Source organism: Abrus precatorius, unplaced genomic scaffold (genome assembly GCF_003935025.1).
Source record: "Abrus precatorius isolate BTA unplaced genomic scaffold, Abrus_2018 Scaffold0, whole genome shotgun sequence".
Classification (NCBI taxonomy): Eukaryota; Viridiplantae; Streptophyta; class Magnoliopsida; order Fabales; family Fabaceae; genus Abrus; species Abrus precatorius.
Window position 1 is genome coordinate 1,061,796 of NW_020874290.1, and position 63,072 is coordinate 1,124,867.

The 63,072-nt window shown below is 32.5% G+C and overlaps 5 non-coding genes and 3 pseudogenes across 5 annotated transcripts; 5 read left to right on the forward strand and 3 right to left on the reverse strand.

Annotated features, from left to right (window-relative positions):
* Nucleotides 1-1,958, forward strand: part of LOC113866513 — an 8,175-nt pseudogene extending 6,217 nt beyond the window's left edge.
* A 6,284-nt stretch (nucleotides 1,959-8,242) lies between these two features.
* Nucleotides 8,243-8,314, reverse strand: TRNAR-UCU. The gene has a single exon. It is a non-coding gene; the product is annotated as a tRNA-Arg (tRNA).
* A 3,036-nt stretch (nucleotides 8,315-11,350) lies between these two features.
* On the forward strand, nucleotides 11,351-11,422 carry TRNAR-UCU. The gene has a single exon. It is a non-coding gene; the product is annotated as a tRNA-Arg (tRNA).
* A 6,285-nt stretch (nucleotides 11,423-17,707) lies between these two features.
* Nucleotides 17,708-37,190, reverse strand: LOC113866034 (annotated as a pseudogene).
* TRNAR-UCU lies at nucleotides 22,663-22,734 on the forward strand. Its single transcript has one exon. It is a non-coding gene; the product is annotated as a tRNA-Arg (tRNA).
* Nucleotides 37,191-41,662: 4,472 nt separating the features above from the next.
* Nucleotides 41,663-41,733, forward strand: TRNAC-GCA. The gene has a single exon. It is a non-coding gene; the product is annotated as a tRNA-Cys (tRNA).
* Nucleotides 41,734-45,332: 3,599 nt separating this feature from the next.
* Nucleotides 45,333-45,403, reverse strand: TRNAC-GCA. Its single transcript has one exon. It is a non-coding gene; the product is annotated as a tRNA-Cys (tRNA).
* A 4,472-nt stretch (nucleotides 45,404-49,875) lies between these two features.
* Nucleotides 49,876-58,051, forward strand: LOC113866396 (annotated as a pseudogene).
* Nucleotides 58,052-63,072: the final 5,021 nt, after the last annotated feature.

The window sequence follows — 63,072 nt, forward strand, 5'->3', positions numbered from 1 at the left end:
GCAAACGAAAAATGCACCACACTTAAAATCGGGTCAAGTTCTAACTATTCAAATGGATTCTGTAGGAATAAGATCGGCTAACCCTTATTTGGCAACTCCAGGAGCAACTGTTCATGGACATTATGGAGAAATACTTTATGAAGGAGATATATTAGTTACATTTATATATGAAAAATCGAGATCTGGTGATATAACACAAGGTCTTCCAAAAGTAGAACAGGTATTAGAAGTGCGTTCAATTGATTCAATATCGATGAAGCTAGAAAAGAGAGTTGACACTTGGAACGGATATATAACAAGAATTCTCGGCATTCCTTGGGGATTCTTGATCGGTGCCGAGTTAACTATAGCGCAAAGTCGTATTTCTTTGGTTAATAAAATTCAAAAAGTTTATCGATCCCAGGGAGTTCACATCCATAATAGACATATAGAAATTATTGTGCGTCAAATAACATCAAAAGTCTTGGTTTCAGAAAATGGAATGTCTAATGTTTTTTCACCCGGCGAACTAATTGGATTGTTGCGAGCCGAACGAGCGGGCCGTGCCTTGGAAGAAGCAACTTGCTACCGAGCTCTATTATTGGGAATAACAAAAACATCTCTGAATACTCAAAGTTTTATATCTGAAGCAAGTTTTCAAGAAACTGCTAGAGTTTTAGCAAAAGCCGCTCTCCGGGGTCGTATAGATTGGTTGAAAGGTCTGAAAGAGAACGTTGTTTTAGGGGGAATGATACCCGTTGGTACCGGATTAAAAAGAATAATGCACCGTTCAAAGCCAAGGCAACATAACAAGATTACCTTGGAATCAAAAAAGAAAAATTTATTCGAGGACGAAATGAGAGATATTTTGTTCCACCACAGAGAATTCTTTTTTTTCATTTCAAAGAATTTATGCGATACATCAGAACAATCTAAGATTTAATGATTCCTAAGAGCGGATTCATCCCCCTACCCTAAATGCGATCATTTTTGGGGGTAGTAAAAGAAAGATAATAAAAAAAAAGAATAATAAATAGAAAAAAATGGTCTAATCATGTATCAATGGCCAATCTTCGGTAGAAGAGAAGGTTCCATCGGAACAATTTTTTATTTCTATTTCACGATACCTGGTCTTTTTTTTTCTATTTTTTTTTTTTTTTGAAAAAAAAAAGTGTGGGGATAAATATAAATGACAAAAAGATATTGGAACATAATTTTGGAAGAGATGATGGAAGCAGGAGTTCATTTTGGCCACGGTACTAGAAAATGGAATCCTAAAATGGAACCTTATATATCTGCAAAGCGTAAGGGTATTCATATTACAAATCTTACTAGAACTGCTCGGTTTTTATCAGAAGCTTGTGATTTAGTTTTTGACGCAGCAAGTAAGGGAAAACAATTCTTAATTGTTGGTACCAAAAAAAAAGCAGCTGATTCAGTAGCGCGGGCGGCAATAAGAGCTCGGTGTCATTATGTTAATAAAAAATGGCTCGGCGGTATGTTAACGAATTGGTATACTACAGAAACGAGACTTCATAAGTTCAGGGACTTGAGAATGCAACAAAAGACGGGGAGACTCAACTGTTTTCCAAAAAGAGATGCTGCTATATTGAAAAGACAATTATCTCATTTGGAAACATATCTTGGTGGCATTAAATATATGACGGGGTTACCCGATATTGTAATAATCGTCGATCAGCAAGAAGAATATACGGCTCTTCGAGAATGTATAACTTTGGAAATTCCAACGATTTGTTTAATCGATACAAATTGTGACCCGGACCTCGCCGATATTTCGATTCCAGCTAATGATGATGCTATAGCCTCAATCCGATTAATTCTTAACAAATTAATATTTGCAATTTGTGAGGGTCGTTCTAGCTATATACGAAATTTTTGATTAATAATAAGATAAATGAATTATTTGATTTGGTTGGGGAGATTCATAGATTTATGAAATCGGTTATTATACTATTACTAAATCGCACAAAAGAAAGAGAAAAATATAAAAAGAACAAACGGAAATATTATGTGATTAGTCGGTATTCAAAATCAAAAATGAAAGTAGACAAATCAAAAAGGAAAGGAGATGGTTGAATTAAAATAATTCCCTTTCAATTTCAATTTCTTTTAAGAGGGCAGGACAATATGAATGTTTTATTATGTTCCATCAACACATTAAAAAGATTATACGATATATCTGCTGTGGAAGTGGGTCAACATTTCTATTGGCAAATAGGGGGTTTCCAAGTGCATGCCCAAGTACTTATTACTTCTTGGGTTGTAATTGCTATCTTATTAGTTTCAGTCATTCTAGTTGTTCGAAATCTGCAAACCATTCCCACTTTTGGTCAGAATTTTTTTGAATATGTTCTTGAATTCATTCGAGACGTGAGCAAAAGTCAGATTGGAGACGAATATGGTCCGTGGGTTCCATTTATTGGAACTATGTTTTTATTTATTTTTGTTTCTAATTGGTCAGGGGCTCTTTTGCCTTGGAAAATAATACAGTTACCTCACGGGGAGTTAGCTGCGCCCACAAATGATATAAATACTACCGTTGCATTAGCTTTACTTGCGTCAGTAGCATATTTCTATGCGGGTCTTTCAAAAAAAGGATTAGCTTATTTTAGTAAATACATCCAACCAACTCCAATCCTTTTACCGATTAACATCTTAGAAGATTTCACAAAACCCTTATCGCTTAGTTTTCGACTTTTCGGAAATATATTAGCTGATGAATTAGTAGTTGTTGTTCTTGTTTCTTTAGTGCCTTTAGTAGTTCCTATACCTGTCATGTTCCTTGGATTATTTACAAGCGGTATTCAAGCTCTTATTTTTGCTACTTTAGCTGCGGCTTATATAGGTGAATCCATGGAAGGCCATCATTGACTAGTTGTCGAAAAAAGTCTTTTTCGTTTAGCCCACCGCACATACACTGCGGCTCAAGATAATCTATTTTGGGAACAACATATATAATAGAAAGAAATTTGGAATAATAATAAAGAAAAAGGGTTATTCTCCCCCCCCCCCCAAAAAAAATAAAGATGCAATAAAGTATAAATAAAATCAATATACAATTTAATGTAATAGTAAAATAGAAAAGATTACCAGAAAATTGTAAAAAAACTAGGAAAGAGATCCATCCAAAAGATCTTTTTCCTAGTTTTCCTAAAAAGACTTTTTGTTTGACCTATTTCGATTTTCCTCCAATGAATATTTTTTTTTGTATTGTTATATTTTGTTTTGTTCATTCCATTTTTTGTTCATTCAATTATAACTATAACATATTAAATATTATTCTATATATATTATTAGATTATTTATTACTATTATTAGATATTAGATTCGATTATATATATAGAATTTAGATATATATATCTAATTCGATTAAGATATATTAGTATATTAGATATTCTATATTAGAAAAGTATAATATTTACATGTGATAAAAATATGCTATATAGAACTAGAACAGATTCCCGTTTCATTCATTCACATTCAATTTAACGATTGACCAAAAGATAATTCAAAAAAGAATTACATTTTTATCACTCAAATTCCAATATTTCTCTGCAATAATTCAGTCTAACGAATTGATTTCGATTTTGTATATCCATATCGGATAATAATAAAAGGATGAAAGAAGGATTTTCAAAAAAAAACCAAGATTCAAAAAAAATAGAGTAGGAGTGGGGGAAGTCAAACTGGGTATATATAATCCAATCACTATAAAACAACTCCTTCTTTTTTTTTTTAGATTTCAAATAATGATTCTCGAATCTGATTGAAACTAAAACACAAATAATTGGTTTACGGCATGGAAGAAATACATGTATATGTGATATTATATATAAACTAGTTATATATGAACTAACTATATATCTAAAAAAACTAACATTATATATCTAAAATTGCCCTGCTACTACTGTCAATTTCGATAGGGATTTAAAAAACAAAGTCCTTCCGTTTCATCTCTAATTATGAATTGAATAGTAAGAAATTCAAAAAAAAAAAGAACGAAGAATTCAAAGAAGAGTTCCAAATTTAGGGTAAGATAAAAACTAAAATTGTATGGATTCACAAAAAAACTACGTGGATAGAAAAGAAAAAATGAATATCGAACTAATTTGGATAGTTCAATAACTATTGTTATTTCAATTCGGAATTCTTAATTATTTCAACTGGATAAATCCTGGTGATTGAGTAATTAAGTCATAATTTATTGGTTGATTATATCATTAACTATTTCTTTTCTTTATTATTATTTATTTTTTATTTGGGGTGCGAGGAACTTATCATGAATCCACTGATTTCTGCCGCTTCCGTTATTGCTGCTGGGTTGGCCGTCGGGCTTGCTTCTATTGGACCTGGGGTTGGTCAAGGCACTGCTGCAGGGCAAGCTGTAGAAGGGATTGCGCGACAACCAGAGGCAGAGGGAAAAATACGGGGTACTTTATTGCTTAGTCTGGCTTTTATGGAAGCTTTAACAATTTATGGATTGGTTGTAGCATTAGCGCTTTTATTTGCGAATCCTTTTGTTTAGTTTAATCTTAAAAAAATAAATATATATATCCTTTTTCCGTGGACTTGCTTTGCTGTTCTTGCTTTGTCGAATTATATTAAGATTTCACTCTGATTTGTCTTCTTCCTTCTCTTTTTTAGCCCCCCTTTTTTAGTTTTATAAAATTTATCGAAAGTGTTAAAAACAACTATAAGAGATTTATGTAATTGACATAAGAAGTGGTATCGAATTCTACTAAGTATCATTCTTATAGGGAATCCTCCAATTGATTGATCAATTCAAATAATATATATATTAATATATACATATCTAAATAGATATATATATTTAGATATGTATTAATAGAATATTATTATTATTAAATGAATATTATTACTATTCATATTATTACTTATAATTACTAATAATTAATATGAATTTTTAGTAAAGAATGATATTTTTATTATATATAATAAAAATATCATATAAAAAAGAAATAACTAAAAAATAAAAAAATAGGAATTGTAGAAGGATAATTAGTCTATCCATAAAAGGAGATGAGATCATATGAAAAATATAACCGATTCTTTCCTTTACTTGGGCTACTGGCGATCCGCCGGAAGTTTCGGGTTTAATACCGATATTTTAGCAACAAATCCAATAAATCTAAGCGTAGTGCTAGGTGTATTGGTTTTTTTTGGAAAGGGAGTGTGTGCGAGTTGTTAATTTCAAAGAATAGATTGGATCCAACCAATTGCACTTTTTTTTTCGTTATAACTAAGAAAATGTGCATAATCCCGCGAATTACTTCTCAATAAATTTTATTTTTTGAAAAAAAAAAAATATTTAAGAACCATAGCATTTCGCGATTCATTAGTAAATCCACTTTGATTCTCTATTAACCCAAAATTTTGGACTATTACCATGGTTAAAGTAAACAATTTGAAGTCTAGACGCAGTGTAGTACTCTTTCTACCACTATGTTAATACAGAAATGAAATGATTTCAAAAAAATTTTTACAATTTTTCGATATAGAACACTCATGTCGATAAAACAGCTTGAACCCTCTTTACGGTGAAAAATTGTAAAAACGTTCAATTTCACCCTCCATTTATACAATGCGGAATCGATGACCTATGTATAAATTTATAAGAATTCTTTGGATTTGAAGAAAAAAAACAACTTTGCTGACAATTATTTTTTTGGTCAGAAGAGTCCTCCGAATATTCTGGTCTTGTATTGGTAATCGTTTTAAATATTTTTTCAATCTTTTTTTTTATAAATAGAGAAGAGAGGATAGGCTCATTACATAAAAAAAGATAAGAAAATTTCCCATAACATAAGTAATTGAGTGTGAGAGCCAAATGAATCGAAAGATTCATGTTTGGTTCGGGAAGAGATCATAGACATTTTGAAATGAATGGAAAGAGAATCTACTTTCATTAAATGATTTATTAGATAATCGAAAACAGAGAATCTTAAGAACTATTCGAAATTCAGAAGAACTACGGGAAAGAGCTGTTCAACAGCTGGAAAAAGCCCAGGCCCGCTTAAGGAAAGTCGAAACGGAAGCAGATCGGTTTCGAGTGAATGGCTATTCTGAGATAGAACGAGAAAAATTAAATTTAATTAATTCAATTTATACGACTTTGGAACAATTAGAAAATTACAAAAATGAAACCATTTATTTTGAACAACAAAGGGTGATTAATCAAGTCCGACAACGGGTTTTACAACAAGCCTTACAGGGAGCTCTTGAAACTCTGAATAGTTGCTTGAATAACGAGTTACATTTACGTACTGTCAATGCTAATATTGGCATGTTTGGGACGATGAAAGAAAAAAATAAGTGATTAGTCCTTCTACTATAATATCTACTATAGTATAGAGTATAGGCATTATTTTTTTCTTCTAAAAAAAAATTAAGAAATATTCATGGTAACCATTCGTGCAGATGAAATTAGTAAAATTATCCGTGAACGTATTGAGCAATATAATACCGAAGTAAAAATTGTAAATACTGGTACCGTACTTCAAGTAGGCGACGGTATTGCTCGTATTTATGGTCTTGATGAAGTAATGGCGGGTGAATTAGTGGAATTTGAAGAGGGTACTATAGGCATTGCTTTGAATTTGGAATCAAAAAATGTTGGTGTTGTATTAATGGGTGATGGTTTGATGATACAAGAGGGAAGTTCGGTAAAAGCAACAGGAAGAATTGCTCAGATACCAGTAAGTGAGGCTTATTTGGGTCGTGTTATAAATGCCTTGGCTAAACCTATTGACGGTCGAGGAGAAATTTCAGCTTCGGAATCTCGATTAATCGAATCTCCCGCTCCCGGTATTATTTCGAGACGTTCCGTATATGAGCCTCTTCAAACAGGACTTATTGCTATTGATTCGATGATCCCCATAGGTCGTGGCCAACGAGAATTAATTATTGGAGATAGACAAACGGGTAAAACAGCAGTAGCTACAGATACAATTCTCAATCAACAGGGACAAAATGTAATATGTGTTTATGTAGCTGTTGGTCAAAAAGCATCTTCTGTGGCTCAAGTGGTGACTACTTTACAAGAAAGAGGAGCAATGGAATACACTATTATAGTAGCTGAAACAGCAGATTCTCCAGCTACATTACAATACCTCGCCCCTTATACAGGAGCAGCTCTGGCTGAATATTTTATGTACCGCGAACGTCACACTTTAATCATTTATGATGATCCCTCCAAACAAGCACAGGCTTATCGCCAAATGTCTCTTCTATTACGAAGACCCCCAGGTCGCGAAGCCTATCCAGGGGATGTTTTTTATTTGCATTCGCGTCTTTTGGAAAGAGCCGCTAAATCAAGTTCTCAACTAGGCGAAGGAAGTATGACTGCTTTACCAATAGTTGAAACACAATCGGGAGATGTTTCAGCTTATATTCCTACTAATGTAATTTCTATTACAGATGGCCAAATATTCTTATCCGCCGATTTATTCAATGCTGGAATCAGACCGGCAATTAATGTCGGTATTTCCGTTTCCAGAGTTGGATCGGCGGCTCAAATTAAAGCCATGAAACAAGTAGCTGGTAAATTAAAATTGGAATTGGCACAATTCGCAGAATTAGAAGCTTTTGCACAATTCGCGTCTGATCTTGATAAAGCTACTCAAAATCAATTGGCAAGAGGTCAACGATTGCGCGAGTTGCTTAAACAATCCCAATCAGCCCCTCTCACTGTAGAAGAACAGATAATAACTATTTATACCGGAACGAATGGTTATCTTGATTCATTAGAAATTGGACAGGTAAGGAAATTTCTTGTTGAGTTACGTGCTTACTTAAAAATGAATAAACCCCAATTCAAAGAAATAATATCTTCTACCAAGACATTCACTGGGGAAGCGGAAGCCCTTTTGAAGGAAGTTATTCAAGAACAGATGGAACTCTTTTTACTCCAAGAACAAGTAGAAAAAAATTGATTAATAACTAACCAATTTTCTAATTATTATCTTTTAAAATCTTTTCTTTTAATTTGAATATAATTAATAATATTATATTAATTCGAATATAAAATAAATAATAAAATAATAAGAAATTCATGATTATTAAAGATTTATATATAGAAAGGGATAAAGCATAAATTGTATATATATATAAGATAAGTTATTCTTCTAAAGAAAGTTTTAGTGGCTCTTGCTCAGTTCAAATCATTCAAGATATTCTATTTTTAGAAATACGGAAATAAAAGGAAATATATAGGCAAATTATTTGCGTCCAATAGGATTTGAACCTATACCTAAGGTTTAGAAGACCTCTGTCCTATCCATTAGACAATGGACGCTTCTCTTTTTTTCTTTAACCTTTTTTTAAACCTTAGTTTAAAAAAGGTTAAAGAAAAAAAGAATTCTATCTATCTATCTATAGATAGATATAGATAGATAGAATAAAAAAAAAATAGAATAATAAATAAATAATCAAATTCAATTGAATATAAATAACGAAAACTAAGTTAAAAAAGAAAAATGAATAATTAACAAATTCACTAAGAAATTTAGATTCATTCTAGAATAGAAAAAAGATAGATTCGAATAGAATAAATAGAGAGATAGGATATAAGCGGGTAGCGGGAATCGAACCCGCATCGTTAGCTTGGAAGGCTAGGGTTATAGTCGACGTTGATTCATCATTATGATTTAACGTCTCTAATTCAAAGCCGAACGTGAAACTTTTGTTTCATTCGGCTCCTTTATGGAAGAAATTAAGAGATGGAAGACATGAAAAAAAAAATTGACCCATAACATCTATGTCAGCCTTTTTGTTTTGTAGAAATACATTTGAAACACCTTGCTTTTTAGATGATCCCTATAGAATAGGAGTATTATAACAATCTGTGTGTGTGTTTTTTCTAGTTATTTCGTTCTCTATTTCTATTTGAGAGAATCTTTAGGAAAAGAATAAAATTTCCGTCGAGCTAAAAAATATGTTGATGTCTCTAGTAAACTAAAAAAATCGTTTAACAGCTATTTTGTTTCAATCTCTACAATACAAAAAAAATGAAAGATTTAGTTACGATTAGAAATAAGCTTTCTATATCTTTCTCCATGGATCCTTTACGCATACTCAAAAAATTCGGATTATTGATCCAATTCCAAAAACTTATGTTTCATAATTTTAGAACTCAATTTGTCAATTTAAAAAAAATGGATTCTTTTTGTATACAAATTACGATAATGTATATTATACCGCAAATCGTTCGTTGAGAGGTATAAAGGATTAGATCCCTTTAAGTAAGAAATAAAGTTTTTGATCGGGATATGAATCAAACGGGGGATCCCTTAACTATTAAAGGGTCCATGGAACGAATCGCACTTTTACCACTAAACTATACCCGCTACAATACAATTATTGTATATAAATGAACCTTTTGTCGAACAAGGCAATCAGACGTAATTAAGAAATAGGAATAGAATATTATGATAATTAGAGTGTTGACATGTTTCGTAAGGGAGACTCCTAATGAAATCCAATTAGGAAAAGGGGGCGAATTTCTTTTTGGATTTTGTGTTTGCTAAAGTGAAGGTGTTTTTTTTTTACAGATACATCGCGACAAAACTACTTAATTTATAACAAAAAAATGCATTGCGCAGGAATGCAAAAAAAAATGACATTATATATATACGTTACCAGAAAGAAGGAGTAATCAAAAATGACATTTTGATCTTATATCATTTTGGTTCTATATCATAGGAATATATCAGTATTTTTGATTTATGTTTGATCGTGTTTAAATTACCAGTTTTTTTTTTTCAAATCAAATACATTCAAATAAATCATTGTTATCCAGTATTCATGGGAATAAAAAGAGCCCGGCTAGGTACTTGGCCGGGCTTTGGACTGTATGAAAAAAAAAAAAAACTGGTAATTATAAACACGATCAAACATAATACAAAAATACTGATAATAGTTCCTATGATATAGAACCAAAATGATATAAGATCCAATAATGTCATTTTTGATTACTCCTTCTTTCTGGTAACGTATATATATATAATGTCATTTTTTTTGCATTCCTGCGCAATGCATTTTTTTGTTATAAATTAAGTAGTTTTGTCGCGATGTATCTGTAAAAAAAAAACACCTTCACTTTAGCAAACACAAAATCCAAAAAAGAAATTCGCCCCTTTCCTAATTGGATTTCATTAGGAGTCTCCCTTACGAAACATGTCAACACTCTAATTATCATAATATTCTATTCCTATTTCTTAATTACGTCTGATTGCCTTGTTCGACAAAAGGTTCATTTATATACAATAATTGTATTGTAGCGGGTATAGTTTAGTGGTAAAAGTGCGATTCGTTCCATGGACCCTTTAATAGTTAAGGGATCCCCCGTTTGATTCATATCCCGATCAAAAACTTTATTTCTTACTTAAAGGGATCTAATCCTTTATACCTCTCAACGAACGATTTGCGGTATAATATACATTATCGTAATTTGTATACAAAAAGAATCCATTTTTTTTAAATTGACAAATTGAGTTCTAAAATTATGAAACATAAGTTTTTGGAATTGGATCAATAATCCGAATTTTTTGAGTATGCGTAAAGGATCCATGGAGAAAGATATAGAAAGCTTATTTCTAATCGTAACTAAATCTTTCATTTTTTTTGTATTGTAGAGATTGAAACAAAATAGCTGTTAAACGATTTTTTTAGTTTACTAGAGACATCAACATATTTTTTTAGCTCGACGGAAATTTTATTCTTTTCCTAAAGATTCTCTCAAATAGAAATAGAGAACGAAATAACTAGAAAAAACACACACACAGATTGTTATAATACTCCTATTCTATAGGGATCATCTAAAAAGCAAGGTGTTTCAAATGTATTTCTACAAAACAAAAAGGCTGACATAGATGTTATGGGTCAATTTTTTTTTTCATGTCTTCCATCTCTTAATTTCTTCCATAAAGGAGCCGAATGAAACAAAAGTTTCACGTTCGGCTTTGAATTAGAGACGTTAAATCATAATGATGAATCAACGTCGACTATAACCCCTAGCCTTCCAAGCTAACGATGCGGGTTCGATTCCCGCTACCCGCTTATATCCTATCTCTCTATTTATTCTATTCGAATCTATCTTTTTTCTATTCTAGAATGAATCTAAATTTCTTAGTGAATTTGTTAATTATTCATTTTTCTTTTTTAACTTAGTTTTCGTTATTTATATTCAATTGAATTTGATTATTTATTTATTATTCTATTTTTTTTTTATTCTATCTATCTATATCTATCTATAGATAGATAGATAGAATTCTTTTTTTCTTTAACCTTTTTTAAACTAAGGTTTAAAAAAAGGTTAAAGAAAAAAAGAGAAGCGTCCATTGTCTAATGGATAGGACAGAGGTCTTCTAAACCTTAGGTATAGGTTCAAATCCTATTGGACGCAAATAATTTGCCTATATATTTCCTTTTATTTCCGTATTTCTAAAAATAGAATATCTTGAATGATTTGAACTGAGCAAGAGCCACTAAAACTTTCTTTAGAAGAATAACTTATCTTATATATATATACAATTTATGCTTTATCCCTTTCTATATATAAATCTTTAATAATCATGAATTTCTTATTATTTTATTATTTATTTTATATTCGAATTAATATAATATTATTAATTATATTCAAATTAAAAGAAAAGATTTTAAAAGATAATAATTAGAAAATTGGTTAGTTATTAATCAATTTTTTTCTACTTGTTCTTGGAGTAAAAAGAGTTCCATCTGTTCTTGAATAACTTCCTTCAAAAGGGCTTCCGCTTCCCCAGTGAATGTCTTGGTAGAAGATATTATTTCTTTGAATTGGGGTTTATTCATTTTTAAGTAAGCACGTAACTCAACAAGAAATTTCCTTACCTGTCCAATTTCTAATGAATCAAGATAACCATTCGTTCCGGTATAAATAGTTATTATCTGTTCTTCTACAGTGAGAGGGGCTGATTGGGATTGTTTAAGCAACTCGCGCAATCGTTGACCTCTTGCCAATTGATTTTGAGTAGCTTTATCAAGATCAGACGCGAATTGTGCAAAAGCTTCTAATTCTGCGAATTGTGCCAATTCCAATTTTAATTTACCAGCTACTTGTTTCATGGCTTTAATTTGAGCCGCCGATCCAACTCTGGAAACGGAAATACCGACATTAATTGCCGGTCTGATTCCAGCATTGAATAAATCGGCGGATAAGAATATTTGGCCATCTGTAATAGAAATTACATTAGTAGGAATATAAGCTGAAACATCTCCCGATTGTGTTTCAACTATTGGTAAAGCAGTCATACTTCCTTCGCCTAGTTGAGAACTTGATTTAGCGGCTCTTTCCAAAAGACGCGAATGCAAATAAAAAACATCCCCTGGATAGGCTTCGCGACCTGGGGGTCTTCGTAATAGAAGAGACATTTGGCGATAAGCCTGTGCTTGTTTGGAGGGATCATCATAAATGATTAAAGTGTGACGTTCGCGGTACATAAAATATTCAGCCAGAGCTGCTCCTGTATAAGGGGCGAGGTATTGTAATGTAGCTGGAGAATCTGCTGTTTCAGCTACTATAATAGTGTATTCCATTGCTCCTCTTTCTTGTAAAGTAGTCACCACTTGAGCCACAGAAGATGCTTTTTGACCAACAGCTACATAAACACATATTACATTTTGTCCCTGTTGATTGAGAATTGTATCTGTAGCTACTGCTGTTTTACCCGTTTGTCTATCTCCAATAATTAATTCTCGTTGGCCACGACCTATGGGGATCATCGAATCAATAGCAATAAGTCCTGTTTGAAGAGGCTCATATACGGAACGTCTCGAAATAATACCGGGAGCGGGAGATTCGATTAATCGAGATTCCGAAGCTGAAATTTCTCCTCGACCGTCAATAGGTTTAGCCAAGGCATTTATAACACGACCCAAATAAGCCTCACTTACTGGTATCTGAGCAATTCTTCCTGTTGCTTTTACCGAACTTCCCTCTTGTATCATCAAACCATCACCCATTAATACAACACCAACATTTTTTGATTCCAAATTCAAAGCAATGCCTATAGTACCCTCTTCAAATTCCACTAATTCACCCGCCATTACTTCATCAAGACCATAAATACGAGCAATACCGTCGCCTACTTGAAGTACGGTACCAGTATTTACAATTTTTACTTCGGTATTATATTGCTCAATACGTTCACGGATAATTTTACTAATTTCATCTGCACGAATGGTTACCATGAATATTTCTTAATTTTTTTTTAGAAGAAAAAAATAATGCCTATACTCTATACTATAGTAGATATTATAGTAGAAGGACTAATCACTTATTTTTTTCTTTCATCGTCCCAAACATGCCAATATTAGCATTGACAGTACGTAAATGTAACTCGTTATTCAAGCAACTATTCAGAGTTTCAAGAGCTCCCTGTAAGGCTTGTTGTAAAACCCGTTGTCGGACTTGATTAATCACCCTTTGTTGTTCAAAATAAATGGTTTCATTTTTGTAATTTTCTAATTGTTCCAAAGTCGTATAAATTGAATTAATTAAATTTAATTTTTCTCGTTCTATCTCAGAATAGCCATTCACTCGAAACCGATCTGCTTCCGTTTCGACTTTCCTTAAGCGGGCCTGGGCTTTTTCCAGCTGTTGAACAGCTCTTTCCCGTAGTTCTTCTGAATTTCGAATAGTTCTTAAGATTCTCTGTTTTCGATTATCTAATAAATCATTTAATGAAAGTAGATTCTCTTTCCATTCATTTCAAAATGTCTATGATCTCTTCCCGAACCAAACATGAATCTTTCGATTCATTTGGCTCTCACACTCAATTACTTATGTTATGGGAAATTTTCTTATCTTTTTTTATGTAATGAGCCTATCCTCTCTTCTCTATTTATAAAAAAAAAGATTGAAAAAATATTTAAAACGATTACCAATACAAGACCAGAATATTCGGAGGACTCTTCTGACCAAAAAAATAATTGTCAGCAAAGTTGTTTTTTTTCTTCAAATCCAAAGAATTCTTATAAATTTATACATAGGTCATCGATTCCGCATTGTATAAATGGAGGGTGAAATTGAACGTTTTTACAATTTTTCACCGTAAAGAGGGTTCAAGCTGTTTTATCGACATGAGTGTTCTATATCGAAAAATTGTAAAAATTTTTTTGAAATCATTTCATTTCTGTATTAACATAGTGGTAGAAAGAGTACTACACTGCGTCTAGACTTCAAATTGTTTACTTTAACCATGGTAATAGTCCAAAATTTTGGGTTAATAGAGAATCAAAGTGGATTTACTAATGAATCGCGAAATGCTATGGTTCTTAAATATTTTTTTTTTTTCAAAAAATAAAATTTATTGAGAAGTAATTCGCGGGATTATGCACATTTTCTTAGTTATAACGAAAAAAAAAGTGCAATTGGTTGGATCCAATCTATTCTTTGAAATTAACAACTCGCACACACTCCCTTTCCAAAAAAAACCAATACACCTAGCACTACGCTTAGATTTATTGGATTTGTTGCTAAAATATCGGTATTAAACCCGAAACTTCCGGCGGATCGCCAGTAGCCCAAGTAAAGGAAAGAATCGGTTATATTTTTCATATGATCTCATCTCCTTTTATGGATAGACTAATTATCCTTCTACAATTCCTATTTTTTTATTTTTTAGTTATTTCTTTTTTATATGATATTTTTATTATATATAATAAAAATATCATTCTTTACTAAAAATTCATATTAATTATTAGTAATTATAAGTAATAATATGAATAGTAATAATATTCATTTAATAATAATAATATTCTATTAATACATATCTAAATATATATATCTATTTAGATATGTATATATTAATATATATATTATTTGAATTGATCAATCAATTGGAGGATTCCCTATAAGAATGATACTTAGTAGAATTCGATACCACTTCTTATGTCAATTACATAAATCTCTTATAGTTGTTTTTAACACTTTCGATAAATTTTATAAAACTAAAAAAGGGGGGCTAAAAAAGAGAAGGAAGAAGACAAATCAGAGTGAAATCTTAATATAATTCGACAAAGCAAGAACAGCAAAGCAAGTCCACGGAAAAAGGATATATATATTTATTTTTTTAAGATTAAACTAAACAAAAGGATTCGCAAATAAAAGCGCTAATGCTACAACCAATCCATAAATTGTTAAAGCTTCCATAAAAGCCAGACTAAGCAATAAAGTACCCCGTATTTTTCCCTCTGCCTCTGGTTGTCGCGCAATCCCTTCTACAGCTTGCCCTGCAGCAGTGCCTTGACCAACCCCAGGTCCAATAGAAGCAAGCCCGACGGCCAACCCAGCAGCAATAACGGAAGCGGCAGAAATCAGTGGATTCATGATAAGTTCCTCGCACCCCAAATAAAAAATAAATAATAATAAAGAAAAGAAATAGTTAATGATATAATCAACCAATAAATTATGACTTAATTACTCAATCACCAGGATTTATCCAGTTGAAATAATTAAGAATTCCGAATTGAAATAACAATAGTTATTGAACTATCCAAATTAGTTCGATATTCATTTTTTCTTTTCTATCCACGTAGTTTTTTTGTGAATCCATACAATTTTAGTTTTTATCTTACCCTAAATTTGGAACTCTTCTTTGAATTCTTCGTTCTTTTTTTTTTTGAATTTCTTACTATTCAATTCATAATTAGAGATGAAACGGAAGGACTTTGTTTTTTAAATCCCTATCGAAATTGACAGTAGTAGCAGGGCAATTTTAGATATATAATGTTAGTTTTTTTAGATATATAGTTAGTTCATATATAACTAGTTTATATATAATATCACATATACATGTATTTCTTCCATGCCGTAAACCAATTATTTGTGTTTTAGTTTCAATCAGATTCGAGAATCATTATTTGAAATCTAAAAAAAAAAAGAAGGAGTTGTTTTATAGTGATTGGATTATATATACCCAGTTTGACTTCCCCCACTCCTACTCTATTTTTTTTGAATCTTGGTTTTTTTTTGAAAATCCTTCTTTCATCCTTTTATTATTATCCGATATGGATATACAAAATCGAAATCAATTCGTTAGACTGAATTATTGCAGAGAAATATTGGAATTTGAGTGATAAAAATGTAATTCTTTTTTGAATTATCTTTTGGTCAATCGTTAAATTGAATGTGAATGAATGAAACGGGAATCTGTTCTAGTTCTATATAGCATATTTTTATCACATGTAAATATTATACTTTTCTAATATAGAATATCTAATATACTAATATATCTTAATCGAATTAGATATATATATCTAAATTCTATATATATAATCGAATCTAATATCTAATAATAGTAATAAATAATCTAATAATATATATAGAATAATATTTAATATGTTATAGTTATAATTGAATGAACAAAAAATGGAATGAACAAAACAAAATATAACAATACAAAAAAAAATATTCATTGGAGGAAAATCGAAATAGGTCAAACAAAAAGTCTTTTTAGGAAAACTAGGAAAAAGATCTTTTGGATGGATCTCTTTCCTAGTTTTTTTACAATTTTCTGGTAATCTTTTCTATTTTACTATTACATTAAATTGTATATTGATTTTATTTATACTTTATTGCATCTTTATTTTTTTTGGGGGGGGGGGGGAGAATAACCCTTTTTCTTTATTATTATTCCAAATTTCTTTCTATTATATATGTTGTTCCCAAAATAGATTATCTTGAGCCGCAGTGTATGTGCGGTGGGCTAAACGAAAAAGACTTTTTTCGACAACTAGTCAATGATGGCCTTCCATGGATTCACCTATATAAGCCGCAGCTAAAGTAGCAAAAATAAGAGCTTGAATACCGCTTGTAAATAATCCAAGGAACATGACAGGTATAGGAACTACTAAAGGCACTAAAGAAACAAGAACAACAACTACTAATTCATCAGCTAATATATTTCCGAAAAGTCGAAAACTAAGCGATAAGGGTTTTGTGAAATCTTCTAAGATGTTAATCGGTAAAAGGATTGGAGTTGGTTGGATGTATTTACTAAAATAAGCTAATCCTTTTTTTGAAAGACCCGCATAGAAATATGCTACTGACGCAAGTAAAGCTAATGCAACGGTAGTATTTATATCATTTGTGGGCGCAGCTAACTCCCCGTGAGGTAACTGTATTATTTTCCAAGGCAAAAGAGCCCCTGACCAATTAGAAACAAAAATAAATAAAAACATAGTTCCAATAAATGGAACCCACGGACCATATTCGTCTCCAATCTGACTTTTGCTCACGTCTCGAATGAATTCAAGAACATATTCAAAAAAATTCTGACCAAAAGTGGGAATGGTTTGCAGATTTCGAACAACTAGAATGACTGAAACTAATAAGATAGCAATTACAACCCAAGAAGTAATAAGTACTTGGGCATGCACTTGGAAACCCCCTATTTGCCAATAGAAATGTTGACCCACTTCCACAGCAGATATATCGTATAATCTTTTTAATGTGTTGATGGAACATAATAAAACATTCATATTGTCCTGCCCTCTTAAAAGAAATTGAAATTGAAAGGGAATTATTTTAATTCAACCATCTCCTTTCCTTTTTGATTTGTCTACTTTCATTTTTGATTTTGAATACCGACTAATCACATAATATTTCCGTTTGTTCTTTTTATATTTTTCTCTTTCTTTTGTGCGATTTAGTAATAGTATAATAACCGATTTCATAAATCTATGAATCTCCCCAACCAAATCAAATAATTCATTTATCTTATTATTAATCAAAAATTTCGTATATAGCTAGAACGACCCTCACAAATTGCAAATATTAATTTGTTAAGAATTAATCGGATTGAGGCTATAGCATCATCATTAGCTGGAATCGAAATATCGGCGAGGTCCGGGTCACAATTTGTATCGATTAAACAAATCGTTGGAATTTCCAAAGTTATACATTCTCGAAGAGCCGTATATTCTTCTTGCTGATCGACGATTATTACAATATCGGGTAACCCCGTCATATATTTAATGCCACCAAGATATGTTTCCAAATGAGATAATTGTCTTTTCAATATAGCAGCATCTCTTTTTGGAAAACAGTTGAGTCTCCCCGTCTTTTGTTGCATTCTCAAGTCCCTGAACTTATGAAGTCTCGTTTCTGTAGTATACCAATTCGTTAACATACCGCCGAGCCATTTTTTATTAACATAATGACACCGAGCTCTTATTGCCGCCCGCGCTACTGAATCAGCTGCTTTTTTTTTGGTACCAACAATTAAGAATTGTTTTCCCTTACTTGCTGCGTCAAAAACTAAATCACAAGCTTCTGATAAAAACCGAGCAGTTCTAGTAAGATTTGTAATATGAATACCCTTACGCTTTGCAGATATATAAGGTTCCATTTTAGGATTCCATTTTCTAGTACCGTGGCCAAAATGAACTCCTGCTTCCATCATCTCTTCCAAAATTATGTTCCAATATCTTTTTGTCATTTATATTTATCCCCACACTTTTTTTTTTCAAAAAAAAAAAAAAAATAGAAAAAAAAAGACCAGGTATCGTGAAATAGAAATAAAAAATTGTTCCGATGGAACCTTCTCTTCTACCGAAGATTGGCCATTGATACATGATTAGACCATTTTTTTCTATTTATTATTCTTTTTTTTTATTATCTTTCTTTTACTACCCCCAAAAATGATCGCATTTAGGGTAGGGGGATGAATCCGCTCTTAGGAATCATTAAATCTTAGATTGTTCTGATGTATCGCATAAATTCTTTGAAATGAAAAAAAAGAATTCTCTGTGGTGGAACAAAATATCTCTCATTTCGTCCTCGAATAAATTTTTCTTTTTTGATTCCAAGGTAATCTTGTTATGTTGCCTTGGCTTTGAACGGTGCATTATTCTTTTTAATCCGGTACCAACGGGTATCATTCCCCCTAAAACAACGTTCTCTTTCAGACCTTTCAACCAATCTATACGACCCCGGAGAGCGGCTTTTGCTAAAACTCTAGCAGTTTCTTGAAAACTTGCTTCAGATATAAAACTTTGAGTATTCAGAGATGTTTTTGTTATTCCCAATAATAGAGCTCGGTAGCAAGTTGCTTCTTCCAAGGCACGGCCCGCTCGTTCGGCTCGCAACAATCCAATTAGTTCGCCGGGTGAAAAAACATTAGACATTCCATTTTCTGAAACCAAGACTTTTGATGTTATTTGACGCACAATAATTTCTATATGTCTATTATGGATGTGAACTCCCTGGGATCGATAAACTTTTTGAATTTTATTAACCAAAGAAATACGACTTTGCGCTATAGTTAACTCGGCACCGATCAAGAATCCCCAAGGAATGCCGAGAATTCTTGTTATATATCCGTTCCAAGTGTCAACTCTCTTTCTAGCTTCATCGATATTGAATCAATTGAACGCACTTCTAATACCTGTTCTACTTTTGGAAGACCTTGTGTTATATCACCAGATCTCGATTTTTCATATATAAATGTAACTAATATATCTCCTTCATAAAGTATTTCTCCATAATGTCCATGAACAGTTGCTCCTGGAGTTGCCAAATAAGGGTTAGCCGATCTTATTCCTACAGAATCCATTTGAATAGTTAGAACTTGACCCGATTTTAAGTGTGGTGCATTTTTCGTTTGCACTATACATACATTTTCACAAATAAATTGCCCAAGACTTATTATTGGAAACGTTTTTTCATAATAATTGTGATGGATAAAATGCCAATTCAAATAGAATGGATTTAAAACGATATTACTGCATCTATCAGGTTTATAAATTCTCTCATTTTCGTCCATTAAATAATATTTGAATACTTGAAGAGTTTCCTTTAATTTGTCAAGTTGCAAATTATTATTCATTAAGATCTGATTATGAGTTATTAAACGAAAAAAATGAATAATAATTTGCAACTTGAAGGGCTATTCCTAAAGGACCAAACAAATTCTTAATTGGAATTATGGAATCTATTTGAATTTTTTGAATTCCTTCTTTTATCCCATTGTAATATTTTCTATCGTTGAATGGTCCTATTTGAAAACAATTAGATGATGACAAAATTATCAAAGATCGACATTTCTCATTTCTATTCAACAACATACGAATAGTTCCGTGATTTTGTCTAAGTGATTGTTGAATTTTTGCCTTCGAATAAATAGAAAAAATGGATTGATAAAGGTCCGATCCGACTCATTATCTGAGATCAATCCTGAACTGGACGGATCATTTCTTTTTCTGATATATGAAATATGAGATTTCACTAAGTCAATTCTTAGGAAATCCCTAATCAAACCATTTGTACTTACTTGAACAAAAGAAGCGTGGGCATTTTCGATAGAAGAACTTGTTTTGTCTTGATCCCAATTCAAGACTAAACAAGTCCGAACTAATTGAATCCTTGTATTAGAAATTCCCGGAATTGATTTTCCATTTCCAGAAAGAATATAATTAATAACTTTAAGTTCCAGATCATTTCTTTCCTGGAACCTATCTTGGTTGAAAAGTTTCACTGTCTTGTAGCTCGCGAGACGAGAAACCCGCGAACTAGCTGGTACGATCCAATGTCGGCGGCTGCTAGGCCCTCCTCGGTTGCCGTCGGTATCTATACGCACAGCTGCATGCATAATGAATTGAAGGTGAGGGGAGATGGGGGAGGTAAGCAGGGTGCAGTGTGGGACCAGGAAAAGTAGTGGTGGGCCCACAATGGACACCGTGTAAGGGTGGCCAGGCTGGTGTTCCACCGAGGAGAGGGCCCCACAAAATCATAGGGACACGTGCCTGAAGCTAGCAATCACATTGACCAAATCTGGTGGCCCAAATTCAACCAGTCCACCACGCTTCCACGGACCACCTCACTTTCCCCACCCACAATTTTGGGGCCCGCCATTTAACACGTGCACAAACAACCTAAACAACCTCACCGTGGGACGTTTCCAGACCCCACCCTCGTTGACGCACCCTATCAAGTCAGGCACGTGCAAACTGGATCTCGCACGTGCAACGCACGGGTGGTACCCCAGCTCTTTTTCACGCTCAAAAGCTCCATTTCCTTTCTTTTTTCCCTGCTACACGCCAGTGCTTTCCCATTAAACACCATAAAAAGATAAAAATTAAAAAAATAATAATAATAAAAAACCGGCAGCCGAGATAAGTTAACCTTAAAAAGTTATAAAAATTGTTCCTAAAATCCTGACCATTAATCAAAAATACTGATATATTCCTATGATATAGAACCAAAATGATATAAGATCAAAATGTCATTTTTGATTACTCCCTTCTTTCTGGTAACGTATATATATTAATGTCATTTTTTTTGCATTCCTGGCGCAATGCATTTTTTTTGTTATAAATTAAGTAGTTTTGTCGCGATGTATCTGTAAAAAAAAAAACACCTTCACTTTAGCAAACACAAATCCAAAAAAGAAATTCGCCCCCTTTTCCTAATTGGATTCATTAGGAGTCTCCCTTACGAAACATGTCAACACTCTAAATTATCATAATATTCTATTCCTATTTCTTAATACGTCTGATTGCCTTGTTCGACAAAAGGTTCATTATATACAATAATGTATTGTAGCGGTATAGTTTAGTTGGTAAAAGTGCGAATTCGTTCCATGGACCCTTTAATAGTTAAGGGATCCCCCGTTTGATTCATATCCCGATCAAAAACTTTATTTCTTACTTAAAGGGGATCTAATCCTTTATACCTCTCAACGAAACGATTTGCGGTATAATATACATTATCGTAATTTGTATACAAAAAGAATCCATTTTTTTTAAATTGACAAATTGAGTTCTAAAATTATGAAACATAAGTTTTTGGAATTGGATCAATAATCCGAATTTTTGAGTATGCGTAAAGGATCCATGGAGAAAGATATAGAAAAGCTTATTTCTAATCGTAACTAAATCTTTCATTTTTTTTGTATTGTAGAGATTGAAACAAAATAGCCTGTTAAACGATTTTTTTAGGTTTACTAGAGACATCAACATATTTTTTTAGCTCGACGGGAAATTTTATTCTTTTCCTAAAGATTCTCTCAAATAGAAATAGAGAACGAAATAACTAGAAAAAACACACACACAGATTGTTATAATACTCCTATTCTATAGGGATCATTCTAAAAAGCAAGGTGTTTCAAATGTATTTCTACAAAACAAAAAGGCTGACATAGATGTTATGGGTCAATTTTTTTTTTTCATGTCTTTCCATCTCTTAATTTCTTCCATAAAGGAGCCGAATGAAACAAAAGTTTCACGTTCGGCTTTGAATTAGAGACGTTAAATCATAATGATGAATCAACGTCGACTATAACCCCTAGCCTTCCAAGCTAACGATGCGGGTTCGATTCCCGCTACCCGCTTATATCCTATCTCTCTATTTATTCTATTCGAATCTATCTTTTTTCTATTCTAGAATGAATCTAAATTTCTTAGTGAATTTGTTAATTATTCATTTTTCTTTTTTAACTTAGTTTTCGTTATTTATATTCAATTGAATTTGATTATTTATTTATTATTCTATTTTTTTTTTATTCTATCTATCTATATCTATCTATAGATAGATAGATAGAATTCTTTTTTTCTTTAACCTTTTTTAAACTAAGGTTTAAAAAAAGGTTAAAGAAAAAAAGAGAAGCGTCCATTGTCTAATGGATAGGACAGAGGTCTTCTAAACCTTAGGTATAGGTTCAAATCCTATTGGACGCAAATAATTTGCCTATATATTTCCTTTTATTTCCGTATTTCTAAAAATAGAATATCTTGAATGATTTGAACTGAGCAAGAGCCACTAAAACTTTCTTTAGAAGAAATAACTTATCTTATATATATATACAATTTATGCTTTATCCCTTTCTATATATAAATCTTTAATAATCATGAATTTCTTATTATTTTATTATTTATTTTTATATTCGAATTAATATAATATTATTAATTATATTCAAATTAAAAGAAAAGATTTTAAAAGATAATAATTAGAAAATTGGTTAGTTATTAATCAATTTTTTTCTACTTGTTCTTGGAGTAAAAAGAGTTCCATCTGTTCTTGAATAACTTCCTTCAAAAGGGCTTCCGCTTCCCCAGTGAATGTCTTGGTAGAAGATATTATTTCTTTGAATTGGGGTTTATTCATTTTTAAGTAAGCACGTAACTCAACAAGAAATTTCCTTACCTGTCCAATTTCTAATGAATCAAGATAACCATTCGTTCCGGTATAAATAGTTATTATCTGTTCTTCTACAGTGAGAGGGGCTGATTGGGATTGTTTAAGCAACTCGCGCAATCGTTGACCTCTTGCCAATTGATTTTGAGTAGCTTTATCAAGATCAGACGCGAATTGTGCAAAAGCTTCTAATTCTGCGAATTGTGCCAATTCCAATTTTAATTTACCAGCTACTTGTTTTCATGGCTTTAATTTGAGCCGCCGATCCAACTCTGGAAACGGAAATACCGACATTAATTGCCGGTCTGATTCCAGCATTGAATAAATCGGCGGATAAGAATATTTGGCCATCTGTAATAGAAATTACATTAGTAGGAATATAAGCTGAAACATCTCCCGATTGTGTTTCAACTATTGGTAAAGCAGTCATACTTTCCTTCGCCTAGTTGAGAACTTGATTTAGCGGCTCTTTCCAAAAGACGCGAATGCAAATAAAAAACATCCCCTGGATAGGCTTCGCGACCTGGGGGTCTTCGTAATAGAAGAGACATTTGGCGATAAGCCTGTGCTTGTTTGGAGGGATCATCATAAATGATTAAAGTGTGACGTTCGCGGTACATAAAATATTCAGCCAGAGCTGCTCCTGTATAAGGGGCGAGGTAATTGTAATGTAGCTGGAGAATCTGCTGTTTCAGCTACTATAATAGTGTATTCCATTGCTCCTCTTTCTTGTAAAGTAGTCACCACTTGAGCCACAGAAGATGCTTTTTGACCAACAGCTACATAAACACATATTACATTTTGTCCCTGTTGATTGAGAATTGTATCTGTAGCTACTGCTGTTTTACCCGTTTGTCTATCTCCAATAATTAATTCTCGTTGGCCACGACCTATGGGGATCATCGAATCAATAGCAATAAGTCCTGTTTGAAGAGGCTCATATACGGAACGTCTCGAAATAATACCCGGGAGCGGGAGATTCGATTAATCGAGATTCCGAAGCTGAATTTCTCCTCGACCGTCAATAGGTTTAGCCAAGGCATTTATAACACGACCCAAATAAGCCTCACTTACTGGTATCTGAGCAATTCTTCCTGTTGCTTTTACCGAACTTCCCTCTTGTATCATCCAAACCATCACCCATTAATACAACACCAACATTTTTTGATTCCAAATTCAAAGCAATGCCTATAGTTACCCTCTTCAAATTCCACTAATTCACCCCGCCATTACTTCATCAAGACCATAAATACGAGCAATACCGTCGGCCTACTTGAAGTACGGTACCAGTATTTACAATTTTTACTTCGGTATTATATTGCTCAATACGTTCACGGATAATTTTACTAATTTCATCTGCACGAATGGTTACCATGAATATTTCTTAATTTTTTTTAGAAGAAAAAAATAATGCCTATACTCTATACTATAGTAGATATTATAGTAGAAGGACTAATCACTTATTTTTTTCTTTCATCGTCCCAAACATGCCAATATTAGCATTGACAGTACGTAAATGTAACTCGTTATTCAAGCAACTATTCAGAGTTTCAAGAGCTCCTCGTAAGGCTTGTTGTAAAACCCGTTGTCGGACTTGATTAATCACCCTTTGTTGTTCAAAATAAATGGTTTCATTTTTGTAATTTTCTAATTGTTCCAAAGTCGTATAAATTGAATTAATTAAATTTAATTTTTCTCGTTCTATCTCAGAATAGCCATTCACTCGAAACCGATCTGCTTCCGTTTCGACTTTCCTTAAGCGGGCCTGGGCTTTTCCCAGCTGTTGAACAGCTCTTTCCCGTAGTTCTTCTGAATTTCGAATAGTTCTTAAGATTCTCTGTTTTCGATTATCTAATAAATCATTTAATGAAAGTAGATTCTCTTTCCATTCATTTCAAAATGTCTATGATCTCTTCCCGAACCAAACATGAATCTTTCGATTCATTTGCTCTCACACTCAATTACTTATGTTATGGGAAATTTTCTTATCTTTTTTTATGTAATGAGCCTATCCTCTCTTCTCTATTTATAAAAAAAAAGATTGAAAAAATATTTAAAACGATTACCAATACAAGACCAGAATATTCGGAGGACTCTTCTGACCAAAAAAATAATTGTCAGCAAAGTTGTTTTTTTTCTTCAAATCCAAAGAATTCTTATAAATTTATACATAGGTCATCGATTCCGCATTGTATAAATGGAGGGTGAAATTGAACGTTTTTACAATTTTTCACCGTAAAGAGGGTTCAAGCTGTTTTATCGACATGAGTGTTCTATATCGAAAAATTGTAAAAATTTTTTTGAAATCATTTCATTTCTGTATTAACATAGTGGTAGAAAGAGTACTACACTGCGGTCTAGACTTCAAATTGTTTACTTTAACCATGGTAATAGTCCAAAATTTTGGGTTAATAGAGAATCAAAGTGGATTTACTAATGAATCGCGAAATGCTATGGTTCTTAAATATTTTTTTTTTTTCAAAAAATAAAATTTATTGAGAAGTAATTCGCGGGATTATGCACATTTTCTTAGTTATAACGAAAAAAAAAGTGCAATTGGTTGGATCCAATCTATTCTTTGAAATTAACAACTCGCACACACTCCCTTTCCAAAAAAAACCAATACACCTAGCACTACGCTTAGATTTATTGGATTTGTTGCTAAAATATCGGTATTAAACCCGAAACTTCCGGCGGATCGCCAGTAGCCCAAGTAAAGGAAAGAATCGGTTATATTTTTCATATGATCTCATCTCCTTTTATGGATAGACTAATTATCCTTCTACAATTCCTATTTTTTATTTTTTAGTTATTTCTTTTTTATATGATATTTTTATTATATAAATAAAAATATCATTCTTTACTAAAAATTCATATTAATTATTAGTAATTATAAGTTAATAATATGAATAGTAATAATATTCATTTAATAATAATAATATTCTATTAATACATATCTAAATATATATATCTATTTAGATATGTATATATTAATATATATATTATTTGAATTGATCAATCAATTGGAGGATTCCCTATAAGAATGATACTTAGTAGAATTCGATACCACTTCTTATGTCAATTACATAAATCTCTTATAGTTGTTTTTAACACTTTCGATAAATTTTATAAAACTAAAAAAGGGGGGCTAAAAAAGAGAAGGAAGAAGACAAATCAGAGTGAAATCTTAATATAATTCGACAAAGCAAGAACAGCAAAGCAAGTCCACGGAAAAAGGATATATATATTTATTTTTTTAAGATTAAACTAAACAAAAGGATTCGCAAATAAAAGCGCTAATGCTACAACCAATCCATAAATTGTTAAAGCTTCCATAAAAGCCAGACTAAGCAATAAAGTACCCCGTATTTTTCCCTCTGCCTCTGGTTGTCGCGCAATCCCTTCTACAGCTTGCCCTGCAGCAGTGCCTTGACCAACCCCAGGTCCAATAGAAGCAAGCCCGACGGCCAACCCAGCAGCAATAACGGAAGCGGCAGAAATCAGTGGATTCATGATAAGTTCCTCGCACCCCAAATAAAAAATAAATAATAATAAGAAAAGAAATAGTTAATGATATAATCAACCAATAAATTATGACTTAATTACTCAATCACCAGGATTTATCCAGTTGAAATAATTAAGAATTCCGAATTGAAATAACAATAGTTATTGAACTATCCAAATTAGTTCGATATTCATTTTTTCTTTTCTATCCACGTAGTTTTTTTGTGAATCCATACAATTTTAGTTTTTATCTTACCCTAAATTTGGAACTCTTCTTTGAATTCTTCGTTCTTTTTTTTTTTGAATTTCTTACTATTCAATTCATAATTAGAGATGAAACGGAAGGACTTTGTTTTTTAAATCCCTATCGAAATTGACAGTAGTAGCAGGGCAATTTTAGATATATAATGTTAGTTTTTTTAGATATATAGTTAGTTCATATATAACTAGTTTATATATATATCACATATACATGTATTTCTTCCATGCCGTAAACCAATTATTTGTGTTTTAGTTTCAATCAGATTCGAGAATCATTATTTGAAATCTAAAAAAAAAAAGAAGGAGTTGTTTTTATAGTGATTGGATTATATATACCCAGTTTGACTTCCCCCACTCCTACTCTATTTTTTTTGAATCTTGGTTTTTTTTTGAAAATCCTTCTTTCATCCTTTTATTATTATCCGATATGGATATACAAAATCGAAATCAATTCGTTAGACTGAATTATTGCAGAGAAATATTGGAATTTGAGTGATAAAAATGTAATTCTTTTTTGAATTATCTTTTGGTCAATCGTTAAATTGAATGTGAATGAATGAAACGGGAATCTGTTCTAGTTCTATATAGCATATTTTTATCACATGTAAATATTATACTTTTCTAATATAGAATATCTAATATACTAATATATCTTAATCGAATTAGATATATATATCTAAATTCTATATATATAATCGAATCTAATATCTAATAATAGTAATAAATAATCTAATAATATATATAGAATAATATTTAATATGTTATAGTTATAATTGAATGAACAAAAAATGGAATGAACAAAACAAAATATAACAATACAAAAAAAAATATTCATTGGAGGAAAATCGAAATAGGTCAAACAAAAAGTCTTTTTAGGAAAACTAGGAAAAAGATCTTTTGGATGGATCTCTTTCCTAGTTTTTTTACAATTTTCTGGTAATCTTTCTATTTTACTATTACATTAATTGTATATTGATTTTATTTATACTTTATTGCATCTTTATTTTTTTGGGGGGGGGGGGGAGAATAACCCTTTTTCTTTATTATTATTCCAAATTTCTTTCTATTATATATGTTGTTCCCAAAATAGATTATCTTGAGCCGCAGTGTATGTGCGGTGGGCTAAACGAAAAAGACTTTTTTCGACAACTAGTCAATGATGGCCTTCCATGGATTCACCTATATAAGCCGCAGCTAAAGTAGCAAAAATAAGAGCTTGAATACCGCTTGTAAATAATCCAAGGAACATGACAGGTATAGGAACTACTAAAGGCACTAAAGAAACAAGAACAACAACTACTAATTCATCAGCTAATATATTCCGAAAAGTCGAAAACTAAGCGATAAGGGTTTTGTGAAATCTTCTAAGATGTTAATCGGTAAAAGGATTGGAGTTGGTTGGATGTATTTACTAAAATAAGCTAATCCTTTTTTTGAAAGACCCGCATAGAAATATGCTACTGACGCAAGTAAAGCTAATGCAACGGTAGTATTTATATCATTTGTGGGCGCAGCTAACTCCCCGTGAGGTAACTGTATTATTTTCCAAGGCAAAAGAGCCCCTGACCAATTAGAAACAAAAATAAATAAAAACATAGTTCCAATAAATGGAACCCACGGACCATATTCGTCTCCAATCTGACTTTTGCTCACGTCTCGAATGAATTCAAGAACATATTCAAAAAAATTCTGACCAAAAGTGGGAATGGTTTGCAGATTTCGAACAACTAGAATGACTGAAACTAATAAGATAGCAATTACAACCCAAGAAGTAATAAGTACTTGGGCATGCACTTGGAAACCCCCTATTTGCCAATAGAAATGTTGACCCACTTCCACAGCAGATATATCGTATAATCTTTTTAATGTGTTGATGGAACATAATAAACATTCATATTGTCCTGCCCTCTTAAAAGAAATTGAAATTGAAAGGGAATTATTTTAATTCAACCATCTCCTTTCCTTTTTGATTTGTCTACTTTCATTTTTGATTTTGAATACCGACTAATCACATAATATTTCCGTTTGTTCTTTTTATATTTTTCTCTTTCTTTTGTGCGATTTAGTAATAGTATAATAACCGATTTCATAAATCTATGAATCTCCCCAACCAAATCAAATAATTCATTTATCTTATTATTAATCAAAAATTTCGTATATAGCTAGAACGACCCTCACAAATTGCAAATATTAATTTGTTAAGAATTAATCGGATTGAGGCTATAGCATCATCATTAGCTGGAATCGAAATATCGGCGAGGTCCGGGTCACAATTTGTATCGATTAAACAAATCGTTGGAATTTCCAAAGTTATACATTCTCGAAGAGCCGTATATTCTTCTTGCTGATCGACGATTATTACAATATCGGGTAACCCCGTCATATATTTAATGCCACCAAGATATGTTTCCAAATGAGATAATTGTCTTTTCAATATAGCAGCATCTCTTTTTGGAAAACAGTTGAGTCTCCCCGTCTTTTGTTGCATTCTCAAGTCCCTGAACTTATGAAGTCTCGTTTCTGTAGTATACCAATTCGTTAACATACCGCCGAGCCATTTTTTATTAACATAATGACACCGAGCTCTTATTGCCGCCCGCGCTAACTGAATCAGCTGCTTTTTTTTTGGTACCAACAATTAAGAATTGTTTTCCCTTACTTGCTGCGTCAAAAACTAAATCACAAGCTTCTGATAAAAACCGAGCAGTTCTAGTAAGATTTGTAATATGAATACCCTTACGCTTTGCAGATATATAAGGTTCCATTTTAGGATTCCATTTTCTAGTACGGTGGCCAAAATGAACTCCTGCTTCCATCATCTCTTCCAAAATTATGTTCCAATATCTTTTTGTCATTTATATTTATCCCCACACTTTTTTTTTTCAAAAAAAAAAAAAAATAGAAAAAAAAAGACCAGGTATCGTGAAATAGAAATAAAAAATTGTTCCGATGGAACCTTCTCTTCTACCGAAGATTGGCCATTGATACATGATTAGACCATTTTTTTCTATTTATTATTCTTTTTTTTTATTATCTTTCTTTTACTACCCCAAAAATGATCGCATTTAGGGTAGGGGGATGAATCCGCTCTTAGGAATCATTAAATCTTAGATTGTTCTGATGTATCGCATAAATTCTTTGAAATGAAAAAAAAGAATTCTCTGTGGTGGAACAAAATATCTCTCATTTCGTCCTCGAATAAATTTTTCTTTTTTGATTCCAAGGTAATCTTGTTATGTTGCCTTGGCTTTGAACGGTGCATTATTCTTTTTAATCCGGTACCAACGGGTATCATTCCCCTAAAACAACGTTCTCTTTCAGACCTTTCAACCAATCTATACGACCCCGGAGAGCGGCTTTTGCTAAAACTCTAGCAGTTTCTTGAAAACTTGCTTCAGATATAAAACTTTGAGTATTCAGAGATGTTTTTGTTATTCCCAATAATAGAGCTCGGTAGCAAGTTGCTTCTTCCAAGGCACGGCCCGCTCGTTCGGCTCGCAACAATCCAATTAGTTCGCCGGGTGAAAAAACATTAGACATTCCATTTTCTGAAACCAAGACTTTTGATGTTATTTGACGCACAATAATTTCTATATGTCTATTATGGATGTGAACTCCCTGGGATCGATAAACTTTTTGAATTTTATTAACCAAAGAAATACGACTTTGCGCTATAGTTAACTCGGCACCGATCAAGAATCCCCAAGGAATGCCGAGAATTCTTGTTATATATCCGTTCCAAGTGTCAACTCTCTTTTCTAGCTTCATCGATATTGAATCAATTGAACGCACTTCTAATACCTGTTCTACTTTTGGAAGACCTTGTGTTATATCACCAGATCTCGATTTTTCATATATAAATGTAACTAATATATCTCCTTCATAAAGTATTTCTCCATAATGTCCATGAACAGTTGCTCCTGGAGTTGCCAAATAAGGGTTAGCCGATCTTATTCCTACAGAATCCATTTGAATAGTTAGAACTTGACCCGATTTTAAGTGTGGTGCATTTTTCGTTTGCACTATACATACATTTTCACAAATAAATTGCCCAAGACTTATTATTGGAAACGTTTTTTCATAATAATTGTGATGGATAAAATGCCAATTCAAATAGAATGGATTTAAAACGATATTACTGCATCTATCAGGTTTATAAATTCTCTCATTTTCGTCCATTAATAATATTTGAATACTTGAAGAGTTTCCTTTAATTTGTCAAGTTGCAAATTATTATTCATTAAGATCTGATTATGAGTTATTAAACGAAAAAATGAATAATAATTTGCAACTTGAAGGGCTATTCCTAAAGGACCAAACAAATTCTTAATTGGAATTATGGAATCTATTTGAATTTTTTGAATTCCTTCTTTTATCCCATTGTAATATTTTCTATCGTTGAATGGTCCTATTTGAAAACAATTAGATGATGACAAAATTATCAAAGATCGACATTTCTCATTTCTATTCAACAACATACGAATAGTTCCGTGATTTTGTCTAAGTGATTGTTGAATTTTTGCCTTCGAATAAATAGAAAAAAATGGATTGATAAAGGTCCGATCCGACTCATTATCTGAGATCAATCCTGAACTGGACGGATCATTTCTTTTTCTGATATATGAAATATGAGATTTCACTAAGTCAATTCTTAGGAAATCCCTAATCAAACCATTTGTACTTACTTGAACAAAAGAAGCGTGGGCATTTTCGATAGAAGAACTTGTTTTGTCTTGATCCCAATTCAAGACTAAACAAGTCCGAACTAATTGAATCCTTGTATTAGAAATTCCCGGAATTGATTTTCCATTTCCAGAAAGAATATAATTAATAACTTTAAGTTCCAGATCATTTCTTTCCTGGAACCTATCTTGGGGAAAAAGTTTTACTAAATGGATACCGTCCGCTATTTCATATAGAATTACGGGTCGAACCAAAACAAAATACTTTTTTTTGGTAATTGTGATCCATTGGACATAGATCCAATTTTTCATTTTTTTTGCTTCCTTTGAATTTTGTTTTACCGTTCCGGATGGTATCAAGATGGCACTGTGTCGGGATATCTTATCCATCTCTCCAGTAAAATAGATATCCCCGGAAAATATTTTTACTTCAATCTTTTTTTTTTTCTTCTCCATTTGGACCAATCCACCTACTCGACTTCTTATATTTAAAGTTATTGGTGTATCTACTCCAACGATACTATTGTTCCGTATCATTATGGAAGAAGATTCGGGTAAAATATGCACTTCCTCGGGAATGAAAAAAATCGATCTACTTTGATTTGGTATTTTGGCTTAAATTCTTAACTCCTTGATACTCAATTAAAAAATCCTCTTTTTTAAAAATGGAATTTATTCCTATAGTCCTATATTTTGTAATTCCTGAACTCTGCGTTCGGTATTGAGGATCATCGAAATAAGCAAGAATACTATTTCTACGAAAAATACCATTGATTGGTATTTCAATCGAGATACCGGAAGGGGACATTAGTTCTTTGTCTCGTTCTTGAATCGATTGGAATGGAAATGGAATGATGAATCTATTTCTTCGCCTCTTTGCTAATAAATCCGAAGTGTCATGGAAAATAGCAAGATGTGTAAAATGACAATAATCCATACATATGATTTGATTCATATTGAATAATCAGGAATCCTTCCTTCTTTTTTACCAGAAAGATTGAAACTAAAGAATTTATGTCTTACTTGTTCATTACTTACTAAAAGGTTACAAATATTTCTTTCTCCAGTAGAAAGAGAATGAATGTTCATTTGATCTTGATCCTTGCGGAGTGAAAAAGAGACTGAACCGACCCTGTACGACTTTCCTGATAATATCCATAAATGACTTGTTTTTGGTAAGATATGGACATTACTATATCTAAATTCTGATGCATGGTATACATCGGTACTCCAATGCATTTCTCCTTCTGAGTCAGAATAAACATGTTTTCGAACCTTTTCCTTCAAATTCAAAGTGTATGTTCCCGCACGAATCTCAGCAATCACTTGTTCCGATTTTACATATTGATCATTTTGAACTAATAAAAAACTTTTTGGTGGAATAATCACATTATGTATAATATCGTCACTTTCAATAGTTACATACAAGTTTATAGAACATAGAAAAGCAGGATGCCCATGACGTGTACGTGTAGGATGAACCAAATCCTCATTGAATTTAATTTTTCCATTAGAAGGCGCTCGCACATGTTCCGCAGTACCCCCTGTGAATACTCCACCGGTATGAAAAGTTCTTAATGTTAGTTGAGTACCCGGTTCTCCAATAGATTGACCCGCAATAATACCTACAGCTTCTCCTAATTCCACTAAGTGGCCATGAGTAGGACTTTGGCCATAACATAATCGGCAGATCCAAGATGTATTCCTACAGGTAAAGGGGGTTCGAATAGATATTGGTTGTGTTTGAAAAGTTTTGAATCGATTGATAAGTCCAATTCCAATATCTTGATTTCTAACAGCAATGCATCGTGAACCTCTGTATATATCGTCTGCTAATACACGACCAATTAATGTTTGTATCAAAATTATTTCCGGCATCATTCCATTCTGGATATTCACCGAAATCCCTTGAATGGTACCGCAATCTGTTCGACGTACAACAATGTGTTGAACCACTTCAACAAGTCTGCGTGTAAGATATCCAGCATCCGATGTTCGTACAGCAGTATCTACAACCCCTTTACGGGCTCCGTAGCAAGAAATGATATATTCTGTTAAAGACAGTCCTTCGCGTAAATTGCTTTGAATAGGTAAATCAATCATTTGCCCTTGTGGATCCGACATTAATCCTCTCATACCTACTAATTGGTGTACTTGAGATGCATTTCCTCTAGCTCCTGAAAAAGACATTATATGGACTGGATTCAAGGGGTCGGTCATCCTAAAATTAGGATTCATTTCTTGTCTCAAATATTCACTAGTAGCATACCATATCTCAATGGATTGTCGTAATTTTTCTACCGCATGTACATTCCCATAATGATGATGTTTTTCCAAAATAAAAATTTGTTGTTCAGCATCTTGAACTAGCCATCCTTTAGAAGGTATTGTTAAAAGATCATCAATTCCTAATGAAATGGATGTAGCCGTAGCTTGACGGAATCCCAGAGTCTTTACTTGATCCAGGATGTGTGATGTATATGCCATTCCGAAGTGGTTTATTAATCTGCTAATAAGTCGTTTAATGGCAGTTCCACCTATCACTTTATTGTGAAAGACTAGATTGGCTCGTTCTGCCATAAGTACCTCCATATTCCACTCAGTGGGATTCGGTTCGACAATGGATTTGAGTCAATGATTGGAAAACTTCCTTTTCTTTATCTTGATTCGCGTAGAAATTTTAAAACTATGATCCTAGTTGAACCACGGAGACCTGAATTCCACACTGGTAGCATAAATTTACTTATCTTACATATCAACCATCTATATGATTAGATATACTGTATGAATAGGTCCGGCAAAAACCTTGTATAGCTTCTTCAATTTCTCGATAAAAAGAAATATGACCAACAGTGGTTCGAATGTATATACAACGAATTTCTTTTTTTGTACTTCTTACTACTAGATAATGCCCATAAATTTCATGATAGGTACCCAAAGATTCGTAGTGAACTTCGATAGGAACTTCTCTTGACGAAATAATGCGTTGATCTAATCGCCATCGGAACCACAAAGGACTATCGAAATCTATTCTTTTCTGTTGATAAGCTCCAATTGCATCATAGGAATTACAAAAAAAAGGTTCTTTTTTTTTCGTATACTTATAGTTATTATCTCGAATTCTTTCATTTTTCGAATTTCTGCAATTACACGGATTATACCTATTTGAACAAATACCTCGACGATTCCCGCTCGTTAATACGTAAAGCCCAATAAGTATATCTTGAGTTGGTACGGAAATGGGATCCCCAATAGCTGGAGATAAGAGGTTCATATGAGAAAACATAAGTAAACGAGCTTCTGCTTGAGCCTCCAAAGATAAAGGCACATGAATAGCCATTTGATCCCCATCAAAGTCTGCATTGAATCCCTTACAAACTAATGGATGTAAACAAATAGCACGCCCTTCTACTAAAATGGGTTGGAATGCCTGTATGCCTAATCTATGCAGAGTAGGGGCTCTATTCAGCAATACGGGATGCCCCCGCATAACTTCTTGAAGTATTTCCCATACAATCGGTTCTTTTTCCCGAATTTTACTCTTAGCAATTCCTATGTTCGAAGCAAAATGTTTTCGAATTAGACCACGAATTAGAAATGTCTGGAAAAGTTCTATTGCTATTTCGCGAGGTAATCCACATCGATGTAATGAAAGTGATGGACCTACGACAATGACAGAACGTCCCGAATAATCAACCCGTTTGCCAAGCAGAGTCTCGCGAAATCTTCCCTCTTTGCCCTCAATTATATCGGAAAATGATTTGTAAACCTTATTATGACCGTCCTTCATTGGTTGTCCGCGGATTCCATTATCAAGAAGTGTATCCACGGCTTCTTGTACCAATTTTTCCTGACACATTACTAATTCTCCTGGTGTAGATCTACTTGTTGTTAATAGATCGATAAGAGTATTATTCCGATAGATAACTCTTCTATAGAGTTCATTAATATCCGAGCTCATTAGCTTACCCCCATCTATTTGAATAATGGGTCTCAATTCGGGAGGAAGAACTGGTAAGAGACATAAAACCATCCATTCTGGTTCTATATTTGTTCGGATAAAATGTTTAGCTAATTCTATGCGTCGAACCAAAAAATTCTTTCTTCTTCCAACTTTTCGATCTTCCCATTCATTTTCATTGTCCATGGATCCCTCTTCTCCTAATTCTTTCCATTCTATCAACGAAGAATCAATAAGAATTCTCAAATCCAGATCGGCTAATTGTTCTCGGATAGCACCCGCTCCACTTGAAATTTCTCGATTTCGAAATATATCGAAACCTTGGGTAGAAAAAAAAATAGGTATGCTGTGTTTCCAGGATTGTATTTCATATTCGAATGGACCTCGTAATCGTAAGAAAGTGGGTTTTTTAACTACGGGCCTAGCAAACGAAAAATTTGGATAGGATCCAATCCAATAGGATCTCCCCCTTTCAAAATCGGACGTGAAGGTTTCCTCTCATCCGGCTCAAGTAGTTATACCAAATAAAGATAAAGCAAAGGGTTTCCACTTTCAAATTCTATAAAACCCCTAATCTAAAATAAAAGGTTTACTCTTTACTCAAGTTCTCAATAAAGACTAATCAACATTTCATTGATGCATTCTTTTTCTTTTTTTATATTTTCTGAATTATTTATCCAATTCTCAATTACGACAGAAAAGAAATGAAATGTAAAATTCTTGAGTAGTCTATCCCCCTTCGAATGGGGAATCCCCTAAAATGGAATCATTCATTAAAGGGAGTATCCTGGAATTCATAAGGGATTTCCTTGTCTATGTATCATTCCATTTGATCTTTTAGGTCCAGACGTCACCTCGACGGTTATGCTATGATGTCCTTAAGCCTATATGCGATAGATAGGCTTCTGCAACCATGATATATTTGCTTATTAGAACATAATTTCAGTTCTTTCTAAAAAAGATGGAATAGTGAATTCCACAAAAAAAGTATTTCTTTTTCTTTCACGAGATACGTGCAGCTAGAAATTCATATTTATTTGTTACTGAATCGACCATAGACCAATTCCCTTTTATTTGGGAGTATTCAATACATCCATAATTCTGAGCTTCATATTACTCATTTCAAGAGACATGTCAGATTTAGGGCATCCCAATTCAATTGAATGGAATGACAGTTTCTCATTCGGAATCTGTACAATAGGAATTTTGATCAAATCACACATCGCAGTATACTAGACCCTCTAATTCTTTAAGAGGTTTATCTAAAAGATTCGCGATATAACTAGGAAGCCGTTTCAAATACCACACATGAGTTACTAGGCATGCCAGTTTTATATAGCCCATTTGATATCTACGTATCCGAGAATCAATAAATTCTACTCCGCATTGTTCACAAAATTTGGGATCGTCCTTTTTATCTCTGATTACTCGATAATTTCCACAAGCACAAATCCCACTTTTTATAGGCCCAAAAATTCTTTCACAAAATAATCCATCTTTTTCAGGCTTATTGGTTTTGTAATGAAAAGTATAGGGTTTTTTTACCTCCCCAACTATCTCTCCATTAGGTAGGATTTTTTTTGCCCAAGCACTTATTTGTTGAGGAGAAACTGATCCAATTCGGAGTTGTTGATGTTTATACTGATCAATCATAGAATAAAAATTCTGATTCAGTTCAATTAAGCTTCCTTCCTATAAATCCGGAAGTTCTTCTCAGATACAAGGAAATGATTCAGTTCCATAACCAAAGATCGTAGTTCTCGAACGAGCAATCGAAAAGATTCTGGAGCATCCGTAGGTTTAGGTATTGTTCCTCCAATGATCGTAGTACCGAGTACTTCTTGGCGAGCTTTAATATGATCCGATTTATAAGTAAGCATCTCTTGTAACATATGAGCAACACCAAATCCCTCCAGGGCCCAAACTTCCATTTCGCCTACCCGTTGTCCTCCCCGTTTGGCCCTTCCTCTAAGGGGTTGTTGCGTAACAAGTGCATAATGTCCACTGGAACGTCCATGTATTTTATCATCAACTTGATGAATTAATTTCAAGATATAAGGCTTTCCCATTAGAACAGGCTTTTTAAAAGAATTCCCTGTTCTTCCATCAAATATTCTGCTTTTTCCCGGATCCTCGGGTTCAAATATCCATGGATTCGATGTTTGTTTACTGGCTTCATATAATTCAGAAAACACTAGTTTTCTCGAAGCCTCTTGTTCATATCTTTCATCAAAAGGTGCTATTCGATAATGTCTATCTAGCATACTTCCCGCTAACCCGAGTGAGGATTCAAATATCTGTCCTACATTCATTCGTGAAGGTACCCCTAATGGATTGAAGACCATATCAACGGATCTTCCGTCTTGCAAATAAGGCATATCCTGTCTAGACAAAATCTTTGAAACGATACCCTTATTTCCATGTCTCCCGGCCACTTTATCGCCTACTTTAATTTCACGTTTCTGTAATATATATATACCAATCATTTCTGGATTATAACTGGAACCCCCTTTTTTTTGGATCCATCTCACATCAATAACTCGACCCCTACCGCCTATAGGTAGTTTTAGACAAGTTTCCTTTGAGGTGGATACCTGAATGCCAAGTATAGCTCGTAATAATCTATCTTCCGGGGAATACGAGGATTCTTTCGCCATTTGAGGCGTTAATTTACCCACTAAAATATCGCCCGTTTCGACCCAAGATCCCAGGATCACAATTCCATTTTTGTCTAAATTTCGGAGTAAATGGGCTTCTAGGTGCGGAATTTGATTAGTGATTCTTTCAGAACCCTGGCTTGTCATATGAGTCTGAATTTCATATTTCCGTATGTGAAAAGAAGTAAAAATATCTTCATAGACCAAACGCTCACTAATGAGTACAGCATCCTCAGAATTGTAACCTTCCCATGGCATATAAGCTACAAATACGTTTTTTCCCAAAGCGAGTTCGCCACCAACTGTAGAGGCACCATCCGCTAAAATTTGTCCCCTTTTTATGTATTTACCTTGCTGAACCTGGGGTTTTTGATGCATGCAAGTATTTTTGTTGGAACGTTGATATATAGTTAATGGAATGCTTAGAGTAACCCCATTTCCAACAAAAATGATCTTGTCAGTATCGGGATAAATGACGTTTCCCTCGTATTCGGCTATAGCGGAAACCCCAGAATCTAAAGCAACTTGGCGTTCCAATCCAGTTCCAACAATGCATTTTTCGGACCGAGAAAGCGGAACTGCTTGACGTTGCATATTAGAACTCATTAAAGCTCGATTCGCATCATTATGCTCGATAAAAGGAATGAGGGAAGCTCCAATAGAAAAATATTGGAAGGGAAAAATACCTCGAAGATGAACCTGTTCCCATGCAATAGTAAGAAATTCTTGACGGTATCGAGCTGGAACAATCTGTTCTTCCTGAATATCTCGATTTAGTGCCAAAGAATTTCCTGTTGTTACCATATAGTATTCATCTCTATTTGGTGATAAATAAAACATGCGTATTCTTTTGGATCTCTCAGAGATTTCATAAAATGGACTTTCTATAGACCCCCAACTACCAATCCTCGCATGAATTGCGAGGGATCCAATAAGTCCAACATTGATTCCTTCAGATGTGTCAATTGGACAAATACGTCCATAGTGACTAGGATGGATATCTCGTATCCGAAAACTAGCAGTTCGCCCTGTCAATCCTCCAGGGCCCAAATAACTCAATTTTCTCCCATGAACTATTTGGGTCAATGGATTGGTTTGATCTAAAACTTGAGATAATGGATGTAATCCAAAAAAGGATTCATAAGTAGTTGTTAATGGAGTTGAAGTCACCAAATTCTGAGGAGTCGGTATCAATTTATGTCTAATTGCTCCACATATAGTTCCTCTAACCATATTTTCTAAACGAACCAGGGCCAATCCAAATTGATCTTGTAATAGATCTGCTACAGAACGAATACGTTTATTTTTCAAATGATTTATATCGTCAAGTGTACCCATTCCAAATTTCATTCCAATCAAATGATCCGTAGCTGTCAATATATCTCGCGGTAACAAAAATGTATTGTTCTGAGGTATATCAAGATTCAGCTTTTGGTTCATATTTCGTCGACCAATCCTTCCTAATTCACATCTTTGTTGAAAAAATTTTTTTTGTAATTCTTTACATAAAGATTCAGAAAATACTGGATCTCCACCTACACAAGCAAATTGTCGATAAAACTCCAAAATGGCATTTTCTTTTGACCCGATTTTTTTTTTCTCCTTATCATTCAAGAAAGACACGAAAATTTCAGGATAACAAACATTCCCTAGAATTTCGTTTAAATTCGAACCCATAGCTGATGATAGAACTAGAATAGATATTTTCTGTTTTCTACTCACACGAGCCCATATCCTTGCTTTTCTATCAATCTCTAATTCTAATCTCCCCCCCCAATCTGATATTATGGTGCCAGTATAGACCGAAATTCCGTTATGATCCAATTCTGATCGGTAATAGATACCAGGGCTTTGCAATATTTGATTGATTACAATTCTGTATATTCCATTTACTATAAAAGTTCCCAGGGAATTCATTAGAGGAATGTTTCCAATAAAAATAGTTTGTTCTTGTATGTCCCTACTGCTTTTCCAAATTAATCCTGCGGATACATATAATTCAGAGGAATATGTAAGCGATTCATATACGGCATCTTTTTCGTTTATCAAGGGTTCTAACAATTGATATTTTTCCACAAATAATTGAAATTCCATTTCTTGATCTGTATCCTCAATTTTTGGAAACTTAAAAAGTCCTTCTGTTAACCCCCGATCAATGAACCTACAAAATCCTTCAAATTGTATCTGATTCAACCCGGGTAGTGCAGACAGTCCCTCATTTCCAACCTCAAGCATTTTCAATTTCCCCGTGAATTTTATAGAAAAATATCCCACGATTTGCTGTCATTCTTTCTCAAATCACATGAATAGATTTAGCAAAAATGGAATTTCTGTTCTTTTTCTTTTTACTGAATTACATGAAATTTTACCTAACCCTGTGTATGAAATACCTATTATGAAAAGAAGAATAAATAAAATATGATTTTATACTCAACTATGAATTTGCAACAAAACAAACAGATAGAATCGAAATTCGAATATAAATAGAAAAATGGAAACGAATTGAATAATTCCACTTTCATTTTCGGGTTTTTTAAGGCATATCAAAAAAAAAAAAAATAGATTCCATTTATACCATTATTCTGATATTACATATTCCAATTTGATTTGATACCCGAAAAAAATCAATTCGGGATTTGCTCTGCTCGCTGAGATAAAGATCTAATCGAATAATCAGAAACAATATAGAATTGATTTTTTTAGCACTTAACCTTTTTAATTGTTTAAAAAAGAATTTGAATTCGCAGAAAAGAGAGAAATTTTTACCTATTTTTTTTAGAATAGGAGAATACGATTAGAGTGTGTAATAAGGCTTGTATTTATTAAACATACGTAGATCTAACTCCAACTCTATCTATCTATCTATAGATAGATAGATATCTTTATTACTTTATTGCACGTTCGGGAAAGCACATGACATGTCATGTTCATTTTTTATTTTCTATTCAATCTATAAAAAGGGGGAAGCACGAGAATTTCTTGAAAATTCCCTATAGTATATATATTATATATGGATAAGATATCCAATTAGATAATATTTGTGTAACAATGAAAATTTATGTTCTAGGGTTTACATATATTGACAGTTGCTGTTATAATTGAAATAGGGAAAGTTTTTTTTTCAAAAAAGATTGATTGGTTATGTATCAATTTCGATTTTCTTATCTCATTAAGAAAAAAAAACATCTTAGATCCAAATTTTCAAGAATCGTTCAGAAATTTATAGTTAACGGTTGCGATTTGTCCCGAGATTTTTTTCTTTTTTTTTTAAGAATGGGATCAAAGAAAACCAAATTTAAAATACAAGCATAAAAAAAAGAAGTATAGAATCCTCCTTTTTTGGGGAAAGTGGGAATTCTCATATATTCATATATATATATATATTAGTTTTTTCGATTTTAGTTTTGGCGGCATGGCCGAGTGGTAAGGCGGGGGACTGCAAATCCTTTTTCCCCAGTTCAAATCCGGGTGTCGCCTGATCGACAAGAGATTTGAAATAGTGTATTACGTTTTTTTGATAGAAATTTTTTTTTCCAGCAGAAGCAAGCGGAGGAAAAGGACTCTTGAAACTTGTTTTATTCTAAATTCTAAGGTTTGTTCCAAAAAATGCTGTAAATCTTTTCGTCTCGGATTGAAGGAAAGATTCCAGTAGTGAAAAGGAATCGATAAATGTTGAAATAATAGTCGTTTCAATCCACTACTATTGTAGTGTCCGTCTACTGACTGGGTCTTGAATTAGATTGGATAAGGATAGGTCGGACAGGGAATCTAATTCCATTTTTAGTTGGAGAAGGGGCGGAAGAAAAACCTTGCATACAGACTGATGTAAAGTATATGAGTGCTTCCGCATTTATTCAATATTAGTTAGATTAGTTAGATTGAATAGCTAATTGGCTTTTTTTTTATTTAATTTATATATTTTATTTATTTAATTTATATATATATATAAGTATATATATAAATATAAATAGTTTTTTGTTGATTTAAATAGTTCTATTTTAATAAATATATATATTAATATTTAATATATATTTATTAAAATTTCAAATTTTTTTTGATTCTATTTGATTCGAATGGAAATAGAATCAAATAGAAAATCTTTCTTTTCGGTAACCTCTAGTCAAAGAATTAAATAGGCAGGCTATCCTCCGATTATTTTAGAGAACGAATCAGGAGACGCTAAGGATTAGATCGAATGGAAATAAGAGTATGAGTATGCAAAGTAATCTGTCTTTTTTCTATTTTTTTTTTTACTTAATGAAATTACTTAATGAAATAGGGGGGATAAAATCCAGGTCTTATTATTCCTACCTGTTAATAACATTCATTCTCTTAAAACTTCCAAGGATGTTTCTGGATATTTTGTTTATACTTAATGTTTTCCGATTTTACTAAAAATCATATAAGAATTTGTTAGATGTTTTAATAGAATTTTTCGTCAATGGTGTTAGCCCAGAATCCTTTTTTGACTTTGTACCAGCAATTTCACTATTATTATAGTATTCTTATTCTATATTAGAATAGTATTCTTATTATAATATTATTAGTTAATAATACAAAAGAAAAATAAATACAAGAGAAATATTTGTGAACAATAAAAAAATGATTCCTTTTTATAGAGATAGGAGACAAAATTTACATGGATATAGTAAGTCTTGCATGGGCTGCTTTAATGGTAGTTTTTTCATTTTCCCTTTCCCTCGTAGTATGGGGAAGAAGTGGACTATAAGTATACTAATAATTGAGTTAAGGGATCAAAGTATCCATTTTATTTTATAGCTGGGTTTTGAAATTTTGGAACTATATGAATTCAATTTTGGAACTATATGAATTATAGTATTTAATTCATACTAATTAATTGAATTCAAATATAAAATATATCTGTATTTCGAAGTTCTATTGTAGTCTAGTAGTGTAATGTATTCTATGGATAATATAGAAATCCAAAATACTCTTTCAATCAAACAAATATTTGAATAATTCCATATTCGTGTTTTGAAAATAATTGAAAAAAAAAAGGAATACAAAATAATAGGAAATTGTCTCCTATTCCGAATTTTTCCTAGGATTTCCATTTCGATGAACCGACTCTTACCAAGATTATATATGGAAAATGAGGAACCGTGTAACCCCCATTCCTACTTTTTTTTAATATGATAAAAAAAAATGAAATAAAAATAAAAAAAAAAAATTATAAATTATTAATAAAATAAAAAAAAAAAAAAAAAAAAATTTATATATTCTATATTTTTATATTATTTTTTATTATTATATATTATTTTTTTTTTTTGTTTTTTGATTTGTATTGATTCCAATCAATCTGAAATAATTAAAAAGCAACTCTTATTCTTCCGATTACTATTTGTGGATTTCAGATTCTTTTTACAATCCCGGTATCATATTAAAAAAAAGTAGGAATGGGGGTTACACGGTTCCTCATTTTCCATATATAATCTTGGTAAGAGTCGGTTCATCGAAATGGAAATCCTAGGAAAAATTCGGAATAGGAGACAATTTCCTATTATTTTGTATTCCTTTTTTTTTTCAATTATTTTCAAAACACGAATATGGAATTATTCAAATATTTGTTTGATTGAAAGAGTATTTTGGATTTCTATATTATCCATAGAATACATTACACTACTAGACTACAATAGAACTTCGAAATACAGATATATTTTATATTTGAATTCAATTAATTAGTATGAATTAAATACTATAATTCATATAGTTCCAAAATTGAATTCATATAGTTCCAAAATTTCAAAACCCAGCTATAAAATAAAATGGATACTTTGATCCCTTAACTCAATTATTAGTATACTTATAGTCCACTTCTTCCCCATACTACGAGGGAAAGGGAAAATGAAAAAACTACCATTAAAGCAGCCCATGCAAGACTTACTATATCCATGTAAATTTTGTCTCCTATCTCTATAAAAAGGAATCATTTTTTTATTGTTCACAAATATTTCTCTTGTATTTATTTTTCTTTTGTATTATTAACTAATAATATTATAATAAGAATACTATTCTAATATAGAATAAGAATACTATAATAATAGTGAAATTGCTGGTACAAAGTCAAAAAAGGATTCTGGGCTAACACCATTGACGAAAAATTCTATTAAAACATCTAACAAATTCTTATATGATTTTTAGTAAAATCGGAAAACATTAAGTATAAACAAAATATCCAGAAACATCCTTGGAAGTTTTAAGAGAATGAATGTTATTAACAGGTAGGAATAATAAGACCTGGATTTTATCCCCCCTATTTCATTAAGTAATTTCATTAAGTAAAAAAAAAAATAGAAAAAAGACAGATTACTTTGCATACTCATACTCTTATTTCCATTCGATCTAATCCTTAGCGTCTCCTGATTCGTTCTCTAAAATAATCGGAGGATAGCCTGCCTATTTAATTCTTTGACTAGAGGTTACCGAAAAGAAAGATTTTCTATTTGATTCTATTTCCATTCGAATCAAATAGAATCAAAAAAAATTTGAAATTTTAATAAATATATATTAAATATTAATATATATATTTATTAAAATAGAACTATTTAAATCAACAAAAAACTATTTATATTTATATATATACTTATATATATATATAAATTAAATAAATAAAATATATAAATTAAATAAAAAAAAAGCCAATTAGCTATTCAATCTAACTAATCTAACTAATATTGAATAAATGCGGAAGCACTCATATACTTTACATCAGTCTGTATGCAAGGTTTTTCTTCCGCCCCTTCTCCAACTAAAAATGGAATTAGATTCCCTGTCCGACCTATCCTTATCCAATCTAATTCAAGACCCAGTCAGTAGACGGACACTACAATAGTAGTGGATTGAAACGACTATTATTTCAACATTTATCGATTCCTTTTCACTACTGGAATCTTTCCTTCAATCCGAGACGAAAAGATTTACAGCATTTTTTGGAACAAACCTTAGAATTTAGAATAAAACAAGTTTCAAGAGTCCTTTTCCTCCGCTTGCTTCTGCTGGAAAAAAAAATTTCTATCAAAAAAACGTAATACACTATTTCAAATCTCTTGTCGATCAGGCGACACCCGGATTTGAACTGGGGAAAAAGGATTTGCAGTCCCCCGCCTTACCACTCGGCCATGCCGCCAAAACTAAAATCGAAAAAACTAATATATATATATATATGAATATATGAGAATTCCCACTTTCCCCAAAAAAGGAGGATTCTATACTTCTTTTTTTTATGCTTGTATTTTAAATTTGGTTTTCTTTGATCCCATTCTTAAAAAAAAAAGAAAAAAATCTCGGGACAAATCGCAACCGTTAACTATAAATTTCTGAACGATTCTTGAAAATTTGGATCTAAGATGTTTTTTTTTCTTAATGAGATAAGAAAATCGAAATTGATACATAACCAATCAATCTTTTTTGAAAAAAAAACTTTCCCTATTTCAATTATAACAGCAACTGTCAATATATGTAAACCCTAGAACATAAATTTTCATTGTTACACAAATATTATCTAATTGGATATCTTATCCATATATAATATATATACTATAGGGAATTTTCAAGAAATTCTCGTGCTTCCCCCTTTTTATAGATTGAATAGAAAATAAAAAATGAACATGACATGTCATGTGCTTTCCCGAACGTGCAATAAAGTAATAAAGATATCTATCTATCTATAGATAGATAGATAGAGTTGGAGTTAGATCTACGTATGTTTAATAAATACAAGCCTTATTACACACTCTAATCGTATTCTCCTATTCTAAAAAAAATAGGTAAAAATTTCTCTCTTTTCTGCGAATTCAAATTCTTTTTTAAACAATTAAAAAGGTTAAGTGCTAAAAAAATCAATTCTATATTGTTTCTGATTATTCGATTAGATCTTTATCTCAGCGAGCAGAGCAAATCCCGAATTGATTTTTTTCGGGTATCAAATCAAATTGGAATATGTAATATCAGAATAATGGTATAAATGGAATCTATTTTTTTTTTTTTTGATATGCCTTAAAAAACCCGAAAATGAAAGTGGAATTATTCAATTCGTTTCCATTTTTCTATTTATATTCGAATTTCGATTCTATCTGTTTGTTTTGTTGCAAATTCATAGTTGAGTATAAAATCATATTTTATTTATTCTTCTTTTCATAATAGGTATTTCATACACAGGGTTAGGTAAAATTTCATGTAATTCAGTAAAAAGAAAAAGAACAGAAATTCCATTTTTGCTAAATCTATTCATGTGATTTGAGAAAGAATGACAGCAAATCGTGGGATATTTTTCTATAAAATTCACGGGGAAATTGAAAATGCTTGAGGTTGGAAATGAGGGACTGTCTGCACTACCCGGGTTGAATCAGATACAATTTGAAGGATTTTGTAGGTTCATTGATCGGGGGTTAACAGAAGGACTTTTTAAGTTTCCAAAAATTGAGGATACAGATCAAGAAATGGAATTTCAATTATTTGTGGAAAAATATCAATTGTTAGAACCCTTGATAAACGAAAAAGATGCCGTATATGAATCGCTTACATATTCCTCTGAATTATATGTATCCGCAGGATTAATTTGGAAAAGCAGTAGGGACATACAAGAACAAACTATTTTTATTGGAAACATTCCTCTAATGAATTCCCTGGGAACTTTTATAGTAAATGGAATATACAGAATTGTAATCAATCAAATATTGCAAAGCCCTGGTATCTATTACCGATCAGAATTGGATCATAACGGAATTTCGGTCTATACTGGCACCATAATATCAGATTGGGGGGGGAGATTAGAATTAGAGATTGATAGAAAAGCAAGGATATGGGCTCGTGTGAGTAGAAAACAGAAAATATCTATTCTAGTTCTATCATCAGCTATGGGTTCGAATTTAAACGAAATTCTAGGGAATGTTTGTTATCCTGAAATTTTCGTGTCTTTCTTGAATGATAAGGAGAAAAAAAAAATCGGGTCAAAAGAAAATGCCATTTTGGAGTTTTATCGACAATTTGCTTGTGTAGGTGGAGATCCAGTATTTTCTGAATCTTTATGTAAAGAATTACAAAAAAAATTTTTTCAACAAAGATGTGAATTAGGAAGGATTGGTCGACGAAATATGAACCAAAAGCTGAATCTTGATATACCTCAGAACAATACATTTTTGTTACCGCGAGATATATTGACAGCTACGGATCATTTGATTGGAATGAAATTTGGAATGGGTACACTTGACGATATAAATCATTTGAAAAATAAACGTATTCGTTCTGTAGCAGATCTATTACAAGATCAATTTGGATTGGCCCTGGTTCGTTTAGAAAATATGGTTAGAGGAACTATATGTGGAGCAATTAGACATAAATTGATACCGACTCCTCAGAATTTGGTGACTTCAACTCCATTAACAACTACTTATGAATCCTTTTTTGGATTACATCCATTATCTCAAGTTTTAGATCAAACCAATCCATTGACCCAAATAGTTCATGGGAGAAAATTGAGTTATTTGGGCCCTGGAGGATTGACAGGGCGAACTGCTAGTTTTCGGATACGAGATATCCATCCTAGTCACTATGGACGTATTTGTCCAATTGACACATCTGAAGGAATCAATGTTGGACTTATTGGATCCCTCGCAATTCATGCGAGGATTGGTAGTTGGGGGTCTATAGAAAGTCCATTTTATGAAATCTCTGAGAGATCCAAAAGAATACGCATGTTTTATTTATCACCAAATAGAGATGAATACTATATGGTAACAACAGGAAATTCTTTGGCACTAAATCGAGATATTCAGGAAGAACAGATTGTTCCAGCTCGATACCGTCAAGAATTTCTTACTATTGCATGGGAACAGGTTCATCTTCGAGGTATTTTTCCCTTCCAATATTTTTCTATTGGAGCTTCCCTCATTCCTTTTATCGAGCATAATGATGCGAATCGAGCTTTAATGAGTTCTAATATGCAACGTCAAGCAGTTCCGCTTTCTCGGTCCGAAAAATGCATTGTTGGAACTGGATTGGAACGCCAAGTTGCTTTAGATTCTGGGGTTTCCGCTATAGCCGAATACGAGGGAAACGTCATTTATCCCGATACTGACAAGATCATTTTTGTTGGAAATGGGGTTACTCTAAGCATTCCATTAACTATATATCAACGTTCCAACAAAAATACTTGCATGCATCAAAAACCCCAGGTTCAGCAAGGTAAATACATAAAAAGGGGACAAATTTTAGCGGATGGTGCCTCTACAGTTGGTGGCGAACTCGCTTTGGGAAAAAACGTATTTGTAGCTTATATGCCATGGGAAGGTTACAATTCTGAGGATGCTGTACTCATTAGTGAGCGTTTGGTCTATGAAGATATTTTTACTTCTTTTCACATACGGAAATATGAAATTCAGACTCATATGACAAGCCAGGGTTCTGAAAGAATCACTAATCAAATTCCGCACCTAGAAGCCCATTTACTCCGAAATTTAGACAAAAATGGAATTGTGATCCTGGGATCTTGGGTCGAAACGGGCGATATTTTAGTGGGTAAATTAACGCCTCAAATGGCGAAAGAATCCTCGTATTCCCCGGAAGATAGATTATTACGAGCTATACTTGGCATTCAGGTATCCACCTCAAAGGAAACTTGTCTAAAACTACCTATAGGCGGTAGGGGTCGAGTTATTGATGTGAGATGGATCCAAAAAAAAGGGGGTTCCAGTTATAATCCAGAAATGATTGGTATATATATATTACAGAAACGTGAAATTAAAGTAGGCGATAAAGTGGCCGGGAGACATGGAAATAAGGGTATCGTTTCAAAGATTTTGTCTAGACAGGATATGCCTTATTTGCAAGACGGAAGATCCGTTGATATGGTCTTCAATCCATTAGGGGTACCTTCACGAATGAATGTAGGACAGATATTTGAATCCTCACTCGGGTTAGCGGGAAGTATGCTAGATAGACATTATCGAATAGCACCTTTTGATGAAAGATATGAACAAGAGGCTTCGAGAAAACTAGTGTTTTCTGAATTATATGAAGCCAGTAAACAAACATCGAATCCATGGATATTTGAACCCGAGGATCCGGGAAAAAGCAGAATATTTGATGGAAGAACAGGGAATTCTTTTAAAAAGCCTGTTCTAATGGGAAAGCCTTATATCTTGAAATTAATTCATCAAGTTGATGATAAAATACATGGACGTTCCAGTGGACATTATGCACTTGTTACGCAACAACCCCTTAGAGGAAGGGCCAAACGGGGAGGACAACGGGTAGGCGAAATGGAAGTTTGGGCCCTGGAGGGATTTGGTGTTGCTCATATGTTACAAGAGATGCTTACTTATAAATCGGATCATATTAAAGCTCGCCAAGAAGTACTCGGTACTACGATCATTGGAGGAACAATACCTAAACCTACGGATGCTCCAGAATCTTTTCGATTGCTCGTTCGAGAACTACGATCTTTGGTTATGGAACTGAATCATTTCCTTGTATCTGAGAAGAACTTCCGGATTTATAGGAAGGAAGCTTAATTGAACTGAATCAGAATTTTTATTCTATGATTGATCAGTATAAACATCAACAACTCCGAATTGGATCAGTTTCTCCTCAACAAATAAGTGCTTGGGCAAAAAAAATCCTACCTAATGGAGAGATAGTTGGGGAGGTAAAAAAACCCTATACTTTTCATTACAAAACCAATAAGCCTGAAAAAGATGGATTATTTTGTGAAAGAATTTTTGGGCCTATAAAAAGTGGGATTTGTGCTTGTGGAAATTATCGAGTAATCAGAGATAAAAAGGACGATCCCAAATTTTGTGAACAATGCGGAGTAGAATTTATTGATTCTCGGATACGTAGATATCAAATGGGCTATATAAAACTGGCATGCCTAGTAACTCATGTGTGGTATTTGAAACGGCTTCCTAGTTATATCGCGAATCTTTTAGATAAACCTCTTAAAGAATTAGAGGGTCTAGTATACTGCGATGTGTGATTTGATCAAAATTCCTATTGTACAGATTCCGAATGAGAAACTGTCATTCCATTCAATTGAATTGGGATGCCCTAAATCTGACATGTCTCTTGAAATGAGTAATATGAAGCTCAGAATTATGGATGTATTGAATACTCCCAAATAAAAGGGAATTGGTCTATGGTCGATTCAGTAACAAATAAATATGAATTTCTAGCTGCACGTATCTCGTGAAAGAAAAAGAAATACTTTTTTTGTGGAATTCACTATTCCATCTTTTTTAGAAAGAACTGAAATTATGTTCTAATAAGCAAATATATCATGGTTGCAGAAGCCTATCTATCGCATATAGGCTTAAGGACATCATAGCATAACCGTCGAGGTGACGTCTGGACCTAAAAGATCAAATGGAATGATACATAGACAAGGAAATCCCTTATGAATTCCAGGATACTCCCTTTAATGAATGATTCCATTTTAGGGGATTCCCCATTCGAAGGGGGATAGACTACTCAAGAATTTTACATTTCATTTCTTTTCTGTCGTAATTGAGAATTGGATAAATAATTCAGAAAATATAAAAAAAGAAAAAGAATGCATCAATGAAATGTTGATTAGTCTTTATTGAGAACTTGAGTAAAGAGTAAACCTTTTATTTTAGATTAGGGGTTTTATAGAATTTGAAAGTGGAAACCCTTTGCTTTATCTTTATTTGGTATAACTACTTGAGCCGGATGAGAGGAAACCTTCACGTCCGATTTTGAAAGGGGGAGATCCTATTGGATTGGATCCTATCCAAATTTTTCGTTTGCTAGGCCCGTAGTTAAAAAACCCACTTTCTTACGATTACGAGGTCCATTCGAATATGAAATACAATCCTGGAAACACAGCATACCTATTTTTTTTTCTACCCAAGGTTTCGATATATTTCGAAATCGAGAAATTTCAAGTGGAGCGGGTGCTATCCGAGAACAATTAGCCGATCTGGATTTGAGAATTCTTATTGATTCTTCGTTGATAGAATGGAAAGAATTAGGAGAAGAGGGATCCATGGACAATGAAAATGAATGGGAAGATCGAAAAGTTGGAAGAAGAAAGAATTTTTTGGTTCGACGCATAGAATTAGCTAAACATTTTATCCGAACAAATATAGAACCAGAATGGATGGTTTTATGTCTCTTACCAGTTCTTCCTCCCGAATTGAGACCCATTATTCAAATAGATGGGGGTAAGCTAATGAGCTCGGATATTAATGAACTCTATAGAAGAGTTATCTATCGGAATAATACTCTTATCGATCTATTAACAACAAGTAGATCTACACCAGGAGAATTAGTAATGTGTCAGGAAAAATTGGTACAAGAAGCCGTGGATACACTTCTTGATAATGGAATCCGCGGACAACCAATGAAGGACGGTCATAATAAGGTTTACAAATCATTTTCCGATATAATTGAGGGCAAAGAGGGAAGATTTCGCGAGACTCTGCTTGGCAAACGGGTTGATTATTCGGGACGTTCTGTCATTGTCGTAGGTCCATCACTTTCATTACATCGATGTGGATTACCTCGCGAAATAGCAATAGAACTTTTCCAGACATTTCTAATTCGTGGTCTAATTCGAAAACATTTTGCTTCGAACATAGGAATTGCTAAGAGTAAAATTCGGGAAAAAGAACCGATTGTATGGGAAATACTTCAAGAAGTTATGCGGGGGCATCCCGTATTGCTGAATAGAGCCCCTACTCTGCATAGATTAGGCATACAGGCATTCCAACCCATTTTAGTAGAAGGGCGTGCTATTTGTTTACATCCATTAGTTTGTAAGGGATTCAATGCAGACTTTGATGGGGATCAAATGGCTATTCATGTGCCTTTATCTTTGGAGGCTCAAGCAGAAGCTCGTTTACTTATGTTTTCTCATATGAACCTCTTATCTCCAGCTATTGGGGATCCCATTTCCGTACCAACTCAAGATATACTTATTGGGCTTTACGTATTAACGAGCGGGAATCGTCGAGGTATTTGTTCAAATAGGTATAATCCGTGTAATTGCAGAAATTCGAAAAATGAAAGAATTCGAGATAATAACTATAAGTATACGAAAAAAAAAGAACCTTTTTTTTGTAATTCCTATGATGCAATTGGAGCTTATCAACAGAAAAGAATAGATTTCGATAGTCCTTTGTGGTTCCGATGGCGATTAGATCAACGCATTATTTCGTCAAGAGAAGTTCCTATCGAAGTTCACTACGAATCTTTGGGTACCTATCATGAAATTTATGGGCATTATCTAGTAGTAAGAAGTACAAAAAAAGAAATTCGTTGTATATACATTCGAACCACTGTTGGTCATATTTCTTTTTATCGAGAAATTGAAGAAGCTATACAAGGTTTTTGCCGGACCTATTCATACAGTATATCTAATCATATAGATGGTTGATATGTAAGATAAGTAAATTTATGCTACCAGTGTGGAATTCAGGTCTCCGTGGTTCAACTAGGATCATAGTTTTAAAATTTCTACGCGAATCAAGATAAAGAAAAGGAAGTTTTCCAATCATTGACTCAAATCCATTGTCGAACCGAATCCCACTGAGTGGAATATGGAGGTACTTATGGCAGAACGAGCCAATCTAGTCTTTCACAATAAAGTGATAGGTGGAACTGCCATTAAACGACTTATTAGCAGATTAATAAACCACTTCGGAATGGCATATACATCACACATCCTGGATCAAGTAAAGACTCTGGGATTCCGTCAAGCTACGGCTACATCCATTTCATTAGGAATTGATGATCTTTTAACAATACCTTCTAAAGGATGGCTAGTTCAAGATGCTGAACAACAAATTTTTATTTTGGAAAAACATCATCATTATGGGAATGTACATGCGGTAGAAAAATTACGACAATCCATTGAGATATGGTATGCTACTAGTGAATATTTGAGACAAGAAATGAATCCTAATTTTAGGATGACCGACCCCTTGAATCCAGTCCATATAATGTCTTTTTCAGGAGCTAGAGGAAATGCATCTCAAGTACACCAATTAGTAGGTATGAGAGGATTAATGTCGGATCCACAAGGGCAAATGATTGATTTACCTATTCAAAGCAATTTACGCGAAGGACTGTCTTTAACAGAATATATCATTTCTTGCTACGGAGCCCGTAAAGGGGTTGTAGATACTGCTGTACGAACATCGGATGCTGGATATCTTACACGCAGACTTGTTGAAGTGGTTCAACACATTGTTGTACGTCGAACAGATTGCGGTACCATTCAAGGGATTTCGGTGAATATCCAGAATGGAATGATGCCGGAAATAATTTTGATACAAACATTAATTGGTCGTGTATTAGCAGACGATATATACAGAGGTTCACGATGCATTGCTGTTAGAAATCAAGATATTGGAATTGGACTTATCAATCGATTCAAAACTTTTCAAACACAACCAATATCTATTCGAACCCCCTTTACCTGTAGGAATACATCTTGGATCTGCCGATTATGTTATGGCCAAAGTCCTACTCATGGCCACTTAGTGGAATTAGGAGAAGCTGTAGGTATTATTGCGGGTCAATCTATTGGAGAACCGGGTACTCAACTAACATTAAGAACTTTTCATACCGGTGGAGTATTCACAGGGGGTACTGCGGAACATGTGCGAGCGCCTTCTAATGGAAAAATTAAATTCAATGAGGATTTGGTTCATCCTACACGTACACGTCATGGGCATCCTGCTTTTCTATGTTCTATAAACTTGTATGTAACTATTGAAAGTGACGATATTATACATAATGTGATTATTCCACCAAAAAGTTTTTTATTAGTTCAAAATGATCAATATGTAAAATCGGAACAAGTGATTGCTGAGATTCGTGCGGGAACATACACTTTGAATTTGAAGGAAAAGGTTCGAAAACATGTTTATTCTGACTCAGAAGGAGAAATGCATTGGAGTACCGATGTATACCATGCATCAGAATTTAGATATAGTAATGTCCATATCTTACCAAAAACAAGTCATTTATGGATATTATCAGGAAAGTCGTACAGGGTCGGTTCAGTCTCTTTTTCACTCCGCAAGGATCAAGATCAAATGAACATTCATTCTCTTTCTACTGGAGAAAGAAATATTTGTAACCTTTTAGTAAGTAATGAACAAGTAAGACATAAATTCTTTAGTTTCAATCTTTCTGGTAAAAAAGAAGGAAGGATTCCTGATTATTCAATATTGAATCAAATCATATGTATGGATTATTGTCATTTTACACATCTTGCTATTTTCCATGACACTTCGGATTTATTAGCAAAGAGGCGAAGAAATAGATTCATCATTCCATTTCCATTCCAATCGATTCAAGAACGAGACAAAGAACTAATGTCCCCTTCCGGTATCTCGATTGAAATACCAATCAATGGTATTTTTCGTAGAAATAGTATTCTTGCTTATTTCGATGATCCTCAATACCGAACGCAGAGTTCAGGAATTACAAAATATAGGACTATAGGAATAAATTCCATTTTTAAAAAAGAGGATTTTTTAATTGAGTATCAAGGAGTTAAAGAATTTAAGCCAAAATACCAAATCAAAGTAGATCGATTTTTTTTCATTCCCGAGGAAGTGCATATTTTACCCGAATCTTCTTCCATAATGATACGGAACAATAGTATCGTTGGAGTAGATACACCAATAACTTTAAATATAAGAAGTCGAGTAGGTGGATTGGTCCAAATGGAGAAGAAAAAAAAAAAGATTGAAGTAAAAATATTTTCCGGGGATATCTATTTTACTGGAGAGATGGATAAGATATCCCGACACAGTGCCATCTTGATACCATCCGGAACGGTAAAACAAAATTCAAAGGAAGCAAAAAAAATGAAAAATTGGATCTATGTCCAATGGATCACAATTACCAAAAAAAAGTATTTTGTTTTGGTTCGACCCGTAATTCTATATGAAATAGCGGACGGTATCCATTTAGTAAAACTTTTTCCCCAAGATAGGTTCCAGGAAAGAAATGATCTGGAACTTAAAGTTATTAATTATATTCTTTCTGGAAATGGAAAATCAATTCCGGGAATTTCTAATACAAGGATTCAATTAGTTCGGACTTGTTTAGTCTTGAATTGGGATCAAGACAAAACAAGTTCTTCTATCGAAAATGCCCACGCTTCTTTTGTTCAAGTAAGTACAAATGGTTTGATTAGGGATTTCCTAAGAATTGACTTAGTGAAATCTCATATTTCATATATCAGAAAAAGAAATGATCCGTCCAGTTCAGGATTGATCTCAGATAATGAGTCGGATCGGACCTTTATCAATCCATTTTTTTCTATTTATTCGAAGGCAAAAATTCAACAATCACTTAGACAAAATCACGGAACTATTCGTATGTTGTTGAATAGAAATGAGAAATGTCGATCTTTGATAATTTTGTCATCATCTAATTGTTTTCAAATAGGACCATTCAACGATAGAAAATATTACAATGGGATAAAAGAAGGAATTCAAAAAATTCAAATAGATTCCATAATTCCAATTAAGAATTTGTTTGGTCCTTTAGGAATAGCCCTTCAAGTTGCAAATTATTATTCATTTTTTCGTTTAATAACTCATAATCAGATCTTAATGAATAATAATTTGCAACTTGACAAATTAAAGGAAACTCTTCAAGTATTCAAATATTATTTAATGGACGAAAATGAGAGAATTTATAAACCTGATAGATGCAGTAATATCGTTTTAAATCCATTCTATTTGAATTGGCATTTTATCCATCACAATTATTATGAAAAAACGTTTCCAATAATAAGTCTTGGGCAATTTATTTGTGAAAATGTATGTATAGTGCAAACGAAAAATGCACCACACTTAAAATCGGGTCAAGTTCTAACTATTCAAATGGATTCTGTAGGAATAAGATCGGCTAACCCTTATTTGGCAACTCCAGGAGCAACTGTTCATGGACATTATGGAGAAATACTTTATGAAGGAGATATATTAGTTACATTTATATATGAAAAATCGAGATCTGGTGATATAACACAAGGTCTTCCAAAAGTAGAACAGGTATTAGAAGTGCGTTCAATTGATTCAATATCGATGAAGCTAGAAAAGAGAGTTGACACTTGGAACGGATATATAACAAGAATTCTCGGCATTCCTTGGGGATTCTTGATCGGTGCCGAGTTAACTATAGCGCAAAGTCGTATTTCTTTGGTTAATAAAATTCAAAAAGTTTATCGATCCCAGGGAGTTCACATCCATAATAGACATATAGAAATTATTGTGCGTCAAATAACATCAAAAGTCTTGGTTTCAGAAAATGGAATGTCTAATGTTTTTTCACCCGGCGAACTAATTGGATTGTTGCGAGCCGAACGAGCGGGCCGTGCCTTGGAAGAAGCAACTTGCTACCGAGCTCTATTATTGGGAATAACAAAAACATCTCTGAATACTCAAAGTTTTATATCTGAAGCAAGTTTTCAAGAAACTGCTAGAGTTTTAGCAAAAGCCGCTCTCCGGGGTCGTATAGATTGGTTGAAAGGTCTGAAAGAGAACGTTGTTTTAGGGGGAATGATACCCGTTGGTACCGGATTAAAAAGAATAATGCACCGTTCAAAGCCAAGGCAACATAACAAGATTACCTTGGAATCAAAAAAGAAAAATTTATTCGAGGACGAAATGAGAGATATTTTGTTCCACCACAGAGAATTCTTTTTTTTCATTTCAAAGAATTTATGCGATACATCAGAACAATCTAAGATTTAATGATTCCTAAGAGCGGATTCATCCCCCTACCCTAAATGCGATCATTTTTGGGGGTAGTAAAAGAAAGATAATAAAAAAAAAGAATAATAAATAGAAAAAAATGGTCTAATCATGTATCAATGGCCAATCTTCGGTAGAAGAGAAGGTTCCATCGGAACAATTTTTTATTTCTATTTCACGATACCTGGTCTTTTTTTTTCTATTTTTTTTTTTTTTTTGAAAAAAAAAAGTGTGGGGATAAATATAAATGACAAAAAGATATTGGAACATAATTTTGGAAGAGATGATGGAAGCAGGAGTTCATTTTGGCCACGGTACTAGAAAATGGAATCCTAAAATGGAACCTTATATATCTGCAAAGCGTAAGGGTATTCATATTACAAATCTTACTAGAACTGCTCGGTTTTTATCAGAAGCTTGTGATTTAGTTTTTGACGCAGCAAGTAAGGGAAAACAATTCTTAATTGTTGGTACCAAAAAAAAAGCAGCTGATTCAGTAGCGCGGGCGGCAATAAGAGCTCGGTGTCATTATGTTAATAAAAAATGGCTCGGCGGTATGTTAACGAATTGGTATACTACAGAAACGAGACTTCATAAGTTCAGGGACTTGAGAATGCAACAAAAGACGGGGAGACTCAACTGTTTTCCAAAAAGAGATGCTGCTATATTGAAAAGACAATTATCTCATTTGGAAACATATCTTGGTGGCATTAAATATATGACGGGGTTACCCGATATTGTAATAATCGTCGATCAGCAAGAAGAATATACGGCTCTTCGAGAATGTATAACTTTGGAAATTCCAACGATTTGTTTAATCGATACAAATTGTGACCCGGACCTCGCCGATATTTCGATTCCAGCTAATGATGATGCTATAGCCTCAATCCGATTAATTCTTAACAAATTAATATTTGCAATTTGTGAGGGTCGTTCTAGCTATATACGAAATTTTTGATTAATAATAAGATAAATGAATTATTTGATTTGGTTGGGGAGATTCATAGATTTATGAAATCGGTTATTATACTATTACTAAATCGCACAAAAGAAAGAGAAAAATATAAAAAGAACAAACGGAAATATTATGTGATTAGTCGGTATTCAAAATCAAAAATGAAAGTAGACAAATCAAAAAGGAAAGGAGATGGTTGAATTAAAATAATTCCCTTTCAATTTCAATTTCTTTTAAGAGGGCAGGACAATATGAATGTTTTATTATGTTCCATCAACACATTAAAAAGATTATACGATATATCTGCTGTGGAAGTGGGTCAACATTTCTATTGGCAAATAGGGGGTTTCCAAGTGCATGCCCAAGTACTTATTACTTCTTGGGTTGTAATTGCTATCTTATTAGTTTCAGTCATTCTAGTTGTTCGAAATCTGCAAACCATTCCCACTTTTGGTCAGAATTTTTTTGAATATGTTCTTGAATTCATTCGAGACGTGAGCAAAAGTCAGATTGGAGACGAATATGGTCCGTGGGTTCCATTTATTGGAACTATGTTTTATTTATTTTTGTTTCTAATTGGTCAGGGGCTCTTTTGCCTTGGAAAATAATACAGTTACCTCACGGGGAGTTAGCTGCGCCCACAAATGATATAAATACTACCGTTGCATTAGCTTTACTTGCGTCAGTAGCATATTTCTATGCGGGTCTTTCAAAAAAAGGATTAGCTTATTTTAGTAAATACATCCAACCAACTCCAATCCTTTTACCGATTAACATCTTAGAAGATTTCACAAAACCCTTATCGCTTAGTTTTCGACTTTTCGGAAATATATTAGCTGATGAATTAGTAGTTGTTGTTCTTGTTTCTTTAGTGCCTTTAGTAGTTCCTATACCTGTCATGTTCCTTGGATTATTTACAAGCGGTATTCAAGCTCTTATTTTTGCTACTTTAGCTGCGGCTTATATAGGTGAATCCATGGAAGGCCATCATTGACTAGTTGTCGAAAAAAGTCTTTTTCGTTTAGCCCACCGCACATACACTGCGGCTCAAGATAATCTATTTTGGGAACAACATATATAATAGAAAGAAATTTGGAATAATAATAAAGAAAAAGGGTTATTCTCCCCCCCCCCCCCAAAAAAAATAAAGATGCAATAAAGTATAAATAAAATCAATATACAATTTAATGTAATAGTAAAATAGAAAGATTACCAGAAAATTGTAAAAAAACTAGGAAAGAGATCCATCCAAAAGATCTTTTTCCTAGTTTTCCTAAAAAGACTTTTTGTTTGACCTATTTCGATTTTCCTCCAATGAATATTTTTTTTTGTATTGTTATATTTTGTTTTGTTCATTCCATTTTTGTTCATTTCAATTATAACTATAAATATTAATATATTTTAAATATTGATTCTATATTATAAGATTATTAGATTCATTATTATTTTATTATCTATTATTAGATATTAGATTCGATTTAATATATTAGAATTTTTTAGAAAAATATAAAAATAAATATCTAAATTCGATTAAGATATTATCTATATAGGTAATTATTAGATTTTTTATTCATATATAGAAAAATAATAAATATTTTCCATATGATAAATAAATAAATTCTAATATAACTAGATTACTTATTAACATGAATTTTTCTCCGATTTCATATAATTATTCACATATTAAAATTTTTTACAGAATTGAATTCCATATATAAAAACTAATAATCAAAAAAAAAAAAAAGAATTATACTAATTTTATCACAATATATAGATTTCCAAATATTTCTTATCCATGAAAAAATATTATTAGGAATTAAATATTACGATTATTTATTATTGTAATATCAATGAAAATGGATTAACAATACTTCGTATAATAATTTAAAATAAAAAATAATAATATAAGAAAAATAGATATTTCTATTGTTTTTATTTATTTAAACATAAATTTACTATTACATGATTAATAAAAATTTGATCTAACGCAGTTATATTTTTATACATGTTATACAAAATGAAATGATTTCAAAAAAATTTTTACTAATTATAATTATGATTTGACATAGTTCAATTCAAAAATTGAAAAATTTTAATCATTTATCGTATTAACATAGTGGTAGAAAGATATACATTTAATTCAAATTGTTTACTAAATTAATATCAATTTTTAATAAAATCAAAGTTATTTAATATAATCGAAATCTATTTCTTAAATATTTTTTTTTTTCAAAAATAAATATTGAATAATTCCATAGAATTTTCTTAGTTATAACAAAAAAAATGCAATTGGATCCAATCATTCTTTAAATTAAACTCGCAACATCCCTTTCAAAAAAAAATACACCTAGCACTACGCTTAGATTTATTGGATTTGTTGCTAAAATATCGGTATTAAACCTAAATTGGATCCCAGTAGCAATAAAAAAGAATCTTATATTTTTCATTGATCTCATTCCTTTTATGGATAGACTAATTATCCTTCTACAATTCCTATTTTTTTATTTTTTAATTATTTCTTTTTTATATGATATTTTTATTATATATAATAAAAATATCATTCTTTACTAAAAATTCATATTAATTATTAGTAATTATAAGTAATAATATGAATAGTAATAATATTCATTTAATAATAATAATATTCTATTAATACATATCTAAATATATATATCTATTTAGATATGTATATATTAATATATATATTATTTGAATTGATCAATCAATTGGAGGATTCCCTATAAGAATGATACTTAGTAGAATTCGATACCACTTCTTATGTCAATTACATAAATCTCTTATAGTTGTTTTTAACACTTTCGATAAATTTTATAAAACTAAAAAAGGGGGGCTAAAAAAGAGAAGGAAGAAGACAAATCAGAGTGAAATCTTAATATAATTCGACAAAGCAAGAACAGCAAAGCAAGTCCACGGAAAAAGGATATATATATTTATTTTTTTAAGATTAAACTAAACAAAAGGATTCGCAAATAAAAGCGCTAATGCTACAACCAATCCATAAATTGTTAAAGCTTCCATAAAAGCCAGACTAAGCAATAAAGTACCCCGTATTTTTCCCTCTGCCTCTGGTTGTCGCGCAATCCCTTCTACAGCTTGCCCTGCAGCAGTGCCTTGACCAACCCCAGGTCCAATAGAAGCAAGCCCGACGGCCAACCCAGCAGCAATAACGGAAGCGGCAGAAATCAGTGGATTCATGATAAGTTCCTCGCACCCCAAATAAAAATAAATAATAATAAAGAAAAGAAATAGTTAATGATATAATCAACCAATAAATTATGACTTAATTACTCAATCACCAGGATTTATCCAGTTGAAATAATTAAGAATTCCGAATTGAAATAACAATAGTTATTGAACTATCCAAATTAGTTCGATATTCATTTTTTCTTTTCTATCCACGTAGTTTTTTTGTGAATCCATACAATTTTAGTTTTTATCTTACCCTAAATTTGGAACTCTTCTTTGAATTCTTCGTTCTTTTTTTTTTGAATTTCTTACTATTCAATTCATAATTAGAGATGAAACGGAAGGACTTTGTTTTTTAAATCCCTATCGAAATTGACAGTAGTAGCAGGGCAATTTTAGATATATAATGTTAGTTTTTTTAGATATATAGTTAGTTCATATATAACTAGTTTATATATAATATCACATATACATGTATTTCTTCCATGCCGTAAACCAATTATTTGTGTTTTAGTTTCAATCAGATTCGAGAATCATTATTTGAAATCTAAAAAAAAAAAGAAGGAGTTGTTTTATAGTGATTGGATTATATATACCCAGTTTGACTTCCCCCACTCCTACTCTATTTTTTTTGAATCTTGGTTTTTTTTTGAAAATCCTTCTTTCATCCTTTTATTATTATCCGATATGGATATACAAAATCGAAATCAATTCGTTAGACTGAATTATTGCAGAGAAATATTGGAATTTGAGTGATAAAAATGTAATTCTTTTTTGAATTATCTTTTGGTCAATCGTTAAATTGAATGTGAATGAATGAAACGGGAATCTGTTCTAGTTCTATATAGCATATTTTTATCACATGTAAATATTATACTTTTCTAATATAGAATATCTAATATACTAATATATCTTAATCGAATTAGATATATATATCTAAATTCTATATATATAATCGAATCTAATATCTAATAATAGTAATAAATAATCTAATAATATATATAGAATAATATTTAATATGTTATAGTTATAATTGAATGAACAAAAAATGGAATGAACAAAACAAAATATAACAATACAAAAAAAAATATTCATTGGAGGAAAATCGAAATAGGTCAAACAAAAAGTCTTTTTAGGAAAACTAGGAAAAAGATCTTTTGGATGGATCTCTTTCCTAGTTTTTTTACAATTTTCTGGTAATCTTTTCTATTTTACTATTACATTAAATTGTATATTGATTTTATTTATACTTTATTGCATCTTTATTTTTTTTGGGGGGGGGGGAGAATAACCCTTTTTCTTTATTATTATTCCAAATTTCTTTCTATTATATATGTTGTTCCCAAAATAGATTATCTTGAGCCGCAGTGTATGTGCGGTGGGCTAAACGAAAAAGACTTTTTTCGACAACTAGTCAATGATGGCCTTCCATGGATTCACCTATATAAGCCGCAGCTAAAGTAGCAAAAATAAGAGCTTGAATACCGCTTGTAAATAATCCAAGGAACATGACAGGTATAGGAACTACTAAAGGCACTAAAGAAACAAGAACAACAACTACTAATTCATCAGCTAATATATTTCCGAAAAGTCGAAAACTAAGCGATAAGGGTTTTGTGAAATCTTCTAAGATGTTAATCGGTAAAAGGATTGGAGTTGGTTGGATGTATTTACTAAAATAAGCTAATCCTTTTTTTGAAAGACCCGCATAGAAATATGCTACTGACGCAAGTAAAGCTAATGCAACGGTAGTATTTATATCATTTGTGGGCGCAGCTAACTCCCCGTGAGGTAACTGTATTATTTTCCAAGGCAAAAGAGCCCCTGACCAATTAGAAACAAAAATAAATAAAAACATAGTTCCAATAAATGGAACCCACGGACCATATTCGTCTC